Here is a 72,089-nt window from a genome sequence, read left to right on the forward strand (position 1 = left end):
TCGTTTTTGGTGTGACAGGTGGGGCCCACAAACAGCAACACGAGAGATCGTGTCCTGTTTGAGTCCACAACGCTGTGGTAGAATCTGCGTTTTAGCACGTGGACCACTTCGTCTGGTGTGACAGACCAGGAGAACTGCCGATTTTGGCCTTGACAGTTTCTTCAAAAATGGTTCAAATGGCTCTGAGCACTATGGGACTTAACTCTTGAGGTCATCAGTCCCCTAGAACTTAGAACTACTTAAACCTAACTAACCTAAGGACATCACACACATCCATGCCCGAGGCAGGATTCGAACCTGCGACCGTAGTGGTCGCGCGGTTCCAGGCTGTAGCGCCTAGAACCGCTCGGCCACTCCGGCCGGCGACAGTTTCTTCCACCTCGGTTCAGGGGTGGGAAGTTCTTCCATGACGAAGTCGCAGAACTTCTCTGTGGCAGTGTAATGGGGTGTGGTGGTCGTGGTGGATAATGACAGCAGACTGCTGTCAACCTCTGTGGTAGCAGCGAAGTCTCCTTGTGAGGTTTGCTTGGAGCTCAGTCCACGACTTTCCTCCTATACAGCGTAACAGGAGACGTGGAGCTGGCCCTTCTTCTTTTTCTGGCGGTGTGGTGAATCTGGCGGAATACACTGTAGGTGGCCCCTCGTCGAACATCACGCCTTCCATTTCAGTGGAAGAAGTGTTGGAGACGTTTGCGGCGCGTTTTATTTCCGCTGGCTGCATATAATCAAATGGTTCAAATGGCTCTGAGCACTATGGGACTTAACTTCTAAGGTCATCAGTCCCCTAGAACTTAGAACTAATTAAACCTAACTAACCTAAGGACATCACGCACATCCATGCCCGAGGCAGGATTCGAACCTGCGACCGTAGCGGTCGCGCGGTTCCAGACTGTAGCGCCTAGAACCGATCGGCCACCTCGGCCGGCTGCATATAATCGCCGGCTTGCCTGTTCTGATGGCGTTGCCCGCTTTGCCTCTTTTCCGGCATGGCGGACCGGTACATTTCAATTTGCTTCTCGTGAGACCGCGCTACCGGGAGCGACTTCACTAGCTGCATGTCACTCCGGTGGCAACGAGCAGCGGACATGCTATGCTTATGCTTCCAGAGTACACAATTAATTCACTTCCAGCTCCTTGTCTGGCTTTCTTCTTGATGTGTTTGGATCTCAAACCCTGAGTCTGGCCCTTTTATTTCGTATTTCAACTCACACACACACACACACACACACACACACACACACACACACACACACGTACGTTTCTCACATAGCACTAACCAAAAGCTAATGGATCCTTCCGCATAAGACGCGATTCAGCGTCATTTATACAGTTACTATAATCGCAGAGATGGGATTACATTAGATAAGCTTCGGGTGACATTGCGCGAAGCCGAATTTTTGAAGGCTGTCAATGAATCGTTGGTACTTGGACACCAGAGTCAAAATACAGCAGCCTTTTTCAGTGTAACGGCATAGCTTAGTGGTCAGCGTATAAACATGTCAAATAATGAATAGCAGAGAAAGGAGAAAGCAAAAGGAAAAATTAATATTCCTTCATTGCCAAAAAAGTGTGATATTTTCACCGAAAAATTTAAAGCTTTATTAACTTCCATGTAATTAAATTAAATCTATGTTTAGCCGCATGGTCTAAGGCATCTTGTCAGGGGTCCGCGTGGCTCCCCCCGTCGGAGGTTCAAGTCCTCCTCCCTTGCGCATGGGTGTGTGTGTCGTCCTTAGCGTAAGTTAGTTTAAGTTAAATTAAATTGTGGGTACGCTTAGGGACCGATGACCTCAGCAGTTTGGTCCCATAAGACCTTACCACAAATTTCCAAAAAAAATCTGTGTTAAAAATATTAGTATGCTAAAATGCACCCAGACAAGAAGTTAAAGTGTACTCTGAAGTCTCATGACTAATCACTCTAAACAACGGAGTGATTGATTTAACCTACCTCTCAATATGTTTTTTCCCATCTTCCCTTTATTTACGTCTCATTATGCATCAAGTCTCCCTATCAAATTCTTAATAATGTTTAAATTATAAGCCATATCATAACCATCGCATTGCCCCGATGTTAAATGTCTGTGTCGCCTTTTACACATAAAATAGCTATCAAGTGAAGTCCTCAAAAGCCGGCCGTGGTGGTCGAGCGGTTCTAGGAGCTACAGTCTGGAGCCGCGCGACCGCTACGGTCGCAGGTTCGAATCCTGCCTCGGGCATGGATGTGTGTCATGTCCTTAGGTTAGTTAGGTTTAAGTAGTTCTAAGTTCTAGGGGACTGATGACCTTAGAAGTTAAGTCCCATAGTGCTCAGAACCATTTGAACCATTTTTTTGAAGTCCTCAAAAAATCAAAATAAACTGAAGATTCCACTGCAAACTAGCAACAGTACAGACCGTCAACCTACTCTCATACATTTGTATCCTATAAAAATTTGTACGCTAGTGACATAAAAATTATTTATTTGCTGTCATTAATCGTCAAACAAAAACTCATACACAATGAGGAAATAAGTCAACAAACCTAAGTCGAAAACTTAACAAAAAGACTGAACCCCCCCCCCCGAAAAAGAAACAAGGAAAGGTATCCTAAGTCCAAAAACAAAACGAACTCCAAACACCGAAAATGTATTGAATGAAAACGTAATAAAAGAAGAAAGTTTTAAAAGGAAAAACTGAAACGAAAAACAGTGTAACAATTCTTGATAATTTGGCCTATTTGTACGTATACTCTAAACTGAAAAAAGTTTTATGATTGTTAAAAAAAGGTAGGAGGTCGAAGATTCGAATCTCGACAAATGCAACGAAATTTCTTGTTTCTATAAATTTAATCAAAAGGCATTGATTTTCATTTTTATTCCATTAATTGGTTTAAAGGTAATGTTTTATGTCTAATATTTTGTCGCATAGTTTACCTCATTTTATTCACTTTTTTATTTGCTCTTAATTTTCTTCCTAGCATTCTTTTCTCGTTTGGAATCTGCCTGTGTGGCCTATAATCTGCAGCCAAGTGCCTACCAGGACTGATCATCGGCTGGTAATGTGGCTTCCCATGTACCGAGTGTGAGGATGGTTTCAGGTAACCAGTCTCAGCGAGAAACTGAAGGTTTTTTTTTACTGCTAAAACTGAAATTTTGCTGCGGAAGATTGATGTGCAAACAAACAGATTATGAAATTTTTCTGTCTTGGGTTTACTGGCAGAGGCTTGCCTTAAACGCCGTAAACAAATCGATCGTGATTTTAGTTCTGCCGCACATTGTTGATCACCGTTTTTTCGGATGCATTGCACATCGCGAGATTGTGGTTAGGTTAGGACATGCGTTTAAATTCAAGCTACAAAGCCAGTCGTTTGCCGGCGTTCACTCATTGGTCACTTAAAATCAGCTGACAAAACAGAGCTTCGGCCAATTTCGTCATATCGTGAATCGGACGCTTCCAACATTACTCCGCGAGAAGTGACCCGCTGTGTTCGCGCATCACTCACAAGCGAGCGGCAGCCGGCGGCGGAAGTGGATAAACTGCAGCGGCAAGTGACAAACGTTAGTTAACAATTAATTTTAATTGGGCTGTAGTAAATATTTGTTATTTAGTATTTTCATTTCTGTAAAGTTATTCTTATGTTTCTAATGTTTTCATATCCCGGAATATTCGATTTTTGTATAAACAACAGCACTCTCTGTCCGTAAGTTCAGTTCTCTTCTGTCCGTACATTGGGTTCATTACAAATATGTGTTGATTGATAAACCTGCTTCTTTCGGTTTTGACTTGATTGTGGTTATGACGTAACAAAATTACGAGACATTGACACACAGCAGCTGTCAAAATATGGTGTATTAAAGAGCGATACATTCGCCACCAGCGGTTCGTGCTGTGGTGTTAGTAGAGGATATTCAGTGATGTCGCCCGCGACGAAAAGAATAATGAGATAAACACACACACACACACACACACACACACACACACACACACACACACACACACACACACACACGTAGACACGCACAGTATATCGACCGTCTATTACTGTCATATACCAAATAGTATTTAGGTTCTGTCTGCTGTTTCTTTTTTTCTTTTTTTTGTTGTTGTTGCAAATTATGTTGCTGTTACTGCACGTATCATGTTTACAGTTCAGTGGTTCATACGTATATTATTATTATTATTGCTGTTGCAGTGCACGAAACCTGTCGTAACTTAAGTTCAACGTAGTGAGATCACCAATCCATTGTAACCGCGGGGGACACTTCGTTTCCATGTACCCCATTCACTTCACGGTCACATCTGACTCATTATTATGTGGACACCTGTAACACACAAAGCTACGCCACGCCCCCCCCCTCCGCTTTCCCACCCCTAATTTACCATTCTTCCAGATGACTTCACGGGAAAATATGCAAGGTTGCAGCTCAGGTGCCTTCGTGACAGAAAAATGCAGCTGTTTTCTGGGTCTTTTGAGCTCGTGCACATGTGCTACACAGTCGCAGGTCATCCAAAAATATTGCCCCGGGCCCCAGCCGCAGCTGGACAGGTGTGGGCGGCGCCCCTGGCCGCGCCTCCCCTACACCCACACCCAGCCGGCAGCTTCATATCGATTAGGCACGGCGAGACCATAAATCAATACCCATCTCCCGGACCGTGCGCTTTACTGCGGATGCTGTCTGTCGAAAAACAAATCAGAGCACCAAAAAATAATTAATGTAGAGTAATGAAATTTCTACAGTACATTTATTTAAATGATTAACATTGCAAGACCACAGATTAATGTAAGCGTGAGGTACGTCATTGCAAATGTGAAATGCTGGTTCATTAACAACCGGTGTACCCGCTATAATGTTGAATGCAAGCATGCAAACGTACATGCACTGTGTTGTACAAGTGCCAGATGTTTGTGGGCTGGAGTTCCATGCCTGTTGCCCTTGGCCGGTCACTACAGGGACGGTTAATGCTGTTTGCGGATGAAGCTGGTGTTTCCGTCCGAAGATGTCCCATATGTGCTCGACTGGAGACAGACGTGTTGATCGAATAGGCCAAAGCAACATGCTGAGACACAGTAGAGCATGCTGGGTGACAACGGTGTATGTGGTCGAGCGTTATCCTGTTGGAAAACACTCCATGTAATGCTGTTCATTAATGGTAGCACAACACGTCACCAGACTGACGTACAAATTTGCAGTAGGGTACGTGGGATAACCACGAAAATTCTCCTGCTGTCATACGAAGTTGCACCCTAGACTATAACTCAAGTGCAGGTCCAATGTGTCTAGCATGCAACGGGTTGGCTGCAGGTCTCAACTGGCCTCCATCTAACCAACACCACTGATAGTAGAAAAAATAAAAGACGCAGCAAATGAAGAGCTAATAAGGGAACACAGACGTATAAAAAATAAGCCTAACAGAAAGTGCAAAATGGCTAAGTAGGAATGGCAAGAGGAAAATGCAAGGCCATAGAACTAGAGGAAAGATAGACACCGCCTATACGAAAATGAAAGAGGCCTAAAAAAAAAAAAAAAGAAGCAGCTGCATTAATATCTAGAGCTCAAATGGAAAACCAGTACTAAGCAAAGAAAGGGAAGCTGAAAGGTGGAAAGAATATATATATAGGGGCTGTACAATGGAAATGAACTCGAAGGTAATATTATAGGAAGGCAAGTGGACGTAGATGTGGATGAGATGGGAAAATTTGATGGATCGCTGAAAGAATTAGGTCGAAACAAAGCTCCTGGGTTAGACGACATTCAATAAGAACTGTTGATATCTTTGGGAGAGTTAGGCATGACAAAACTAAGGCGAAATACACTTAGACTTCAAGAAGAATGTAATAATTCCAATCCGAAAGAACGCTGGCACTGTCAGATGTGGAAAATTACCGAACCATCAGTTTAATAAGTCATTGTTGCTAAATACTGACACTAATTATTTACAGAAGAATGAAAAAACAGGTAGGGAAGATCAGTAGAAACAGAAATACAGCTCCAAACAGCCAAGATTGCTACTGTACAGCATTTATTGTGATAACCGGTTCCAGCAAACTACGTTCTCATCATTAGATCTGTATAGCATAGATCAACATATTTAAGCACGCTGTGAGCAGATGTAAAGGAGTGTAGTACAATTTTACGTAAACATGGACTATACCATGGAATACAACACACCATCTGCAGTACATTTCACTCAATCTTGGTCAAATAAATGTTATATTGTATCATATCACAGAACAACATTTCATGAACATGAGAAAATAATATATCAGCAAGTCAAGTACAAAGTAACTGCTACACAAAACAACGTATATATTGCACTGATTATATAAGCTCATGTTCATGCAATAGCAGAATAAAGACTGAGATTTTCAAGTAAACATTATAGACGTTACAACCAACCACCAGGTGGCACAGTGGTAGAAGTCACAAAAAAATATGTAATGTTACTTTATACAAATCACAATATTTACATTATCAACATGTAGCTCGACATTTAGTTTCTAGGATGATGCTCGAGGTCTTGGTGTGAAAGACACGGATGACTAGACCACAGGAATATATAGCGTAATCCTGTAACTTGGTATCTAATACGATAAAAATAAACCTGCTATATAACATAGTCATCACAGCTATACAAATAGGGTGATGTAACTTGCAATACACAATTCACACTTAAATTTGTAGCTCTATATTAGTTACTGGCATAGTGCTTGAGGTCTAAGAATGAAATAGAAACTGACAGGTAGAAACTGAAAGAATAGCATAGTCCCAAAAATTGTAATATCGTAATATTTAATACTTCTATTTAATAAACACCAAAAACAAAATGTGACCAGGAATGTCGCAACCTAATAGTTTGTCGCCCAAAGTCTATTTGATATGTGACGTAAGTGCATAAAATAATGTTCGAGGCCAAAATGTTACGGTGAATATTTTCAGGAAAAACAATGTCTTTCCAGTGTGGGCTTTCCACAGTTCTAATGTGTGAGCGAAAGCGAATCAGTATCGAAGAACAAGGAGACGTCAAATTTGGTGGAATTACAGAAGCGCATCATTTTGACGAGATAAATACAAATACAGTTTACATTAGAAATGGAAAGACATAATGCCATAAGTTATTTGGCTATCACCATTAAGAAACAGAATGGTAAGCATACATCCAGAATATTTCGGAAACTGACGAATACTGATGTGCCGGCCGTTGTGGCCGTGCGGTTCTAGGCGCTTCAGTCTGGAACCGCGTGACCGCTGCGGTCGCAGGTTCGAATCCTACCTAGGGCATGGATGTGTGTGATGTCCTTAGGTTAGTTAGATTTAAGTAGTTCTAAGTTCTAGGGGACTGATGACCACAGATGTTAAGTCCCATAGTGCTCAGAGCCATTTGAACCATTTTGAATACTGATGTAATTATTAACGCTTCTTCATGTCGTCTATTGCGTTATAAGACAGCTTATTTTAACACTACGTTATACAGAATGTTAAAGTTACCATTGGATGCTAAAGGTGCAGAACAGGAATTGGCAATACTAAAACATATTGCTGCAGCTCAGGGCTTAGTCAAAGAGCTTTATGGAAAACCAAAAAACAAGTCAAGTAAAACTAACAAGTATAGTTTTACTTCAGGTCAATGCAAAAAGCTAAACCCTAAATTAAAACAGGACAAAACCGAACGGCACTTCTGGAAGTCAAATTTAATTGCTGCATTTAAAACTTCCAATACGCTGAAGTCGAAGTGAATACCACAAAATTGAGATGAGTGATGGCAAATGTAATAGAACGAGTGTTTACAAATTAAATCGTGGCGAGTGCAGTGGGTTTTATGTGGGACAGGCGGGAAATCATTTATTACCTCATTTAAGGTGCATAGTAGTGCTCGTAATAAAATCATTTTCGGAGATCATCTTAGACACAGCAAGCAAAACGACTTTTTTACGTAAGGTTCCCAAGGAGAAAAGATTAGAAACCTTAGAAAAGCTACAATTCTGAAGTTATAGGAAAAGATCTCTGAATAATTTACTGAACGACTATTTAGAATCTAATGAGAAAAATTTTCTATTTCTATTTTTGATTAGAATTGTGAAAAGTCTGCACTGGAAAGACACTGTTTTACCTTTTGCTTTGACGATATTCATCGTAAAATTTCGGCCTCGAGCATTATTTTATGCACTTACGTCGCATATCACGTAGACACTGGGCGACATACTATTATGTCGTGACATTCCTGGTCACATTTTGTTTTTGGTATTTATTAAATTACAGAACGTACAGAAATATTAAATATTACGACATGACAATTTTTGGTACTATGCTATTCGTTCAGTTTGCCCCTGCAGTTCATTTTTCACACTTCGACCTCGAGCACTACGCTAGCAAGTAAACCTCGAGCTACAAGTTTAAGTGTGAATTGTGTCTAGCAAGCTACTTGGCCCAATTTGTATAGCTTTTATGACCATATGATATAGCAAGTTTATTTCTATTGTATTAAATACCAAGTTGCAGGACTACGCTAGTTCTTCCTGTGGCCTTGTGCCTATCATACCAAGACGTCGAGCACCCTGCCAGTACCTAAGCGTCGAGCTACACATTAATAACGTGAATATTTTGATTTGTATAAAGTCAGCTAAGTGACTTCATTATATAGTTTCTGTGCTTGTAACGACGTATTTGTGATAGTTACGAGTGGAACACTTGATGTTCCCTTTGTAGGTCCTCTACGTTTGCTTAACTATACCGAGGTACCGAACAACAGTGTGTGGTTGTCGAGGCTTTATGCTGCCTGTATATTATTACATGTATAATTTCACCGCATTGGTTTTTATAAGTCGAACAAGCCATATAACTGACTTCACTACATGCGTATTTAATTTCTATTTTATATCATGTTTTAAAATTATTACAACAAAATAAGTGTAACGAACTCGTATTTAGACTATTTATTGTATGTCTGTAGTGTAGCTTTCTTGGATTTTTGGTTTGTCTTAATACTTTACATGACACGACGTTTTTTTTTTTTTTTTTTTTTAGCTACTACCGCTGAGCCACCTGGTGGTTGGTTGTAAAGTCTATAATCTTTACTGGAGAATCTCAGTCTTCAGTCTGCTAATGTACGAACATAAGTTCGTATAATCAGTGCAATACGTACACTGTTTTATGTAACAGTCATTTTATGCTTGGCTTGCTGATATACTACTGTTCTCATGTTCATTAAATCTTATTCTATGATATGATACGATATAATGTGCATTTGATCAAGACTGAGTGAAATGCACTGCAAAAATTTGATTACAATGTGTTTGAATATGTACGTCTATGCTTTACACATCTGATGATGGCAACGTAGTTTGCTGAAACCGGTCATCACAATAAATGCTGTAAAATAGCTATCTTGGCTGTTTGAAGTTGTATTTCTGTTTCTACATTCGTGTAGATCGCCCCCTCATTGGTAATGTCAATCATATATGGGAAAATCAGTTTCCGGGAAAATGTAGAAACACGAGAGAAAATATTGACACCACGTCTTATATTAGAAGACAGTTTAAGGAAAGGCAAACCTATGTTTATAGGAACCATAGACTTAGAGAAGCTTTTGAAATTCTCAGGGTAGCGGGGTTAAAATACAGGGAGCAAAAGTTTATTTATAACGTGTTCTGAAACCAGACAGCAGTTACAAGAATCGAAATATATGAAAGGGAAGCAGTGGCTGAGAAGGGAGTGAAACAGCGATGTGGCCTTACTCCGATGCTACTCAGTCTGTACACTGAGCAAGCAGTAAAGGAAATGAAAGAGAAATTTGGAAAACGGATTAAATCTCAGAGAGAAGACATAAAAACTTTTGAGATTTGCTAATGACATAGTAATTCTGACAGAGACAACAAATGTCTTGAAAGATCAGTGTAACGGAACGGAGGGTGTCTCCAGAGGGGGATATAAGATGGACCTTAACGAAAGCAAAACAAGGGTAATGGATGTAGTCGAATTAAATCAGGAGATGCTGCGCGAATTAGATTAGGAAATGAGAACTAAAAGTGGTAGACGAGTTTTGCTAGTTGGGCAGCAAAATAAATGGTGATTGTCGAAGTAGAGAGGATATAAAATATAGACTGGGAATGGCAAGAAAAGCGATAAGAAGAGGATAGAAGTTTCTGAAATGTGGAAATGTAGAAGAGTGCTAAAATTAGATGGGTAGATCGTGTAACTAATGAGGATGTAATGAATAAACAGTGGGAGAAAAGAAATTTTTGGCACAGCTGGACTAAATGAAGGGAACAGTTAAACGGATGCATTTTGAAACAGGCTGTTCCAGAAGGAGTATCCCTCTCTCAGACAGCTTGGCGCAAGCTGGCATAACAAAAAATGGTTCAAATGGCTCAGAGCACTATGGGACTCAACTTCTGAGGTCATTAGTCCCCTAGAACTTAGAACTAATTAAACCTAACGAACCTAAGGACATCACACACACCCATGCCCGAGGCAGGATTCGAACCTGCGACCGTAGCGGTCTCGCGGTTCCAGACTGCAGCGCCTAGAACCGCACGGCCATTTCGGCCGGCCTGGCATAACAGTGCCCGCCTGCCGAGTGTGCGCGAACTGTGCACGGGGGTGCAGTAAAGGCCGGTTCCCACTAGAGCGCGGCAGCGCGGCGTGCGGCAACGGCAGCGGCAAGCGTTTTCCGCGTTGACGCGGCGGCTCGCGGAATTGGCGTTCCCATCTGGAAGCGGCAGACGTTAGCGGTAGCCAATGACGGACAGCCACTGAGGTACGAGGTGGGACCCACCGAAACGCGCGATGCGTTTGATTAACTATATCTTACACCTACATGAAGGAAAGACGAAGTTGGGTGAAGACATACCAATTTTTCATATTCTGTACAATGTACTCTTTCACATATTTCATTATTCATGTTTTCTCATTTCACCATGAACAGATTTCATGACTACCGTTCACGATTGTTCACTATCTCCTAACACATTGAAACAATGTACGACAAAAGAAATTATTCAGATAGTTAAGCGAGACAAAAATTTAAAATGTGATACGGTAGCAGGTACACGAAATAGTAAGAACACAAAGGCTAGGGGGAAGGGATGAAAGTGGAAGCCACCTGATAGAATTTCCCACAGAGCATAATGTAATCATCGCCAGCACCTTGCTTAAGAATCACGAAAGAATAATATATATTTCGAACAGTTTTCGAAACCAGATTTTAAATTGTAAGGCATTTCCTGATGCTGACGCAAACCTGACTGAAGACTGTCAATAGCAAGAAAAGCGTTCTGAAAAAGAAAATTTGTTCATGCCGAATATAAATTCTAATGGTTGGATACTATTTTACAAAGGTATTTGTGTGGAGTGCAGCCTTGTGCGTAAGTGAAACGTGGATGATGAACAGTTCTGTCAAAAAGACAATAGACGCTTTCAAAACGTGGTGATTCATAAGAATGCTGAACATTAGATACGAGGATCGTGTGACTAAAGAAGAGGTACGGAATTAAATAGAGGAGGAAGAGGAAATTATGGCACAACTTTGACAACAATAGGGGTTAGTTGACAGGACGTATTATGGGGCGTCAAAGAGTGAGGACAAAGGGGTTGGTTGATACTATTCTGATAATAATCATCTGTTGAAATACTATTCTACTATTTTATCTGTTAATGTAAGCAGTGAATTTACTCTTCCATGCACTCCTCCACAAAACATTTAAACCAAAACTGAAATCAGCTGAACACCAAATCTTTCAACCACTGTCTGACAACTACTGGATTCACTTTCAACTTTCTATAACTATCACCGGCTAGCCACACACACATACAGATATAAGGAGAACGAAAATAAACAAACATTAGTTTTCAGCATATAATTCTGCAGTTTGGCAACATGTACATAAACAAACCAGACAGGAAGGGACATGAGGTGAACACACTGTAGTTACGACGTCAAATCAGAGTTTTCAGTGAAACGTCTACTGCTAGTGACAGAAGAAAAAAGAGCGAACATGAAAATGTGCTTATGTTCCATAATCTAAGTTTTAGTTCAACCTCCAGCATGTGACCAGGTGAGGGGAAACGTATATGTCCGCCAAAAATTCGATTCACTGAAAGTAATCAGTCATTCACGTAAAAAAAGATGTGAACTGTTTTATAATCTCCAAGTATCACATATCAAAACAAAACTGAATCATTCTAGATTCCACCGAAGATGCCTTAAAGTAAAAGGCGAAACGCGTCTTGAATCAGTAAAGTACACTGGATAAAGAAAAAAGAAAGGAAATAATCAATAGCTCTACATATTTAGTAAATTACATCTTATGACATACCAGCAAATTAGTTTCGGTTTAACTTCTCATTCGACATGCTATTAATGCCGTTTAAAAAAATTCATCTATCCCTTCTGAAAAACTGTAGTTACTTTCATATCTTGGTAGATAAACAGATTTAGGATATTTATCATGCGACGAAATACATGACTTTTCACAAGTTATCGTTTGCAAAAAAAAAAAAAAAAAAAAAAAAAAAAAAAAAAAAAAAAAAAAAAAACCATTTCGATTTCTTGAACCGTTTACGAAATTTGCGGTTGATACAACCACATGGTTTACGACGAGCAGGACGAAGTACCGGTCGCGTCGCCGAGCAACCCGCGCGCGGTCACGGCATAGCCCGTCCGCCGACATATCAGACAATATCTCGAGAACGGTGATAGCTATCGATCTGCTCTCAGCTTTAAAAACAATTTCGATATGTTGACTAAATTTCATACGCAATAATGTATTACCTAAAATGGACTGTACGCAAAGTCCACGCAATGTGTTTTTACCTCTGCACACTCATTAAAATTTCGTGTAAAGGTTTACGTAAATGCGATACAGCAAGTAACCACGACGAATAACGAAAAGAAATTCGGTCCTTTATCGAGAGAAGATATCAGGCTGTAACATGCCCCAGAATCAAATTTTTCTACCGAATAGTTTCCTTGGAATCGGATGATAAGTATTTCATAGCTGCCGCCGCGTCCGCGCCAGCGGTTCGGCGAAAGTTCGTGTGGCCCGGGAGTCCGTACCTGACGTCACGCTCAGCGCGTTCTGTGATTGGCGGCGCGCACCTGGAGCGCGGCACGCGGCAGCGGAAGCGGTTCGACATGGTCAAACCGCGACGCTGAGCCCGCCGCGCCTTGCCGCTGACGCCATTTCCATGGCAACCACGCCGCTGACGCGCCGTTTTGACGCGCGGCAGCCCTAGTGGGAACCGGCCTTAAAGGAATCTGCTTCACGCTTACAGGGATGGGAAACAGTTCGCGTGTGAATCGTGAACACTGTATGTAATAAAACTGGTTACGAGGAGGCTATGACCAAGTAATTCATTGTAGCAGGATGTGTGTGACAGGAAAAATTCAGTCTAAGTGAAAAATAGTAACATTTTGTTACGTTTGTGAAACAAGACATTTCTTTTTTATTACAAGGGACGAAAAATTAGGAGTGAGGCCTGTTGCTGCTGCAGGGCGCAGAACACTCTTCAGTGCTGCGTCATGGAGCTGCACATTTCTGCAGTTTTTATGCTCTTTATAACAGTTGTTCACAACAATATACAGAGCCAAGCATAGAAATAATATTAGCTACGTTTCTGTGTAGCTTCATAAATTCTTCAGCTTTAACATCACGATACCATCTTAACAAACTGGTTGTGTTGTAATATCTTACCTTGAGTAGAGTGCAGTTCGTAAATCAGTGATTTCTAACCGTATTTCCGAAGGCACAGTATCAGGTGCAGCGGAAAATGGCGTCCTAAATAATTTGAATTGATTTTCTAGGTTAGATAGATCTCTGGAAAGGCTGACGGAGTTGCACAATATTTTGTTGATAAGCTGTGAAGTCTCGAGGTAAATGTAGCAATGAAAACGCTAGATTTCGTGTAATCAAACAGACGTAGTTTGACAATGAATACGTTTACTATGTCATACATACTAGGAATAGCAGAACCTTTCCTTGCAGTGCGAAATTTAATCGATCTAAGCGTACCGTGATAGCAGTGAGAAAGGCCAAGTCTGCAAGCCATTTGACGGGACTGTGTGCTGGCTGCGTCTCTTCTTTCATTTCTACAAAGAGGGCGATTTCCTTCCGAATGGCAAAAAATATGTTGAGAACTTCGCCTCTACTAAGCCATCGTACCGCACAATGATAGGGTACGTCACCATTTGCTGCTGCGGGGTCTTGAAAAAATCTCTTGAACTGGCGCCCTACAAAATTCACTCATTGTACCACGACCTTCTTGACGTCGCCATATTGCACACTTTCTGCGCAAAGAGCCTCCTGGTGGATAAAACAGTGTATCCAGAATGAGATTTTCACTCTGCAGCGGAGTGTGCGCTGATACGAAACTTCCTGACAGATTAAAACTGTGTGCCGGACCGAGTCTCGAGAGGTTCACAGGAGAGCTTCTGTGAAATTTGGAAAGTAGGAGACGAGGTACTGGCGGAAGTAAAGCTATGAGTGCCGGCCGTGACTCGTGCTTAGGTAGCTCAGTTGGTAGAGCACTTACCCGCGAAAGGCAAAGGTCCCGAGTTCGAGTCTCGGTCCGGCACACAGTTTTAATCTGCCAGGAAGTATCAAAACACTATGCACTTGGCACGATGCGTATCCATGTTTAGGAAATGACGAGAAGCTGATTGCTTGGAGAAGCAAGCTCCCTCAAATTTTCTTACCTCTCCTGGCGTTAAGCACTATGCGGCGACCAGAAAACAGAATTTGAACAGAGGTCACGGCATGCCACTTCTTGCAATGATTGTAGCTTGCTCGTAATGCTGCATCAGTTGAATGCTCTTCCTTGTCAACTATCTAAAATTACTTGAAAGACATCATAGTCGCCGCTGACTGTATGAAATATTTATTATTACGATTGCAATTTCGGCCTTAGAGCCATTTTCAAGTAACACTGCTAAAGTTACCTAAAAACAAAAAAAAAATTAAGCACAGGGTGTATATACACAATTAAACAAACATTTCATTAAGATAGTGGCATAATTATAAAAATTGTTGAGAAATGTACATAACTTGCATTCTGCCAGAATATAAGACTATCTTACTTAGAATATATGTCGTGCTGTTAGCAAAGGCACTCGAGTCGGTCTTCTGCTGCCACAGCCCATTAACGCCAAATGTCGCCGCACTGTCCTAACGGATACGTTTTGAGGTTATTTCACGCACTGACAACTAAACGCAAACGCTGCTGCTCTCAGTCGTTAAGTGAAGGCCGTGGGCCACTGTTGTTCGTGGTGGGAGGTAATGCGTGAAATGTGGTATTGTCGGCACACTCTTGACACATTGAATCTCGGAATATTGAATTTCCGAAATGGAATGTCCCATGCGTCTAGCTACAGTTGCGACTCCTCGTTCAAAATCTGTTAATTCCCGTAATGTGGCCATAAGTTCTTCGGAAACCTTTTCACATGTATCACATAAATACAAATGACATTTCCGCCAATGCAGTGCTCTTTTGTACCTTATATACGCAATACTACCGCCATATTTATATGTGGCTATCGCTGTCCCTTAACTTTTCTCACCTCAATCTAACAGACGGAAAGCTGCATAGTGGACAGTTAGTTAGTTGTAGGTCGATACTTTGGCATTCTGTTAGTTAAACAATAAAGAAAGCATATGTATGTAAATGTTCACGTAAATCATCGCACATAAAGATCACACTACACAGATGAGCCAAAACATTATGACCACCTTTTTAATAGCGTGTTGTTCCACTTTTCAAACTCAATACAACAGGGATTCTGCTTGCGATGGATTCTACACTACTGACCATTAAAATTGCTACACCAAGAAGAAATGCAGATGATAAACGGGTATTCATTGGATAAATATATTATACTAGAACTGACATGTGATTACATTTTCACGCAATTTGGGTGCATAGATACTGAGAAATCAGTACCCAGAACAACCACCTCTGGCCGTAATAACGGCCTTGATACGCCTGGTCATTAAGTCAAACAGAGCTTGGATGGCGTGTACAGGTACAGCTGCCCATGCAGCTTCAACACCATACCACAGTTCATCAAGAGTAGTGACTGGCGTATTGTGACGAGCCAGTTGCTCGGCCACCATTGACCAGACTTTTCAATTGGTGAGAGATCTGGAGAATGTGCTGGCCAGGGCAGCAGTCGAACATTTTCTGTATCCAGAAAGGCCCGTACAGGACTTGCAACATGCGGTTGTGCATTATGCTGCTGAAATGTAGGGTTTTGCAGGGATCGAATGAAGGGTAGAGCCACGGGTCGTAACACATCTGAAATGTAACGTCCACTGTTCAAAGTACCGGCAAAGCGAACAAGAGGTGACCGAGACGTGTAACCAATGGCACCCCATACCATCGCGCCGGGTGATACGCCAGTATGGCGATGACGAATACACGCCTCCAATGTGCGTTCACCGCGATTTCGCCAAACACGGATGCGACCATCATGATGCTGTAAACAGAACCTGGATTCATCCGAAAAAATGACGTTTTGCCATTCGTGTACCCAGGTTCGTCGTTGAGTACACCATCGCAGGCGCTCCTATCTGTGATGCGGGTTCAAGGGTAACCGCAGCTATGGTCACCGAGCTGATAGTCAATGCTGCTTCGTCGTCGAACTGTTCGTGCAGATGGTGGTTGTCTTGCAAACGTCCCCATCTGTTGACTCAGGGATCGAGACGTGGCTGCACGATTCGTTACAGCCATGCGGATAAGATGCCTGTCATCTCGACTGCTAGTGATTCGAGTCCGTTGGGCTCCAGCACGGCGTTCGGTATTACCCTCCTGAACCCACCGATTCCATATTCTGCTAATAGTCATTGGATCTCGACCAACGCGAGCAGCAATATCGCGATACGATAAACCGCAATCGCGGTAGGCTACATTCCGGCCTTTATCAAAGTGGGGAACGTGATGGTACGCTTTTCTCCTCATTACACGAGGCATCACAACAACGTTTCACCAGGCAACGCCGGTCAACTGTTGTCTGTGTATGAGAAATCTGTTGGAAAGTTTCCTCATGCCAGCACGTTGTAGGTGTCGCCACCGGCGCCAACCTTGTGTGAATGCTCTGAAAAGCTAATCATATGCATATCGCAGTATCTTCTTCCTGTGGGTTAAATTTCGCGTATGTAGCACGTCATCTTCGTGGTGTAGCAATTTTAATGGCCAGTAGTGTACAAGTCCTTCACAGGATCCCGGAAGTATATGGCACCCGATGTCTACGCGCAGTTCAAGGAATTCGCGAAAATTACGGGATGGTGGTTTACAGGCACGCAGCTTGCTCCCGATATGTGCCGATGGGTACAGATCATGCACATTTGCTGGTCAAGACATCAGTGTTTGTTCACTATAATACCCCTTAAACCACTGCAGCGCGATTCTGATCTTGCAAGATGGAGTTATCCTACTGTAAGATGTCATCGCCGTAGGGGGAGACTTCAAACATGAAGCGATGGAGGTGGTCCGCAATAATGTTGACGTAGTTCACTGCTGTCATGATACCTTCGATTACCACCACGGATTCCATAGAAGCCCAACTCAGTATACCCTGTAGCATAATTCTGAATTCACCGGCCTGCGTCTGTGGCGCGTTGAATGTTTCGTACAGCCATTTGTCTGAATGACGGCGTGTAAGGACCCAACCATCGACCTGGTGTAACAAGAAATGCGATTCATTCAACAGGCGACGCATTTCTATTGATCCGCAGTGGAAACTGATTGATGCTGTGCCCACTGCAATCATAACTGGCGATGTCGTTGGGTCACACAGGAACACGTAGGGGTCGTGTGATGTGGAGCTCCATGATCAACAGTGGCCTTTGAACGGTGTGCTCCGAAACACTTGTGTCTGCACCAGTATTGTACTCTGACGTCAGATCCGCCACAGATCGCTGCCTATCCTGAGGATCTTATGACTTCAGCGTTTTGTGGTGAGACTTGGCCGTCCAATACCACACAGCCTACTCGTTATTTTACCATTCTTCAACGACTTTTAATAGGTGTTCACGATAGTAGAACGCCAGTAGGCGACCTGCTTCACTGTTTAAGATATTCTCGTATCCAGCTGCAACGCTACAATAATGTGTATTTGTTGGAACCTCTTACCTCAGTGGATTTCCGCATTTGAGGCTAGCATCTTCCCTATAATGACTGCCTATTTGTCTCTCTTCCGCTTACATTGTATCCTTGCTTTGCCAAGTGCCCGCACCATCACTAAGAGGCATTCAGTGTCACGGTGGGCAGTGGTCATAACGTTTCTATAATATCTTAACATTTATAGCCTATTAATCCTCGTCCCCATTACTTGTGGTGGCGTAGATTCGTGCTCAGAAAAAAAAAAACCAGTGGTTCACATGGCTCTAAGCACTATGGGAGTTAACATCTGAGGTCATCAGTCCCCTATACTTAGAACTACTTAAACCTAACTTAACCTAAGGACATCACACACATCCATGTCCGAGGCAGGATTCGAACCTGCGACCATAGTAGCAGCGCAGTTCCGGACTGAAACGCCTAGAACCGCACAGCCACAGCGACTGGGCCGGCCGTGGTGGCCGAGCGGTTCTAGGCGCTTCAGTCTGGAACCACGCGACCGCTACCGTCGCAGGTTTGAATCCTGCCTCGGGCATGGATGTGTGTGATGTCCTTAGGCTAGTTAGGTTTAACTAGTTCTAAGTTCTAGGAGACTGATGACCTCAGATGTTAAGTCTCATAGTTCTCAGAGCCATTTGAGCCACAGCGACCGGCCGTACTCAGACATATCGCGGACCTATAAACGATGATCTCGCTCAGTAAGGAAAAAAAATTACTCCTTGCAGAGATCGAAATGGATATCCGGCGCGTACTGCTTCGATATTGCAATCTGTAAGATTTTGTTCAAATTTCAGAATACCAGCTAGAATACTGAACGACGGTTACAGTGAAGCGGAAATGGAAGGACGCACGTTTGCACTCAACCATGAAAATCAATAATATTGACGGGTAGAGACCACGCCTTTAAAATGTAGGAGAAACTATGCCAACAGATATGATTATAGCGTTTCCCCCCGTACAAACACGCTTCGCGGATGGACTCCATTTCACATGGGTCAGAACGATCTATCGTTGAGGAAGCCAGAAGAAATCTACGTAAAGTTTCCATATACTATGAATTTTCGCCGGCCAGAGTGGCTGAGCGGTTCTAGGCACTTCACTCTGGAACCGCGCGACCGCTGCGGTCGCAGGTTCGAATCCTGCCTCGAACACGGATGTGTGTGATGTCCATAGGTTGGTTAGGTTTAAGTAGTTCTAAGTTCTAGGGAACTGATGACCTCAGATGTTAAGTCCCATAGTGCTCAGAGCCATTTGAACCAATATGAATTTTCATACAAGGAAAAGATATCTCATATGTTGGAGGACACACACGTCTCAATCAGTGTGGCAAATCAGCTGTGATGGAGCCCTATGTGGAGAAGGAATGTGCAGTGGGATGTGATAAAACAAAATAGTCAAAGCAAAAAATTATGGGACGAATGGATTTAGGGATCTTCTAACGTACGCGCGGTGGACAATGCAATTAACTAGAATTTAGGATGAAACGTTAGCAAGTCAATGATTTTGGCTTTGGCAGCTAAAAGTTTAAAAACTTAGGAACTACAGCGTGTCCTGAAAAATGACATGAGAGGTACAGGAACAGTGGGATGTCATTATTGGATCCACACCTATAAGTGAACATATACTATGGTAGTCAGTTCAATGCTCAGGTGGGGACGAGCATCCACCACGTGACGTAATGGAAAAAATGCTATTGGCACTATATACCTGTGGGTCCGCTAATGACAGCGAAATGCCCAGGAGCTCAACAGCCTTCAGCCGTTAGCTGCTGTTCGCCGGTAGCCGCAAATTTGAAGCTTTCTGTAGTAACACAATAAAATCTGACATTTATTCCTAGACCATTGTACATTATTTTATGATAAACGTTTGACTGATGCACCAGTAAGCAATCTTAGTACTCAGGCTACCTGTGCCGGCCGGAGTGGCCATGCGGTTCTAGGCGCTACAGTCTGGAACCGCGCGACCGCTACGGTCGCAGGTTCGAATCCTGCCTCGGGCATGGATGTGTGTGATGTCTTTAGGTTGGTTAAGTTTAAGTAGTTCTAAGTTCTAGGGGACTGATGACCTCAGAAGTTAGGTCCCATAGTCCTCAGAGCTATTTGATTTTTTTGCTACCTGTTGAGAAGTGCACCTGGCTATCACCTGCAGCAACAATTTAGAACTCACTCGTCTCCTTTTCAACGTGACGATGTAACTGTTCATTCTGCGCGGATCACTTGCCGAAACACGTTTTATTTCTGTATTTATGCATTTATTTTAGGTGGAAAAATCAGAGGATCGTGATTCAGAGTAGCGTGGCTTATCAGCGGTGTTAATCTCGATAGTTGCGGCCTCAAGTTGAGCATCGGAAGGTCTGCAGTGACTAAGCCTCAGCGGCATGTCTTACGACCTATCTCACGCAGGAAATGCTTAGGTCCGGGTTAATGGTGGCGTGTCTCTACATGGTGTGAATCATGATGCTGAATCGCTGGTAGCCCTCGCGTCACGTGAATCACGCAACAACGTCCAACCGTCCACTGAAGAAGCCTCTGCAGACTATGACTAGAATGAATCAGGCAGAGCTCAGAATGTGTAAAGTTTCAGTTTCCCATCTCCTGCACTCATTCTGAGGTCAGTGTTCGTAATTAATGCGAGAATAGTCCACAGAACTCTCTTTTTACGTCAATAATGGAAGCTGTTACAAAATACTCTTAAAAAAACCCATGAATGAATTATGCAAAATGGTCAAAAATCGATATTCATACAGATGTTGATTTTCTTAATATTTTTGAAGTTCTCTCTCAAACGCTCGAGGGCGTGTACTTAAACTTTGGAGTAAATTGTCAGTTGCCACGCTATTTTAGTCGCACACTGTGATGCAACAGTTATCCGTACCACAGCATAGAGATGTGGGGGGTCATCAAATTTCATCTTCATTGTATGGGAAATATATTTATTTGACCCTCTCTATTATAAATTATAGTGCCAAAGAACACTAGACCTTTAATATGCCCACCGATGGAGGGAATACAAGACGCAGAAAGAAAACTTAATGGAAATAGATCACTGATATGATCGGCCATAGCAATGACATTAATAAAGTAAACTAATGATGCCCAGAAATATCAAACGAATATCTATAGATTCAATTATCTAAAACTGCGTACATTTTGGCGCGGAATGGGAGGACTGAAGACTGCTGACTGAATCGAATGGATGTGGCGTTTGGATGAAGAGGATGTGGTTTCATGGATTCCTTACGACGATCGATGACTCTTGGGCAACTCGCCACACACCTCAGATTATGCAACAAAATGCGGTACATAGCTTACAGGTGAAAAACGTTCAAGCTTAACAGTAGGTCAAAGAAACATAGTTGCACCGCTCGGAGTGGACGCGCGGTTTTAGGCGTCATGTCACGGACTGCGCGTCCCCTCCTTCCGCAGGTTCGAGTCCTCCCTCGGGCAAGGGTGTGTGTGTTGTTCTTAGTATACGTTAGTGTAAGTTAGTTTAAGTAGTATGTAAGTCTAGGGACCGATGACCTAAGCAGTTTGGTCCCTTAGCAATTTACACACTTTTGAACATTTGAAACATTGTTGCTAATTTTCGCTCAGAAACAGACAATTTCTCTTCGTCCATGAGACTCAGAGGGCCATAGACACGGGTTCCCAGGTAGATTCCGTGTTTCTTGACTTCCGCAAGGCGTTCGATACAGTTCCCCATAGTCGTTTAATGAACAAAGTAAGAGCATATGGACTATCAGACCAATTGTGTGATTGGATTGAAGAGTTCCTAGATAACAGAATGCAGTATGTCATTCTCAATGGAGAAAAGTCTTCCGAAGTAAGAGTGATTTCAGGTGTGCCGCAGGGAAGTGTCGCAGGACCGTTGCTATTCACAATATACACTCCTGGAAATTGAAATAAGAACACCGTGAATTCATTGTCCCAGGAAGGGGAAACTTTATTGACACATTCCTGGGGTCAGATACATCACATGATCACACTGACAGACCCACAGGCACATAGACGCAGGCAACAGAGCATGCACAATGTCGGCACTAGTACAGTGTATATCCACCTTTCGCAGCAATGCAGGCTGCTATTCTCCCATGGAGACGATCGTAGAGATGCTGGATGTAGTCCTGTGGAACGGCTTGCCATGCCATTTCCACCTGGCACCTCAGTTGGACCAGCGTTCGTGCTGGACGTGCAGACCGCGTGAGACGACGCTTCATCCAGTCCCAAACATGCTCAATGGGGGACAGATCCGGAGATCTTGCTGGCCAGGGTAGTTGACTTACACCTTCTAGAGCACGTTGGGTGGCACGGGATACATGCGGACGTGCATTGTCCTGTTGGAACAGCAAGTTCCCTTGCCGGTCTAGGAATGGTAGAACGATGGGTTCGATGACGGTTTGGATGTACCGTGCACTATTCAGTGTCCCCTCGACGATCACCAGTGGTGTACGGCCAGTGTAGGAGATCGCTCCCCACACCATGATGCCGGGTGTTGGCCCTGTGTGCCTCGGTCGTATGCAGTCCTGATTGTGGCGCTCACCTGCACGGCGCCAAACACGCATACGACCATCATTGGCACCAAGGCAGAAGCGACTCTCATCGCTGAAGACGACACGTCTCCATTCGTCCCTCCATTCACGCCTGTCGCGACACCACTGGAGGCGGGCTGCACGATGTTGGGGCGTCAGCGGAAGACGGCCTAACGGTGTGCGGGACCGTAGCCCAGCTTCATGGAGACGGTTGCGAATGGTCCTCGCCGATACCCCAGGAGCAACGGTGTCCCTAATTTGCTGGGAAGTGGCGGTGCGGTCCCCTACGGCACTGCGTAGGATCCTACGGTCTTGGCGTGCATCCGTGCGTCGCTGCGGTCCGGTCCCAGGTCGACGGGCACGTGCACCTTCCGCCGACCACTGGCGACAACATCGATGTACTGTGGAGACCTCACGCCCCACGTGTTGAGCAATTCGGCGGTACGTCCACCCGGCCTCCTGCATGTCCACTATACGCCCTCGCTCAAAGTCCGTCAACTGCACATACGGTTCACGTCCACGCTGTCGCGGCATGGTACCAGTGTTAAAGACTGCGATGGAGCTCCGTATGCCACGGCAAACTGGCTGACACTGACGGCGGCGGTGCACAAATGCTGCGCAGCTAGCGCCATTCGACGGCCAACACCGCGGTTCCTGGTGTGTCTGCTGTGCCGTGCGTGTGATCATTGCTTGTACAGCCCTCTCGCAGTGTCCGGAGCAAGTATGGTGGGTCTGACACACCGGTGTCAATGTGTTCTTTTTTCCATTTCCAGGAGTGTACATAAATGACCTTGTGGATGACATCGGAAGTTCACTGAGGCTTTTTGCGGATGATGCTGTGGTATATCGAGAGGTTGTAATAATGGAAAATTGTACTGAAATGCAGGAGGATCTGCAGCGAATTGACGCATGGTGCAGGGAATGGCAATTTAACCTCAATGTAGACAAGTGTAAGGTGCTGCGAATACATAGAAAGAAAGATTCCTTATCATTTAGCTACAGTATAGCAGGTCAGCAACTGGAAGCAGTTAATTTCATAAATTATCTGGAAGTACGCATTAGGAGTGATTTAAAATGGAATGATCATATAAAGTTGATCGTCGGTGAAGCAGATGACAGACTGAGATTCATTGGAATAATCCTAAGGAAATGCAATCCGAAAACAAAGGAAGCAGATTACAGTACACTTGTTCGCCCACTGCTTGAATACTGCTCAGCAGTGTGGAATCCGTACCAGATAGGGTTGATAGAAGAGATAGGGAAGATCCAACGGAGAGCAGCGCGCTTCGTTACAGGATCATTTAGTAATCGCGAAAACGTTACGGAGATGATAGATAAACTCCAGTGGAAGACTCTGCAGGAGAGACGCTCAATAGCTCGGTACGGGCTTTTGTTGAAGTTTCGAGAACATACCTTCACCGAGGAGTCAAGCAGTATATTGCTCCCTCCTACGTATATCCCGCGAAGAGTCCACGAGGATAAAATCAGAGAGATTAGAGCCCACACAGAGGCATACCGACAATCCTTCTTTCCATGAACAATACGAGATTGGAATAGAAGAGAGAACCGATAGAGGTACTCAAGGTACCCTCCGCCACACATTGTCAGGTGGCTTGCGGAGTATGGATGTAGATGTAGATGTAGACTTTTGACCTGAGGTTACGCTATTAATATTGAAGTCTTCTATTACAAGAGTTGTCAACCTATCCAAAACAAAAGGTGAAAATAACTGTCGCGGGAAATTTACCTCCCGTGCGGCAAGGACCACTCACACTATGACTATGACAGACAATTTTTCAGTTCTTCAGATGAGAAGCTTTGATGTATCTGTCCATACTTCGTATACCTCGGATTAGCGGTTTTCACTTATTCCGAAATTTGGAGAACGAGACGAAAGACTTTTGCAAGCGACAATGGGTTTCGAGAGGTAACGATAAAGTAGTCGAATGGGCAGATGGAACTCTTCAACGATTTTTCAGTAAAAAGGAAGCTTCATCCAAGGTTCACGAAATGCCGATGATTACGTGCAAATGCAACAAACTGTTTTCTAGACATGCATCAGGTTAATGCTAATGTATTGTACCGCACATACAATTCCTCTGCTCTGTATCGCCATCTTATACCTAATCCCAGCGCCCGCAAATGCCTGAACGGGAATCTGCAGACCGTATACTGTACTGAAGAGCATGTAGATGGGACGTGTCAGTTTACTGTCAACGACACATAGCATCGTATCACATTCATTGTATTTCGTCATTCTGATGAAAACAGTTTTGGTTTCTATCTAACTTTTCGTGACAGTTTGCTTTATGACTAACGATTTTTGCCGGCCGATGTGGCCGAGCGGTTCTAGGTGCTTCAGTCCTGAACTGCGCTGTTGCTACGGTCGCAGGTTCGAATCTTGCCTTGGGCATGGATGTGTGTGATGTCCTTAGGTTATTTATGTTTAAGTAGTTCTATGGGACTTCACATCTGAGGTCATCAGTCCCCTAGAACTTAGAACTACTTAAACCTAACTAACCTAAGGACGTCACACACATCCATGCCCGAGGCAGGATTCGAACCTGCGACCGTAGCGGTCACGCAGTTCCAGACTGAAGCGCCTAGAACCGCTCGGCCACACCGGCCGGCTTAAGTCCCATAGTGCTTAGAGCCATTTGCACCATTTGAATCTAGGTCTTCCAGCCACGTCAGGTGGTTGGAACCCCAGAGCTTTCGACCGAGCTCTACTCGGCCGTTGTCAAGTGGTACATGAGCCGTGTCGCCGTGGTCTCACCGTTACATAGTCGCACTGCTGGCTGTGACGCCACTGGTGCGCTCTTCCTCGCCGACAGTGTTAATTTTTTTCGTCCAGCGTCCGTCGCGCCCGCTTCAACCTCACGATGGCCGGGTTCCAGGCTATGATGAGCTGCGAACTGGCGTTTGTAGACATTTTTATTTCTACCGTTTCTTTTATGATGCTGTACCAAAATCTCTCCGCTCTCATAGGCCCTAATGGCAGATGATTCGTCGAATAGATTACTCCACAGTACTCACTGTTTGGCCGACGCAGTAGCAGCCATGCTGACATGGTATTTTGTACACACTAGGCGTATTAAGCCCTTAATCATCCTTAACATGCCTCATTGGCTGTCGTATTTTTACTGGCGGCCTGAACACTAATGAGATGTTGTGTCTCTGCAGGAGCCAGCTAATCTTTTCCGACTCTGTGTCACAAAAAGGCGAAAACGCAAGTTTCTTGTTCTCCTCTTCGGTGACGTTTTTCCTGGGTATCTCATCAGAAACAGCCTGTGGTACCTGGCGGTGATTGTAGCCGGTTTCCCGGAACATTTTCGGAGGTGGCTTGCTTCTAGTGGCAGATTTTCAACGTCTGAGGCGACTTAAGCACGGTGGATGAGAGTGCTCAGAACGCCATGCTTTTGTGCCAGACAGTGGTGGCAAAGAGCGTGCAGATATCGATCCGTATGTGTAGATTTACTGTACACACTGTGGCTGAGTTGCCTATTAGTTTTCCCTCTACCACCGTGTTAAAATCGTTTCAGACGCTGAAAATCTGCGACTAGAACTAAGCCACCTGCGAAAAGTCTTAGAACGACTAGAGAGTACAAAATACCATGCCAATGTTGCTGCTACTACGCCGGTCAAACAGTACATACCGTGGAGCAACACCGGTCGGGACACGAGAGGTGCTGACGTCTACGCTATCCTGAAAAATCAGCTTTAGCAGAACATACTTTCGAAAATCGATACCGAGTTCTATTCGACACATCTGTCATTAAGGCCGGCCGCTGTGGCCGAGCGGTTCTACGCGCTTCAGTCCGGAACCGCGCGACTGCTACGGTCGCAGGTTCGAATCCTGCCTCGGCCATGGATGTGTGTGATGTCCTTAGGTTAGTTAGGTTTAAGTAGTTCTAGGGAACTGATGACCTCAAATGTTAAGTCCCATAGTGCTCAGGGCCATTTGAACCATTTGTCATTAGGGCCTATGAGGGCGAAGGAATTTTGGGATAGCGTCATAAAAGAAGCGGTAAATATAAAAATGTCTGAAAACATGATCAACAAGGACGGCGGTTTTACAGTTCGTCACAGCCTCGGACCTAGCCATCGTGAGACTGAAGCGGGCGGGACGGACGCGGGACAAAAACATTAGCGCTGTTAGCGAGGAAGAGCGCGCCAGTGACGGACGTCACAGCCAGCAGCATAGCTATATAACGCCGAGACCATGGCAACACGGCAGTCATGTACCACTTGACAATGGCAGAGAAGAAGGCTCGTAGGGTTTTAACCATCTGACGCGGCTGGAAGCCCGAAAAGATTTTATTAATTCATATCGCTGCGACACAATGCAGTCATACAGCTTTAAGAGTTTTCACATAAGAAATTCGAAGGCATTACTTTTCAGCAAGTCCTCGTAACTGTGGAAATAATGACAGCTGTGGAGTAAATGAACATTATTACAGATAATCTGCATCCTTCTAAGCTTGATGTCTTTTCCACAACAGCGATGACATCTTCTAGCAAGATAACTGTCTGCGTCGCGAGGCCAGAATCCTACTGTAGTGATTTGTGGAGAAAGATAGCGAACTCATGTTGATGCAAGGCCACCAACTGTGCCTGATCTGAACCTAATGGCCGGCCGTTGTGGCCGAGCGATTCTAGGCTCTTCAGTCCGGAACCGCGCTGCTGCTACGGTCGCAGGTTCGAATCCTGCCTCGGGCATGGATGTGAGTGATGTCCTTAGGTTAGTTAGGTTTAAGTAGTTCTAAGTCTAGGGGAATGATGACCTCAGATGTTAAGTCCCATAGTGCTCAGAGCCATTTCAACCTAATGGAATACATCTGGAACGCTATCTGACGCCACGTCCACATCTGCGAACTACCGACCCGTTATTTACGCGAATTGTGTGACCTGTGTGTATAGATCTGGTGTCACATACCTCCGTAAACCTACCGAGGACTTGTGGAATCCATGCCACACAGAATCGCTGGTGTATTGTTTTCCAAAGGTAGGCCAACACGCTGCTAAGCAGGCGGTTATTATGTTTCGGCTCATCAATATATATGACAAAGTGTAAGAGAAGCCTGCTATATGTCTTTCAGTTGGAGAATATATTCAGCTACACAAGCACTATGGTCGTAGCTGGCGCAGGACACGACAAGCTGTGGAATCGCCTGGGTATTGTCGTTCAGCCGAGGTGACACATCCTCGCGCTGCTCGTGCAATTACCAAAGACGCTCAAAATACCGCCATCGTGACTCGAACAGAGAAACTGACAGTTGTGCATAGAAAGAGAAATACTTACTACATGAGCGTAACTTCTTCTTCATGCTCGTATTAATCAGCCCAAGTGCTTGAAATTCAAGAAAATCCTCAAGCAGTCAAAAGTGGTCCAGCTGTCGCGACTTCTGTGCCTCGAAGTGACTGTTCTTTAGCCCCACCCAGGGAACACGTGTAGCTTAAGGAAGGATTCTCCATTTTCCTTATCGAAGGAACCGCTCTTGATTTTGTCTTCAGTTCAAGGGAAATGTGGTTTCCCCTTCCTTACAGTCTAGTGTCTTTAATAACTATGCTATACGGAGCAGTATGTCCATCTGCTGTGAAATGTTTGTTCGCTGTCATTTTTATATATAACTTGCGATGTACTTTTTACTCATCGTTAGCGTCTATCTCACACAGAGTGTAATAAAACACTGCATCTTTCGTATTTTTAAGGAATACATGTTTTATAGTCCGTACCCTAATTATTGCTCAATTGTACTAACCGAATTAGAAAATTACTGCTTTTATGAAGCCGAATGTATGTCGCAAGTTTACGTTTAATGAAAAGAATCACTGCACTTGACTAAATGTGTACAAGAAATACAAAAGTAAAGTAACGGAGTAGATGGTATTTTTGTATATAAAACCGCTAACCTAAAGTACAACGAAATTTTTACAGAGTACCAACGAAGCATTTAAGATGTACACAAAAGAAGAGCTTTGTCTGATAAATGAACATAAACATATGCAGTTAGTATGAAACATAATTGAAAGCTCTATTGTAGACAGAATCAAACGACAATATTTAAAATTTTGGGTGTTTTTCTCTGCTATTTGTTGTCTATCTGATGAGATGTTCGTAAGTGGTACTATTCCCGATGACAGCTAAAGGGTTCTAAACACCGAATTCACAATTTCATAAAACAGGATACACCAATGACTACGACCATTGTAACAATTAATGTTTTGTTATATTTTCTTATGAAAATAGGTATGTCTGTAACTTTGGGGTCAAACTTTTAACAGTACTCATTTTTCTAACAGTTATAAATGAAATGATTACTCTTACTAATCTTTGCATAAATGTGTAACACTTCTTTACATTCGCAGTTCATTTACAGCATTTACAGATTTATTCATTTGTATGGCATTAGTGTGCAAATTCACACAACAGAAAATGGAACTAGAAAAAATTATGTCTTTTCTTGGATATCGCACCTTTAAAGAATGTTCAGTTTCATATCGGCCATAATGCAGTGTCTCGAAGTGACTGTATCTACAGGAAGGGGAAAAATGTCTTCCACATAGCGTAGAAAATTTTATTTGGGAACTGTGGGAATAAAGGTATTGTTGAGCTGTCACTCATTTTCATTTTGAAGATCGATATTTGAGCAATCACTGCGTTCCAGTGAACGTTTCAAGTTGCAATCACTTTTCAAGAAAACTGCTGTTCATAGCTATGAGTTAAATGCACTTCACGGCATTACATGTCTTTACAGGTGAACTTCACAAAACTAGATTTTTATGAAACTAGAAAAAAATAATGAGGTCAAACATGTTCGGAGCATAGTGAAGCACTTCATGACAGTTTGTTCAGGCAGTCACGTCACTTGTCGATAATATCAACCATATATGATGGGATTGAACTCCTCTGATTTACAGCTGCTATTCGGAAGTATCAGACGATGATTATGAAGAAGGTAGAAAGAACTAACAACATATAGCAGACATTCCCCATTCATCGCGAAAACTAAACATTGTTCTCGATAATATCGTTATTAATTCGTATTAAAATGGCAATGACTTGTTGAGTATGTAGCTCCTCACTTCGACAATCAGGCAGCGAGTCAGGAGTAACGACATGCTAAGAGTGGTCAGGCGCATTCTTCTGGTGTTTCGGCAGATACTTGAAATGTAGTTTTTGCATTGTGTAGCTGGAGTCAGCCCAAATAGTTACTCCTCGTCACGCCTTTCATGCGACGCCCAGTGCCAACAGAAAGCATCGTTTTGTTTCTCATAACAAACAAAATTGTTTTTAAATTGGAAATTTACGTGCCAGTTTATAGAGCGTTTCCAAATTAGTCCGATATTCGTTTTATCGATCTGTAGTAACAGAGATGATAATACGCGAAGAATAAAACAGAAATTCAGCAGCGACTTAATAGCGCTGCGTGCTCGTCGGTAGTAGTTAACAGTGGGCCAGCGCAGTTCTGTCGCTGCTGGAGTACTAGCTGCTCTTCGAGTTTTATCGTCCTGTTAATACATATCGATAAAACACATATCGTACTAGACTAATGTGGGACCGCTCTATCGAATGAGTACATAAAATGCCACTTTAAAAATAATTTGGTTTATAACGGGAAACAAATCGACGCTTTCCGTTGACGCTGAGCGTCTCATGATAGAAGTGAGGTACACTGTTTGGGCTGACTCTGCCTACATGATGCAAAAACGAAATTGCAAATATCTGCCAAAACACCAGAGATAATGCGTCTGATAACTATTAGGACAGACACCCTGTATATATATCCTCTTGAATTTTGTGGTCGTCTACTAGTTTAGTTTCGACGTATTAGTTTACAACTCCACCACCTAACCTTCATGATATTTATAACGACGCAGGATAGATAACTGTATGCACATATTTAATCCTCAAGCCACTGTACAATACATAACGGCGAGGAATTCGAGCTAATATTAGATCCCTGTCCGATTCTGTTTCCCCGCAGTGATAGCGAAATTGAGTTGTCAGTGGGCCTCCTTACTTGTCCTGGTTTCTCTTATCTTATTACCGCGGACCTTAAAGTGAAATGTTACGCACACAGAAGAATCGGTTTCACAATCTATCTCAACAATACCTTTATTCCCACAGTTCCCAATTAAGTTCCCTGAATATAACCCAACCATTAGTAACTGAGTGTTTACATTCAATAATGTATTCTGACGTTATTTTGCAGTATGTAAGAAATACAGAAAAGCGCGATATGATGTCAGTCACTTTCCTTCACGAAAGGAAAATAAATTGCTTTAACTGATAATTGATCTTTCTTCCGCAGTTAAGGCAGGAAGGACGTTATAGTTAGACTTCCGACGACATCGAGGTCATTATGGGTGGAACGCAAATAAATTTGCAGTGTCCGGGACATCGTTAAATACAAAAGATTTACATTCGTCTGAAATGATTCTGAGAAAACATGAGTAAACATGATTGTCACGGTCGGCTCGCGGATAAGTTTTTCATACCCGTAATATACAGATTTGTTACATTTATCTGAAGTCTAAGCTTTCGCGAAGCTTCTCTGCAGCTTTTGCGAGTCCTTTTGCCAGTTAATGGCAGCGAATGGCCATCTTGTGGCTTGGTACCGCGCGGGGTGGAGCAAGGGTAAGTCACTGGACTCGCATTCATGAGGACGGCGGTTCAGATCTTCGTACTGTCATCCACATGTAGGTTTCCCGTGGTTCCCTGACTCGCCAAGGATAAATGCTGGAAAAATAGACGACCGATTTTCTTCTATATGCTTCCAATATCTGAGCTTCTGCTCAGTCACTAATGACCTCGTCGTCGACAGGACGTTCACCCCTAATTTCCTCCCTTATAGAATTGTTGTTCATGTTCGCTGAGATCCGATCCTGATGAGTCGGGACGGTGCCTCCTTTCCCGTGGGTGAAGGGCACGAGGTGGCAAATGTGCAAATACCGCGCGGCGTGCAGAACTGCAGAGAGTTGGGACACTGCACCCGGTTCGCCACGAATCTGCGGGTCTGCGAGTCGTAGATGCACGAGTAATAGTGCAGCGACGAGGTAGGGTCTGGCATCTTGCCGCGCTGGAAACAGGCTGGTGGCGGGGCGGGGGTCGGTGGCGTCGTGGTCGTCGACGTCGTCGTCGTCTTCGTCGTCGCTGGGCTCGGCAGCGGCTGCGCAGTAACGACTCCAGAAGTGCAGGACGTCGACGACGACACCTGACGCCCGGCCGTGTGTTGAATTGACGGCTCCGTAAGCTCCTTGAAATTCTCTTGCGGCCGTGTTGTCTCGATTTCATCCGAGTCATAATCGAACTCATCCTGATCTGCATAATAGGATTCAGTGGGGTTGTCGTCGTAGGTAGCAGGCGTGGAGTCTCCAGAAACGGCCTCTTCAGCGTACCCTTCTGTCGCCTCCGAGGAAAGACTCGTACTTACGACTGGGAGAAGTACCTGGAAGTACAACGTGTGTGAAATAAATTTCGTATACTACGATTTGTCAGGTTATTGAACTTGTAAAATCTAATGAAAGACGTAAATTTCAGATAAAAGACGTAGAATAACTGAGGTTAGGTTCTTACGTTTCATCCAAATCGATACAATGCTGTGATAAAAACCTTGGGCTCGTATTCGATACGATGGCCATTCAAAAGCTAGTCCGACCATCTAGAGCAGGCGTCTCCAAACTTTTTAGTCCGCGGGCCACATTGACTCTTCCACGAAGTCATAAGGGCCAAGATCTACCTAGTGGGATTAAAGCACCCTTGATGTGTGTATACACTAAAATCAGATGTGACATGAGATGTCTCAGGACGATAGATGTTCCCATACCAACAAGGTCGAACGAAGCGTTAACGCTCTGCACCGATGTTCCAGCGTACCAGTATAGTAGAGTTTAGAATGCTAACCGAGATATACCCTGAACAGCTAGTGCCCTACCTGAAAGTTACGAAACGGAAAATATACTACCTAAAAACTCAACTAGTGGCTTTTCGCTACTGTCTCTTGGTCTTAAGCTTCACGAGTACCACCCACACGACCACAGCACGTCTATGGAGAAGGCAAACGGCACGACAGACTCCGTCAAATATCTGGTGTGCTACCAGATAAAACAGTATCGCGCCACCATAGTAAGCGAGATACAACCGTGAGAGCCAAGACAAAGGTGTCCTACACAACACAACGAATAGTGCAGCGTGTTCACCTTCATCTACACAAACAAACAATTTTTATGGTAAATCCGAGAGTACACTGTGCCACTCTGGCCGAGTATCGAAAAAACACTCTCAAGGTCCTAAGAACAGAAGGCAGAACGAGAAAATCTTTGAAGAAGAAGCCGAAACGGAACGATGTACTGTGCCATGAGACAGGAATCATATGTTGCGAAAGTGATGAGTACAACTTACTGCCAACATCGTGAAAAACAGTCTCAAATGGCGGAACATCACCACAGAACTGCTCGTATAACAGACGTACAGCTTCGGTCATCCACGCTTCAGATCTCTCATTCGCCTAAAGTAAAACATACATGCATTCGGGTACTTACAGAAGATCAGAATACAAAGGAGGACTAGAATCCAAAATATGATAATGATGGAAGACTAGCTGCAAAGGAAAAGAAACTAGAAACTCACTGAGTATGAATAACATTGGAACAGACACAACTAAACAAAATATTATACTAACGACACAGTCTGGAACCGCGCGACCGCTACGGTCGCAGGTTCGAATCCTGCCTCGGGCATGGGTGTGTGTGATGCCCTTAGGTTAGTTAGGTTTAAGTAGTTCTAAGTTCTAGGGGACTGATGACCTTAGAAGTTAAGTCCCATAGTGCTCAGAGCCATAGTAACGACATCTTGTAAACTTTTAAGATTTCTCTTGACGCTTGGTTAAAGCCAGGATTAAACCAAAATTTCATACCAGAGACATAACAAACAGTTAAACCAACTAGAATAGAGACATTAAAAAGAAGAATTCCAATGAGAAGGAAAATTAAAGAATCCGAGCCAATGACAGATACATGGGGCCACCTTACAATAACACAAATTAGTCTATATTGCAAAAAGCATTAGGGTCTCCATATGCCTACCTTCTCCTCACAGGAGAGACAACGAAACATGGAAAATAAAAACCACTAGAAATGAGTTTCCCATGTTGTGGCAAAAAAATGACCAGGAAAATGATGCGGCGCAAGTGAAAAATGTTGACACTCTAGGGAGCATGTTATCAGTGTGGTATCTCTGAACAGTAGCATCTTCAATGTCGTATTGCACTGCAATTTTGTAGTCCACTTGCAGTCGTTCAGTCCTTTGAGAATTTAGAAAATGGTGTAAAAAACCGGGATTTTAAACGTACGCGCTCCTTCTTTTTATACGGGAAGCACTTAGAGCGGTATTTAGATACTTTCTTCCGAGGCCCCATTATGCAGTACACGCGTCTGCTAATATTTCCTCATTTTCGTTGATGGTGGAAATGAGTTCCCCATTTCTTCATCTGATTTCAATTATAACAGAACTGAATGAATCGTACCAGGCCCGGTAGCGATGCGAAGCCACCCGCGGGCCGCCGCACGCTGATGCAGTAACGAATGATTTCATCGTCACCAGCGTCTCCAGCCGACCGCGGAGATAGCCGCAAATCTGCAAAAAAACGATCAGTGCAACTAGTATCTTTTCAAAAGACGAAGCTTCAGAAATTATAGTTTATTTGCCCCATAATGAACAAGAATCACTGTAGTAACGTTTGTTGTCTCTAGATCTTAAAATAAAGAATAAACTACAGTTTAGCACCATATTTTCTGTGCACACTTTTGGAACATTCTCTTATCTTCAGCTAGCTTATTGTTTAAGTCATGGTCACTGCTGTATTCCAAGTGTGTAGAAGTTTTGTTTTTAACCATGGGTACGTAAGGGTCTATAACGTAACACTAACTGCACCGCTAAAGACGGCTGGAACATTCCGAATGCAGTTAATAAATGAACGGTAACGACGTAATGACACCATAACAGCTAAAGATAAGCGAAACATAGCGAAACGAATGACAAGGAAGTAAATGAATAGTAAGAAAGAAGCTGACTGCAACATTTCTTTCTTTCCCCTCCCACCCCCCCCCCTTCCTCCTCCCCCCACTCCCCCCCCCCCCCCCCCCCCGCCCCTGAACCACGGATGTGGTGGGTTTGCTTGCGTGCCTCAACCATACAGCTAGCTGTACCGTTGGTGCAACCACAACGTAAGGGTATCTCAGAGAGAGCAGACAAACATGTGGTTCCTTAAGAGGGGCAGCAGCCTTTTCAATAGTTGCAGGGGCAACAATCTCGATGATTGACTGATCTGACCGTTTAACATCAACCACGATTCAATCGTGACAGGGGACTGGAATTTGATAGTAGGAAAAGGAAGAGAAGGAAAAATATTTGGAGGTTGTGGACTGGGGAAAGGAATGAGAGACGGAGGTGACAGGTAGATTTCTGCACAGAGCATAATTTAAACATCGCAAACACTTGGTTTAAGAATCACGAAAAAAGGTTGTATACGTGGAACAGACCTGGAGACACCGGAAGGTTTCGCATTGATTATATACATTTAGGAACGAGATTTTAAACTGTAAGATATTTCTAGGGCCAGATGTGGACTCTGACCAAAATTTATTTGTTATGAACAGCAGATTAAAACTGAAGAAAATGCAAAAAGGTGGGAAAGTATCGATATGGGACCTGGATAAGTTGAAAGAACCAGAGATTCGTGAGAGTTTTAGAGGGAACTTAGGTAACTATTGAGTACAACAGGGAAAGGAGTGCACTAGAAGACGAATGGGTAGCTTTGAGACGTGAAATAGTGAAGGAAGCAGAGGATCAAATAGGTAAAAAGAGAAGGCATAGTAAAAATCATTGGGTATCACAACAGATACCGTATTCAATTGATGAAAGGAGAAAATATAAAAATGCAGCAAATGCAGCAGGCGAAACCGAATACAACGTCTAAAAACTTAAATTGACAGGAAGCGCAAAAAGGCTAATCAGCTATGGCTATAGGACAACAGGTGAACCACTCTTTCCTAAATTTCTCCCAATAAACCGAAGTCGATTAATCGCTTTTCCTACCACAGTACTCACATGCTCGTTCCATCTGATATCGCTTTGCAACGCTACGCCCCTATATTAGGACGACTTAACTGTTTCAAGCAGGGCACTAGTAATACCGTATCCGAACATTACAGGTTTGTTCTTCCCACTCATACACGTCAACTTACATTTATCCACATTTAGGGCTAGCTGCCATTCATCGCACCAACTGGAAATTTTGTCTAAGTCGCCTTGTGTCTTCCTACAGTCACACCACTCGATGCGCAGGTCGCCGAAGTGGCGTCAAATCGAAAGACCTGCACCAGGCGAACGGTGTACCCGACGGGAGGCCCTAGCCACACGACATTTCCATTTTTACAGTCACACCACTTCAATACCTTACCGTACACCAAGGCATCATCAGCAAACAACTGCAGACTGCTGCCCACTCTGTCCGCCAAATCGTTTATGTACATAGAGGACAAGAGTGGTCCTATCACACTTCCCTGGGACACTCCTGACGATACCCTTGTGTCTGATGAACACTCGCCGTCGACGACAGCAAACTGGGTTCTATTATTTAAGAAGTCTTCGAGCCACTCAAATATCTGCGAACTTATTCCATATGTTCGTACCTTCGTTAACAGCTTACAATGGAGCACCGTGTCAAATGCTTTCCGGAAATCTAGAAATATGGAATCTGCCTGTTGCCCTTCATCCATAATTTGCAGTGTATAAAGTGAAAAATGTTTGGCATCATTTCACCACGGCTCGACTAGACATTGCATCTGGTCCATATACCGCCAGAATTTCACGGTGAATCTGTGTGCAGTATAGACGTGTTGCCTAGAGGAAGCGTTCTGTCCCGTGGACCTTAACTTTGCAGTGTATATGCACTTGACGCACCATTTCACTTCCACCCTGTAATGCACCTGTTATCCGTTCCGCACCGCACAGCTATGTCTGCGGCAAATCCAAAACATGTACTCTCTTCTGACAGTGCGCCGTTCTTGTTGCATAGTGATCTTAAGAGTCGAACGGCATGCTATGTAACTAGCTTTATGGCGCCCCCTTGTATATATTTACTCACTAGGGCGACAAGTCTACGACCTCGACTGTTTTCCCATAATTCCCACCTCAATTCCTTGAGCATCTAGCGCACTTTCATGTAGACTACTTTAAATCTTTAGACACACTGAAACACTGAAGCCGAGCTCTAAACTAGTTCGCACTAGAGGCTTGATAAGGTTTCCTTTATAAAAGCATCGCATTTTCCTTCAAACTTCCGATCATTCACCTTCCCTACTACAGTGATCATTCCATTTCATATCACTTCTTACCTTTACCGCTAGGTATTTAAGCACTACAACAGATTCATAAAGCTTCCTGTCAATTCTGCAAATTGGCATTACCGAGTTCTTTCTCTCGTTGATACACATAGTCTTACATTTATCTCCAAAAAATGTTCAAATGTGTGTGAAATCTTATGGGACTTAACTGCTAAGGTCATCAGTCCCTAAGCTTACACACTACTGAACCTAAATTATCCTAAGGACAAACACACACGCCCATGCCCGAGGGAGGACTCGAACCTCCGCCGGCACTAGCCGCACAGTCCATGACTGGAGCGCTTGACCGCTCGGCTAATCCCGCGCGGCACATTTATCTCCAATTAAGGAAATGTGCCATCTGGTAGACCGAATGTAGACATTGTATTTCTGAGTTTTCTTACAATCACCTAGCGACTTTATCTTAAAGCAGACAGACGGCGGTGCTGTTCCCATTCGACAAATCGTTTATGTATATTGAAAACATCAGAGGTCTTATGCTTCCTTAAGGCACACCTGATGTTCCTTTCGTTTCTTTTGAACATTCTCTGTCCAAAGTAACGTCCTGGATTATATCATTCGGAAGCTTTTCGAGTCACTCAAATATTTGAGGTGGCCGCTGTGGTTGAGCGGTTCTAGGCGCTTCAGTCCGGAACTACGTGGCTGCTACGGTAACAGGTTCGAATCCTGCCTCGGGCATGGATGTGTGTGATGCCCTTAGGTTAATTAGGTTTAAGTAGTTCTAAGTCTAGGGGACTGATGACCTCAGATGTTAAGTCCCATAGTGCTCAAAAAAAAAAAAAAAAAAAAAAAAAAAAAAAAAACTGAGATGATACTTCGTATGGTCGTTTGTTCCTTTCTTGTCAGCAGTGTTGTACAGTATAGAACGTCTTTCGTAAATGGTAACGGGGACAAGTGTATATCCGTGAGTGGTCGTTCAGGGTTACGACCAGCATGCATCTTGGAACATTATACAGTACCGTCACTGACTATCTCAATGGCTATGAATTGCAGAAACGTCTAACAACAACGAAAACACCAAAGAAGTTGAAATCCTTTGTTCACAACAATATGCTTCTATATTCCAGACAGACCACACGTAACGATGTGGTATACAGAATGTTCAAATCATTTCTGAACCAAACAGAAAATGTTCTTATTTTGACCTCTTCATTTGTCAGACTTATCGTCTACTGAACGTGTATTGTACACAGTCATCCGGCAACTAACAGCCCATCAGTTTCACCCAGAACTCGTATCTCTGTCTATAAGTCAAACACTTAAATTCTTTATTACATCAGTTGCAGTCGTACATCGTTGCAGTCTGCATCAACTCCGTGTTCAGCCGGCCTTTTTTTAGCTATGTACACAGCTAGAAATCATAACCAAGAGTTAAGTGGTACACTCTTATTTAAAGACATATTAAACTGCTTTTGTGTCAAAACAGGCGGTTAAAAAACACAGGATAACATGAAAATGACTCCAGAGCCTTAACGAAGTTTTCTAAAGGACCAAATTAGCGTAGCAACATGGGCGCCCCTTCCTCCGACCCTGAGCCCTGCTGGCAACTTACCTCTTGCAGATACTTCCCAAGCGACGCACGAGATTTTGATGAGAATCACACAGGTGTAGGCGGAGAAGAGTATGGAGAGCATGTCTGATGAGTGGGGACGGGTGCGGATTGACTGAGCTTTTAACGGACGGCCCGAGCGCCTAACTGTGTCGCGGACAGTTACTCGTTAGCGTCTGCTCGTCCAGGACATTGCTAACCCACTGCACTCACACACGTTCCGATGCCTGCACGGGTCGACGACGCCTGCGCCAGTTTCCGCCATACTCAAAGCATCCGAGTCCTCTCGTTCTGACACTGCCACTCGTGTAGTACTACAACAATGTGACACTTCTTTCTGCCCTTGCTCGCTCTCCCACGCCTTTAAAGGCTTTTCTGCATATTCAAAGTTTGCGATCGTACTAGCTGATGAACTGATCGCTTTCTTAGCACGCTTTATAAGCAAGGTTTTGTCACTAGTGCTTATTTTCAACTTTTTGTCCTTTTGTCGAAGCACTAACTTTATTATTTAACTAAACAAGTACATTAGATTCAGATAATACGATGGGCAGAACTACACATCCTTTCCTATGAAACAAAACGATTTACATACAGCTATTTAACATTAAGTTGTGATGTTTATAAATTGAAGACCTCGGCTGTAATACGAGGGACAAGTTGGATGCTTTGAGAAATTGCGCGGTAAAGTTTCAATAAAACAAAATGGTTCAAATAGCTCTGAGCATTATGGGACTTAACATCTGAGGTCATCAGTCCCCTAGAACTTAGAACTAGTTAAACCCAATTAACCTAAGGACATCACACACATCCATGCCCGAGGCAGGATTCGAACCTGCGACCGTAGCAGTCGCGCGGTTCCGGACTGAAGCGCCTAGAACCGCTCGGCCACAGCGGCCGGCCCTACATGTGATAGTGCAAAATGTGTTTGCTGCAGCGAGTTGTTATGTGATGATTTCTGGACTTTCTTGGGAACACTGCAGAATGCCTTCTTCCTGTTTACACTGATTACAACTGGGAGCAAGTCTTGATCTACAATTGGCGGCTACGTATATCCTGTATCTGCAACATGACAATAAACTGCAGCAACGGTTGAATGGCTTTACCGTCTTTTGTCTAGAAACACGTTTCGATTCAGTTGCTCCGCCATGTGTCCACTACTAACGGGAGGCTGTACGTCAAAATCATACCTGCCTGTTTACGAAATGGATATCAGGCCATGGTTAACAGAGCTCTTCTCACATAACTCAGTAGTATTGCACTCGCCAAATTTTCCTGACAGACTAGCAACAAATGTGCGCAAATGCAAATTATCTCCAGGGCATGAGCAGATTGACCTGTATTTATATCACTCACATGTTGTCAGTCTACGAAGGAGACTACTTACAAAACACTTCTGCGTCCCATCTTAGGATATTGCTCAGGTGTGTGGCACCAACACCAAACAGGACTAAAACGGACTATCGAATGCATACAAAGATGGGCAGCACGAGTGGTCACAGAATGTGCGAATTATGGGAGAGCGTCAAAGAAATTCTGGAAGACTTGTATTTGAAGATGCCTGAAGATAGACGGCAATTATCTCGCTAAACCTTGCTTACAAAGTTTCAAGAACCAGTATTAAATGAAGAATCTAGAAATGTATTTCAGCCCCTACGTGGCACTCGTGTAGGTGCCGCCAAGACAGGATTAAACTACACTACTGGCCATTAAAATTGCTACACCACGAAGATGACGTGCTACAGACACGAAATTCAACCAACAGGAAGAAGATGCTGTGGTATGCAAATGATTAGCTTTTCAGGGCATTCTCACAAGGTTGGCGCCGGTGTCGACAACTAGAACGTGCTGACATGGGGAAAGTTTCCAACCGATTTCTCATACACAAACAGCAGTTGGCCGGCGTTGCCTGGTGAAACGTTGTTGTGATGCCTCGTGTAAGGAGGAGAAATGCGTACCATCACGTTTCCGACTTTGATAAAGGTCGGATTGTAGCCTATCGCGATTGCGGTTTATCGTATCGCGACATTGCTGCTCGCGTTGGTCGAGATCCAATGACTGTTAGCAGAATATGGAATCGGTGGGTTCAGGAGGGTAATATGGAACGCCGGGCTGGATCCCAACGGATCACTAGCAGTCGAGATGACAGGCATCTTATCCGCATGGCTGTAACGGATCGTGCAGCCACGTCTCGATCCCTGAGTCAACAGATGGGGACGTTTGCAAGACAACAACCATCTGCACGAACAGTTCGACGACGTTTGAATCTAGGTTCTGTTTACATCATCATGATGGTCGCATCTGGGTTTGGCGACATCGCAGTGAACGCACATTGCTGCCATGGCCAGCATATTCTCCAGATCTCTCACCAATTGAAAACGTCTGGTCAATGGTGGCCGAGCAACTGGCTCGTCACAATACGCCAGTCACTACTCTTGATGAGCTGTGGTATCGTGTTGAAGATGCATGGGCAGCTGTACCTGTACACGCCATCTAAGCTCTGTTTGACTCAATGCCCAGGCGTATCAAGGCCGTTATTACGGCCAGAGGTGGTTGTTCTGGGTACTGATTTCTCAGGATCTATGCACCCAAATTGCTTGAAAATATAATCACATGTCAGTTCTAGTATAATATATTTGTCCAATGAATACCCGTTTACCATGTGCATTTCTTCTTGGTGTCGCAATTTTGATGGCCAGTAGTGTAATTGCAGCACTCACAGAGCCATTTAACCCTCCTAGTACCACTAGGGTCAATATGACCCCGTAAGCACATTGGAAATACACTGCTGGAAAAAAAAATCGCAAAAACTGTCTTGTCTAGGTAACATATTTAAATGATTAACATTGAAAAATCTCAGGTTAATGTAAATGTGAAATGTTCGTACATTAATAACCGGTGTATCAGAGAGAATGTTGTATGTAGGCGTGCAAACATACATGCATTGTGTTGTAAGTTTGTGGTATGGTGTTCGATGTCTGTTACACTTGATCAGTCATTACAATGCTGTGCGTGGATGACGCTGGAGTTGTCATCCGATGTGTCCCCTGTGTGCTCGATTGGAGACAGATCTGGTGATCGAGCAGGCCAAGGCAGCATGTCGACACTCTGTAGAGCATGCTGGGTTACAACAGCGGTATGTGGACGAATGTAATCCTGTTTGAAAACACCACCTGGAATGCTATTCATGAATGGAAGCACAACAGATCGAAACACTAGACTCACGTGCAAATTTGTAATCAGGGTGCGTGGGATAACCACGAGAGTGCTCCTGCTGTCATATGAAATCGCACCCTAAACCATAACTCCAGGTGTAGTTCCAGTGTGTCTAGCACGCAGACAGGTTGGTTGCAGGCCCTCAGCTGGCATCCTAACTAACACGCGGCCTTCACTGGCACCGAAATAGAACCAGTTTTCATCAGAAAACACAATAGATCTCCACCCTGCCCTCCAATCAGCTCTCGCTTGACGCCACTGAAGTCGCCAATTGCGGTGGTTTGGGGTGAGTAAAATGCACACTACAGGGCGTCTGGCTCGGAGCTGTGCTTAGAGTAATCACTTTGTAACGGTTCGTTGTGTCACTGTGGTGCCAACTGCTGCTCAAATTGGTGCTGCAGATGCAGTACGATGCGCCAGAGCCATACGCCGAGCGCGAGGGTTTTCCCTGTCGATAGTGCCACATGGCGCTCTGGAGCCTGGTCTTCTCGAGGCTGTACATTCTCGTGACCACCACTGACAGCAGTCATGTACAGTCTACGTCTACATTTATACTCCGCAAGCCACCCAACGGTGTGTGGCGGAGGGCACTTTACGTGCCACTGTCATTACCTCCCTTTCCTGTTCCAGTCGCGTATGGTTCGCGGGAAGAACGACTGCCGAAAAGCTTCCGTGCGCGCTCGAATCTCTCTAATTTTACATTCGTGATCTCCTCGGGAGGTATAAGTAGGGGGAAGCAATATATTCGATACCTCAACCAGAAACGCACCCTCTCGAAACCTGGACAGCAAGCTACACCGCGATGCAGAGCGCCTCTCTTGCAGAGTCTGCCACTTGAGTTTGCTAAACATCTTCGTAACGCTATCACGCTTACCAAATAACCCTGTGGCGAAACTGGCCTCTCTTCTTTGTATCTTCTCTATCTCCTCTGTCAACCCGACCTGGTACGGATCCCACACTGATGAGCAATACTCAAGTATAGGTCGAACGAGTGTTTTGTAAGCCACCTCCTTTGTTGATGGACTACATTTTCTAAGGACTCTCCCAATGAATCTCAACCTGGCACCCGCCTTACCAAAAATTAATTTTATGTGACCACTCCACTTCAAATCGTTCCCAGATATTTTACAGAAGTAACTGCTACCAGTGTTTGTTTCGCTATCATATAATCATACAATAAAGGATCCTTCTTTCTACATATTCACAATACATTACATTTGTCTATGTTAAGGGTCAGTTGCCACTCCCTGCACCAAGAGCCTATCCGCTGCAGATCTCCCTGCATTTCATTGCAATTTCCTAATGCTGCAACTTCTCTGTATACTATAGCATCATCCGCGAAAAGCCGCATGGAACTTCCGACACTATCTACTATCGTTACATTCCTGCCAAGTCTTTCTGCTGTATCGCGGAAGGAACATCTAGCTTCTTGTAGCCCTGTTACACGACGCCATTTAAACTCAGTGAGACGTTGACAATGGCATATTTGTCGCCTTAAAGGCATTCTTGATTAACATCAACTCACCACGTCCAGTCTCAAAGGCAGATAACGATCAGGAACGCTACAGCGTGTATTTAAAGAAAAGCTGATTTGCATCCTCATAGTCGCGCTACTGGCGCCACTCTTATGCGACTGGTCCGAAATTTGAATGTACATTATCTTTCAAATGTAGAAACACGCCTACTAACGTTAGTTTATGCCGCTCTCCTTCATGCTGTTGCGATTTCTTTCCGTCAATGTATCCGAAACTATTATGTATCTCAAATTAAACTGTACACCAATGCTAAACAGAGAACTACACAATTACAGCAAAGAGGTAAAAGCTACACGAATGAACAGCACCCGACTGCAACTGGCCAATAAAGACCCTACTAAAGCAGGTTGCTTATTTTACAACAGATTACCAAGCCGTTTAAAACATATCGAAGCACTTCCAATTTTCAAAACAAAACTGAGAGAGTACTTAGAAACGGCATGTTCGTACGGTTTTAAGGAGGATTTTGGAACCAGTCGAAAAGAATTAGAAAGAATTTGCCGTACTAAAGCTATATCTTGAGAACTCTGCTACATACACTGTGCCAATGAAAAGTAAAGTGGAAAATCTCTCTTATGTCTCATCCATTGCAGCAGAAATTAAAGTGGTTGCCTAAATGTAAAAAATGAAATTAATATTAAAATTTTTGTTTTTCCTATGTTTTCATTAACTATTTTACATATATGTACATGTGTATGGTAAAATAATAATATATGTGCTCAAACTTTAATTTACACTGTAAGTGAAATTGTAAATATGTACTGACATATCCAATACCGCTCTAAACAGCAACCAAGGGATGAATAAATAAATAAATTTAAACAGGGGAACGGGCAGGCCAGCCCATTCCTCGAATATCCTCTCGTTCCAAGCGCCCCTCCGCCTACGCTGTTCGATGCGAGGTCAGGGCCGAATCCACAAACATGGAAAACGGGCAGTGTCACAATAACGTTGACCGGTGAGAGTACCTTGTTCAATGCGATGGTGCGAAGGGCATTGGGACTAGATCAACGAGGAGTGGGGTCGCGGGTTGTTCTTGGATGAGAGTAGATTCAGTCTGCTTAGTCATTCTGGACGTGCCCTCAAATATGATCGTCTTGGTAGTTCAGGTGTTATGGTGTGGAGAGGCATAATGTTACACAGTCGTACTGACCTCCAAATCTTTGAATACAGTAAACTCACCAATCAACGTTATTGAGACACTGTGCTCCTTCCCCGAGTGTGTCTTTTGGGGATTGCATTCGGTCCTGACTTCAGTTTTATGGGTGACAATGCGCGTCCCGTTCGAACACCTCAGTTCCAAGAGCTCTTGAAACGAGAGGATATTTGGTGAATGGATTGACCTGCCCGTTGCCCCGACTTAAATCCCATCGATTACGCGTGGGATACGTTAGTGAGACGTATTGCAGCACATCCACAGGCACCAATGAACATCCAGCAGTTGTCAATCGCACTGGTGTGTTGCTGGGGTAACGAAACGCCCTACCATAAGAACTCCTTACTAACCCTTAAGAACCATCCCCGCCTCTTGTAATGTCCAGGGGACCATCATATGGCAGTGACTTCAGCGTAATTATTCTCCTTGAATAAAAGTGTCATTTCTGTTCGTCTCATCGTGTGTTACTTTCTGCACTATACTGTAGCAGTTCTTTCTACAGGGTGAAAAGTATTTAAACCGACAAACTCTGGGAGGTTGTATGGGACATCAAAACAGATATTTTTCCCTAATGTCATTTTTTCCTAGGAGTATTATTTAAACCGGTGGAGGCCGTATTACGCTCTTCAGTTGTTAGAGGGCGTATTACGCTCTTCAGTTGCAGGCAACTGCTGTCCACCAGTGTAGTAGTACGCTACATTGTCTCTGTTTACTAATGGAGCGATACACCTAGAGTGAGTTCACTGATATGGTTGGTGCATAGTACGTAGCGCACCACAACAGATGAGCTGCACAGCGGGTTTATCAACAACAATATCCTAATCACCGTATCCCGCATCATACGACCTTTGCAGCTGTGTACCAATGTCTGCGTGAGACCGGGTCATTTAGCAGATTACCTGGACAAGGATGCCGTCGCACGGTAAGATCGCTGCAATTTGAGGAAACTGTCTTGCAGCATGTGGAGCGGGATCCTTCAATCAGCACTCGTGAAATTGCACGTAACATAGGGGCGAATCAGACAAATACAAGGACAGTCCTTCGAGAGCAGTTGTTACTTCCATTTCTCTTACAGTATGTCCACAACCTGGAACTAGCTGATTATCCACCCAGAGCACAGTTTTCGCAACGGTACCTGGAACAGTGTGAAATGCATCCTGCACTTCCATCCTCTGTGTTGTTTACCGACAAAGCAACGTTCCGGCGTGATGGAGTCTTCAACATGCACAATTCGCATGTTTGGAGTGAGGATAACCCACATGCCACAGTTACTAGCGCTCATCAAGTGCGGTTCTTCGTTAATGTGTGGGTCGGTGTTGTTGGGGACTGTTTAGTTGGGCCGTAACTGATACCTAGGCCATTAAATGGCAGGAACTATTACAATTTTCTCTCCAGAGCATTGCCAGAATTGCTGGAAGATGTCCCGCTCCCTACAAGACAACGCATGTGGTTCCAACATGACGGGGCGCCGGCACATTTCAGTCGTCGTGTGCGTCGATTCCTGGACCGACGGTTCCCAGAAACGTGGATGAACAGAAGTGGTCCTGTACCATGTCCTGCTCGATCACCAGATACGTCTCCTCTGGACTTTTTGTGTGGGGAGAGATGCGCAACCTTGTTTACGCAACTCCTGTTGCGTCAGAAGAGGATCTGATTGCCCGGATAGTAGCAGCAGCAGGAACAATTCAGGATACTCCTGGGGTTTTTGCCCGTATCAGACAGAACATGATCCGACGGTTTAACATTTGTTTACGTGTCAATGTAATTGAAATTGGGTTGTGTTAATGTGTTGTCTCTTGGTCATAAAAATATGGAAAAGTGTTTGTTGGTTTAATTAATTTAATGCCAGAGAAATCTTTCTCTACCGGTTTAAATACTCCTCATAGGAAAAAATGACATTAGGGAAAAATATTTGTTTTGATGTCCCCTAGAACCTCCCAGAGTTTGTCGGTTTAAATGCTTTTCACCCTGTATGTATGGTTTCATTGAGATATGTTACTTGGCAGTGACATATCATGCGAAAGTTACTTTCGTCCTTAAGTGTTGCAAATGTATTTTAATACACGGTATTTGTTGCTTATAACTATTTATCAAGCAGTATAAACTATTTCTTCTAAATTAAAGTAAGTTGGATTTATAAGGAGGCGAAACATGAATGATGATATTAGTGCATTATGTGCCCTCTGTAACAAATTGTAGTTTGGCCTGTGGAATAAATATGCAGGTGTAATAACACTAGTTCAGAGCTGAAAACATTTGCGCTTTTCAACTGTTCGACAGAACTGGGAATTTTTAAAAATCTGTAAAAATATTTTCAGTAATTGTTTCTTTTCGAATATATGGATAATGATATGGTTTTTTTCGTGTACGATTCAGGAGGGCTCTCTTCCGTCGCGCTCTTTTCCCTGAGGTTCACTCAATTAATGTCTCTGCCGTGACGTGGCAAATGGTTGGCCGGTTGTCAAGAGAATGGGCCAATGAAAGGCAGCCATAGGTTGTCGCCACCAATCGGATAGAGGACTGAGCGTAAATCGTTCTCCAAGCATTAATACGATCTTCAGTATGAGCAATGTTGCTCTGGAAGTAGTTGTCACTTCGGAAAGTTGTATGTAAGAGCAGCAGAAACCACCCCTGTAGCTTATGTGTAATGGCAGCAGTTTTTCAAACTACTACAATTCTTAACTGTTCCAATTTTATTACTATTATTTAAATCGATTTGTACTTTTCAGAAATCGGCTGAAGTCTTTGCATTCATGAAACTACGTGGATGAAGGTGAACAGCTACTCCGAACAGTTTTAAGAAGTGTAACGAAATAAAAAGATGAGTCTCTACTGGAAAAGCAGAGCGAAATATGTTTAACATTAATCGAGTTGACTTTTGTTTTCCAATCACAACACATGTAACACCCGCGTACGTCTTGAAAGAATGAACTGAAGTTTTTGACATGTGAAACGTCATTTCCCGATATGTCGTACGAGAAAACCAACCGTCAAATAAGTCGATTTGTTTGCTGTGTGTATTTGGAATCGTGAATACTGTTGTTCCCCAATATTGCTATAAAAACAGGATGATTTGGATCGAATATCCACGGCTGCAGTAGCGAGTGTCGTGCTCTAATACAATGTAAGGCCAGGTTTACTTCAATATAATGCACGAATACTTGTTCAGAGAAACCTCAAGTTATCATAATCGTGTCGCACTTCTTTTGCTGAAAGAAGGAAAACATTTTTTCGTGAGGTGACATGCCCATGCGTAGGGGAAAATAACGCGAATCCTGCCTGGTTTTGGAGATAAAATTCGTGAGAGGCAGATTCCCATTTACGACTGTTTAGGTGGGTAAAATTGTTTGCATTTCTTATAGAAGCTAAGAATTCATTGGATGAGTGGTGCATTTGTGTCAACGAAATGAGTGATTTGTGGTATAACATGCTCAAATACCGGCACTGTTGTGAATGCGAATTGCATTTGTTTTTGTAGAGATTCTCTTTCGTTTTTCTTTTTCTTCCGTTCAAGTTGGAAATGATGTTCACGTAGGTAACAGTTAGCACTCAGTTGTTATTGCCCACACAAAAACTATCTTGGATTAGACTGTATGATGACCATATTAGGCACCTGAATGCACAGTAAAATAGTCCACAATCACATTATGAGGAGTATTCCAAACCCATCACAAGATTAAAAACATAATTGCAACAACTGTATAATTGAAGAACTCGATGCACTGAATATACGTGGTTTATCATCAACAAATACACATTAGTAGTGTTATGATATGTTGAGTCAGAAATGAGTATAGGTAAACACTGCAGCCTAATATAACAACCCAATAGCTTCTTTTTTGTCTTTTCTGAATTTCTTTTTTTATTTTTATTTATTTATTTATTTATTTTTAGGAGAATAGCTGCACTCGAAGTTATGTAAGTTCTGAAGACTGTAGTTTGATCATAGTCAGATAGCTGATGTTACACTTATAACTTATGAAAATGAATACATTTTACAGAATTAAGAACAAGAAATATATCAAATCTTAACAAGAGGCATTGAGGGATTTTGGTCCTTATCTGGCTTCAGTATCCTTATCTTGAATAGGACTTGTAACTTTCTTCATGTCTCTTGCATGTTTTAGCTCCTTTGTGAGTTTGTTTTTCATCATGGTTATAGTGTATTACTGCAACAATAGAACCCGTCTTCTTGCACACAGGGCATATGTGTTCCTCATGTGCTCTGAGAAAGCTGCAATAAGATTACTACTATGTGAACAGCATTAAAAATTGGAAACAATTGATGCAGACATGCTACTATGTGAACAGAAATTATTAGCATTCAACCTTAGAAACAGTTGATGCAGACAGTCTTTGGCACCACCTAGGATCTAGTTATAATTTTTCAGCGTGTGAGTTTACTGGATATAAATTATTCTCTTTCTTCTTGCCACATCAGATTAAATTAAAACTCATGCTTGTGGCAATAAATCCAGTCATCTTTACCAAGAAAAACTATCACCGAGGGCTCAGATCTTTGCTATAATTTGATGTTGCAAGAATACCATGAATGTTTTGTGAGACACTTCATACCCATATTACTAGGGACAGAGGGACAGTCGCTCAGGGTTACTGTGTGCTGTGTGAATGCAATTGTCCAAGTGTTGACTGCCGTTGTTTAATTGCAGACCAAATCCATGGTCTGTTGAAGAACTATATATGTATTGGCTATGTGTAATAATTAGCTACATTTAGTATGTGATAGTCAAAGTATTATCAAGAGAGCTGTCAGTATGCGATAATTCATTGTATGAAATTAAAGTAGAGATTTTATGTCCATACAGTAGAATTTAATTAATGTTAGTTTTTATTCCTCGCGTAATATGTGAGCATTTACAATACGAAATATTAATAGTGTTCATTTGTTTGTGGAGTAAATATTTAAAAAGTCATATTAACAGATTAAAAGAGCAGTGGATGAATCTTTACAGGTCAAGTAGGTACAAACTATACTCCCTCTCTGTAGAATCAGCATGTTATTTTTATTCTCCCTTAATTCATTACATTTATATTTACAGGGTACTCAAATGTCTAGATTTTCGTTATGAACTGTTATGAAAAGATCTTGACATACTGTGTAGTACACGGCTACAATGGTGTCCAAAATTAAAGCAACGAATGGATATTTTACAAGATTGTGTTCATTTTGCCACAAAACAGTATAAATAGGTGATAGTAAAGTAGAAAAAATGTAAAGACTGGAGAATGTAAACAACTGCAAATGCATAATGGTAGACGAAAATGTTCTTTGTTTTTTCCAACCTAATGATTTGCACACACATTTTGACAACTAGTTAATGTGCTCAGCATGGGGTGTGACCATTTCTGGCAGCAATACAGACCTGACAATGACCGGGCATGCTGTGAATGATATCATTAATCTCATGTTGAGGCAATAATGCCCATTCTTCCTGGAGAGCTGCTTGCAAGTCTTGGAGAGTTGTTGGTGGATGCTGACATGATGCAACCTGTCTCCCTAGTGCACTCCAGACTAGCTCTACGGGATTCAAATTGGGAGAGTCAGCAGGCCACATTATGCAAGCAAGAAAACATCAGCTGCTCTTTCTCTACGAGGTCGATCATTATCGTCCATCAGTACCAGCTTGCAACAACTGCACATGAGGTCCCAAGATCTGATCATGATACCTGACAGCAGTTAAACCTTGCTGATCCACCCATACAATTTTATGAAGAGCTGTTCATGAGTTCAACATAATCTCTGCCCACAACGTTAGGGATCCTCCTCAATATTGGTCTCTTTCCATTATGTTTGGATCGTGAAATTGTGTTCCATGTTCCCTCCAGATGTTAATGCATTGAGAATCACTCTCCAGACCAAGTTTGTACTCATCTGGGAAAAGAACATGGGCCCACTGTTTGAACGCCCAGGTGGCATATTGCCAGCTCCACATGTTCCCTTCTGTGAAGAAGTATCAGAAGTACACATACAGTAGGTCTCCAACAATAAAGGCCACTATGCCTAAGCCTTCTGTATGCCATTTGCCTCTATACAACATGTACAGTGGATACTGTGAGGTCAGATACCAGGTGCCATGAAGTACTAAGGTGGTACTGATGTGCCTTTACATTCAAATAACAGTCCTCTATTTCTGATATCCCAAATGGTCTTTGGGGTACTGTTTTGGTCTCTGTACATTGTTGCCACATCCAAGAAACAACAGAACAATCCACATTAAGCCATCAGGCCTTATCAGGTTGCGACTGCCCTGCTTCCATTCTTCTTATGACCCTCCATCGCAGAGAGTCTGGTAGGCATATTCCCTGTGCCATACTGCACCATCAGTAACTGTATAGACAGCGATGATGTGGGACTATCCGGTAAACACTACCCCATTCAATAGGTGCCCTGACGTCATCGCTGACATGGTAGTCCATTGACTGGAATGCCATTTTCCATTCAGATTATGGTTGAACAGACATCTGTTGACAGTTTGTATAAATATACAGTGAATTATACACAATACAGGGAAATAGTGGTTTTTTGCTTTTATTTTTGACACCAGTGTATATTTGTGGCAAATGCAACAGACTACAATTCATTTTACAAGATACCTGTCTTACAGAAACTTATAAATTGCAGGAGCTGATGGATTCAAAAGAGGCTACTGTATCAACCGATGACTCTCAAGCAGCCAATACAGGGGACAGAGACTTGAAGAATTTCCCCCATGGAAATGGTAGGAAATCCTACTGCCAATTTCCATATATTTTATTATATTTTCAAATGCGACCTTCTTTCCGCATGTTAAGCCACATTTCCAGTTTTACTCCAGTAATATTACAAAACAAATACAATGTGAAATGTTACATGTGGTTTATTCATCTTGTAACTCACTATTTTCAAATCACTTGCTTTGGTTTATAGGAGACATGTCAAAATATACAGTAAGACACATTTTTTAAGAAAAATACCAAATTTTACATTATTTTATCTACATTTCTGAGATACTGCTACGCAAATGTGTACACACTATAGTTTCCAACAATGGAAAATCCAGGATGGAATGTAACAATATTATGAAAAGAATATTATGAAAAGGATAGTTGCTACTCATCATATAGTGAAGATGCTGAGTAGCAGATAGGCACAACAAAAAGACTGTCACAAAATCTGCCAGAGGCTGTGGTCATGCGTGTGTGAGTTCTGTTGGCCAAAAGCTTATTTTGTGACAGTCTTTTTGTCATGCCTATCTGCGACTCAGTGTCTCCGCTATATGGTGAGTAGCAACTATCCTTTTCATAACATTGTTACATACTATAGTTTCCAGTGTACAAAAAAAAAATTGTGTAACTACCCTGTTCACCATGTGAAACTGCCCTCGACAATTTCATCAATAGAATAATAAAACACTTTTCTGCCAGAAGAGTGAAGAGCAATCTTTTAAGTGAACCAAATTCCATATTACATACATTACAGCCTTTTATTTTATTGTAAATTTTTAATGTCATATATTCTGGTGTTTGTGCATACAGTTTTAAACAGTTTTAGTGAGAGACAATCGTTAGTTTTACTCCTGGTATACACTCTTTTTTTAGAAATAACTTATTACATAATGTAATGCCACACTGTTCACTCGTATCTCACTATCAGTCACTGCACACACTATACACACATTGTTTCATAATACTTCACTCGCTACACACACCAACACACACACGCACACACACACTGGTGATCTCTGGGCCATTTTCTGTACCACAAACTCCCATTTGCTATCCTGAAAAACTGAGTCAGCATCCCTCTATAATGAGTGAGATGTTGAGCTCAGAAAGAGGAAGAGGTGTTACTATTGTGCAATGCATAGCTTGGGAGTAAGTTTTTTTAGCAAAGGAAAAAAAGAAGGAAAAAACATAGTTTGAAGATGTTATGTGGAGTGTTGGATGTTTTATAATCATTATTATTATTTATTTGTATAACATTTTTTTACCAAACCCCTACTCAGTTTTATCTAAATAATCCTTCAGTGTATAAAATGTATTGCATAACAGGTACTTTTTAGCTGCCTTTTTAAATAAGTATATTTTTGCGATTTCTTTTATCTCTTTTGGTAATTTATTGTACAGTTTTATTCCTTGGTAGATAATACTGTTTTAAGTTTTATGTTTATTTTTTCTGGGCAAATGTAAGTTGAGTCTAGCTCTTGTTCCATGGTCAAGGACAGCACTGTTTGTGCAGCAATTACCAATGTTATTTTTTATGTGTATTCACACAGAGCAGTTAAAATCCCCAGTGTTTTTAACAGATCTTTGCAGTGAGCTCAACTACCATTTTTGGTTATGAGTCTTATGGCTCTTTACTGGAGTTTGAAAATTGTGTTCATATTTTGTGCATTTGTTCCCAAAAAAGAATGCCATAGCTAAGAATTGAGTGTACATATGAATAGTATGTAACTAAAAGACACTGCATGCTACAGACTGATGATAGGATTCTAATGGCATAACATGCTGATGACATTTTGTTTGCAAGTACCTTTGTGTGTTCACACCACTGCAACTGAGAATCAATATTAATTCCTAGAAATTTTGCATTTGTTACACAGTCTATAGAGGTGCCATCTACATTTAATATAACATTGTAATTTTCCCTCTTCAAACTGAAATTCATGTCATTAGTTTTCTTTATGTTCAATGTCACTTTATTGCTTATTGACCAATTGTAAACTTCCTTGAGAGCTTCATATGCTTTCTCTGCAAGGAGTTCTCTTGCTTTCTCAGTGACTATAATTTTGCTGTCATTAGCGAAGAGAATTTTTTTCACCATGAGTAACACTACTGGGAAAGTCATTGATGTATATTAGGAATAGTATTGGTCCTAATATGCTACCTTGTGGTACAGCTTTATTAATGTATTTTGGTTCTGATAAGTATTTTACTAAATGTTTAGATCTATTTGAATTTTGTGTTATCTCTACTCTTTGTACCCTATCTGCTAGGTATGATTGAAACCAGTCATTAGCTACCTCTCTTATTCCTAATGCTTCTAATTTATTTAGTAGAATCTTGTGGTAAACTTTATCAAATGCCTTATAAAGATCCAAAAGTGACATGCTCATCTTTGTCAAGACCATCAAGTACTACGTTTGTGAATCCTACTATGGCTGACTCTGTATTTTTGCCACTTCAGAAACCAAACTGTTATTCATTTAAAAGATTGTATTTATTCAGGTAATTCATTAATCTGTTTTTCATAATTGCTTCTGTTATTTTTGAGAATGGTAACAGCAGGAAAATGGGCCGGTAATTTTCTATGTCTTCTGCATTACCTTTCTTAAGCAAAGGTACAACTCTTGCCTGTTTTAATTGCTCAGGAAATGTCCCTGATGTGAAGGATTCATTTATTATACTTGTTAAGGGACCTTGTGTAATCTCTATGCATTGTTTCAGTACACACATTGTTATTTCATCTAAGCCTACTGACTTTTTATTTTTTAGTTTTTTAACAGTTTTATTGACTTCATTCTCTGTGGTTGGAAGTAACATCATTGTATTTAGTGCAACATTTTTTGCAGGTGTTATATTAGTTGTTTTGGGGAATTTTTGCTGTAACTTCTCTGCAGTACTTGAAAAATGCTCATTTAAATAGTTTGCTAAGTGTTGTGGGTCATTTATTACCTTATCCCCCTTCCTTAGCAGTATGTTATTCTGGGTTTGTTTGTCTCACCCTGTTTCATTTTTTATAACATACCAGACTGCTTTGCTTTTATTCTGTGCATTATATATTATTTTGTCATTAAATGACTTTTTTTCAGCAGTCAGCTCCTTCCTATGGATCTTTTTGTATCTATGATAGAAATTTAAGAATACTGGATCATTGCAACTCTTTTTCATGGAACTGAGGTACTTAAGTGTTTAGGAGGACTTCTTAATACCTGCTGTTATCCATCTGTTTTGGTGAGATGTTGATACAGACGTGCATACTTTTGGGAATGCCTTTCCAAAGTTCAATTTAAATAATGTGGAGAGTTTAGAGAATCTCATATTCACATTGGTTTCCTTATACACTTCATCCCAGCTTTGTTTTGCTAGTTCCTTTGAAAAATCTTTTATTTTGATTTCTGATAGACGTCGTTTGTAGGCTTGTAGTTTAGGGAATGATTTGATGCCTGATTTTACTGTTGTTATTTGACAGAGATGGTCTGATGGTCTGAGATCTTTTACAGCTATGTCACATTTTTCACTGTGCATACTTGTGGTTACATGATAAATTACTGATGCAGTCATTTTAGTAATCCTTGTTGCACTATTGACCAACAGGAACACGACAAAACTTTGAAGGATATTTATGAGGGTGCTGCTGGATTCATTTATGATATTAGTGTTGATATTAATGTCCCCACACAAAATTATGGTGACCTTTGTACTTGAGACTTATCTAGAACTTCTGTTTATCTATTGAAAAAAATGTCCACGCTACCACTGGGAGATCTATACACACATAAAGTGATTAATTTCTTGGTGATATCAAGCCCTGTTAATTCAATAGCTGATATTTCAAAGTGTTTGTCTTCACTTGCTGTACTGAGGTCATATCTTGATTTGAAATGTGTTCCTTTTCTGATATAAATGCATGAACCTCCACCCCTTGAAGCAGTTCTGCAGAATGAGTATGATGATAACACTACATGTTGGATTTCTGTCTCTCTCTACACCAGTGCACAGTAACACAAACTACTGTGCAGTTCGAAGATTGGAGCTCAACTTATGATAGTTGTATTTTATTTTTTATTGATTGCACACTTTGATGGAGGATCATTAAGTCTGTGAAATGCCCCATGTTACTCTTTCCAGTAGTTTGTTTTTCTTTGTGACATCTGGTATATGTGATATTTGAAGTGTTAAAATCTGTTTTGTGAGCGATTGTTTCAGTATTTTTTAAACTTCTGGACATACTCTTTAGGCAGAGGAACCTGTTGTCTGGATTTATCCTAAAAAAGACCTTCCTTTTCCTGCCTATGACAACAGGTATTTGACCATGTGTGGCCCAAGATCCACCCCCTGTACTTTCATGAATCAGCTGTACCAATCTTCCCTTCCCAGTCCTGTTTAGGTGTAGGTCATGTCTAGTGGAACCCTGTCTGTTGATAGGAGGGGGGAGGGGGAGGGGTAATCCACATAGTTGTGTCTAATCACTGTGCCAAGGTGGTGCAGATGGTTAACACAGTTGCCTAGTAAGCAGGAGACCTTGGTTTGAATCCCAGCCTTGGTACAAATTTTCATTTGTCACCAATGAATTCTTTCTTTGCCAAAATGTGACAGAGATTGGAATGTCGGAAAGAACAGACACCACTAATACTGATATAATTATGTGAAAAGGAAAGCTGCTACTTGCCATATAGTGGAGATGCTGCGTCGCAGATAGGCACGACATGCAGACTGTCACAAATACAGCTTTCGGCCAGTGAGGCCTTCCTCAAAATTAGAGGACAAACACATACATACACACTCGTGCAAATGCAACTCACATGAACATGACCGCAGTCTCAGACAACTGAGGCCACACTATGAACAGCAGCACCAGTGCATGTTGGGAGTGGTGACTAGGTGGGGGTAAGTAGGAGGCTGGGGCAGGGAGGGGGAGCGATAGTAGGGTAGGTGTGGCAGACAGTGACATGCTGTTGGGGAGTGTGCAGGGATGAGGTGGAAAGAGGGTAGGGCAGCTACATGCAGTTAGGAGGTTAGATGGAGTGGTAGGGAGAGGGGGGGGGGGGGGGGGGGGGAGGGGAGGGATATCAGAAAAGGAGACAAGTGAAAAGACTGGGTGTGATGGAGGAATGAAGGGCTGTGTAGTGCTGGAATGGGAACAGAGAGGGGCTGCCTGGGAGAGGACAATGACTAATGAAGGTTGAGGCCAGGGGGTTGTGGGAATGTAGGATATATTGCAGGGAAAGTTCCCACCTGCACAATTCAGTAAAGCTGGTGTTGGTAGTTCTACATTATTTATGTAATTTTTTGCATTTTTTCCAGCACCACAGATTGTTGCTCCTTCTATCTGCATCAATGCAGAAAAGTTGCCTTATCCCTAGCCAGAACCCAGTCCCACATACTGTTCCTGCATAGTTGCTTTGCTCATGGAATCCCCCCAAATGGCCTTACCGTCAAATTACCCATCTCTGGCTGCCACCCCTCCTTCCACCATGACCTCCACCTGTTCGGTTTCTGCCAATCCTTCACCCTCACCATCATAGTCCTGCAAAACCATATCAACCAAGCCCAAATTTCCTTGCAGTACCTTAACTCCATCTGCAAAATTCTCCTGCTATGCAATCCTGAATTCCTGGAACCCATAACATACATTGAAACTCTTCCCCTCCAGGAACTAGAGCAACATGCACTACACCACATAAAAAAGCTCTCCACTCTTCTCACTTCCTACTCCTGCCTTAGAGTATCACTATCCAACCCCCTACAACAACCTCCAAACCTCCTCCACATCCCCTCATAGTTGACAGACCCTGTCTCGCAGACCTACCACATTTACCCCACCCTCCAAAACACCCTCCCACAACTACACAGAACCCAGAACCTAACAGACCTGAAACACAGTCATGAATCTTTCCTCCAGAAGCCTTGGCCCCACAGAAATATCAGTCCTCTTCAAAGGCCTCACCTTCTGCCCCACTCCCAAATTCAAACATGCAGGATTTAGAATGAGATTTTCACTATGCAGTGGAGTGTGCGCTGATATGAAACTTCCTGGCAGATTAAAACTGTGTGCCCGACCGAGACTCGAACTCGGGACCTTTGCCTTTCGCGGGCAAGTGCTCTACCAACTGACCTACTGAAGCACGACTCACGCCCAGTACTCACAGCTTTACTTCTGCCAGTACCTCATCTCCTACCTTCCAAACTTTACAGAAGCTCTCCTGCGAACCTTGCAGAACTAGCACTCCTGAAACAAAGGATATTGCGGAGACATGGCTTAGCCACAGCCTGGAGGATGTTTCCAGAATGAGATTTTCACTTTGCAGCGGAGTGTGCGCTGATATGAAACTTCCTGGCAGATTAAAACTGTGTGCCCGACCGAGACTCAAACTCGGGACCTTTGCCTTTCGCGGGCAAGTGCTCTACCAACTGACCTACTGAAGCACGACTCACTCCCGGTACTCACAGCTTTACTTCTGCCAGTACCTCGTCTCCTACCTTCCAAACTTTACAGAAGCTCTCCTGCGAACCTTGCAGAACTAGCACTCCTGAAAGAAAGGATATTGCGGAGACATGGCTTAGCCACAGCCTGGGGGATGTTTCCAGAATGAGATTTTCACTCTGCAGCAGAGTGTGTGCTGATATGAAATTTCCTGGCAGATTAAAACTGTGTGCCCGACCGAGACTCGAACTCGGGACCTTTGCCTTTCGTGGGCAAGTGCTCTACCAACTGAGGTACCAAAGCATGACTCACGCCCGGTACTCACAGCTTTACTTCTGCCAGTACCTCGTCTCCTACCTTCCAAACTTTACAGAAGCTCTCCTGTGAACCTTGCAGAACTAGCACTCCTGAAAGAAAGGATATTGCGGAGACATGGCTTAGCCACAGCCTGGAGGATGTTTCCAGAATGAGATTTTCACTCTGCAGCGGAGTGTGCGCTGATATGAAACTTCCTGGCAGATTAAAACTGTGTGCCCGACCGAGACTCGAACTCGGGACCTTTGCCTTTCACGTGCAAGTGCTCTACCAACTGAGCTACCGAAGCACGACTCACGCCCGGTACTCACAGCTTTACTTCTGCCAGTACCTCGTCTCCTACCTTCCAAACCGGGCGTGAGTCGTGCTTCGGTAGCTCAGTTGGTAGAGCACTTGCCCGCGAAAGGCAAAGGTCCTGAGTTCGAGTCTCGGTCGGGCACATAGTTTTAATCTGCCAGGAAGTTTCATATCAGCACACACTCCGCTGCAGAGTGAAAATCTCATTCTGGAAACATCCCCCAGGCTGTGGCTAAGCCATGTCTCCTCAATATCCTTTCTTTCAGGAGTGCTAGTTCTGCAAGGTTCGCAGGAGAGCTTCTGTAAAGTTTGGAAGGTAGGAGACGAGGTACTGGCAGAAGTAAAGCTGTGAGTACCGGGCGTGAGTCGTGCTTCAGTAGGTCAGTTGGTAGAGCACTTGCCCGTGAAAGGCAAAGGTCCCGAGTTCGAGTCTCGGTCGGGCACACAGTTTTAATCTGCCAGGAAGTTTCATGCAGGATTTGTTAATGACCTTCTCTCCTTCTCCTAGTCCCACTTTTGTGCCACCAACCCTATCAATCACACTCAACAAAGACCAATTTTGAACTGCGCCTAAGTCAGTTCACTCCTCCAGCCAATTGTGATCCACCCCCACTGCCCCCAAATCACACTCTTTTAACTTTCCAGAATTTCTTAACCTCAAAACTTGCCTCACCATCATTGCCCAAATTCCTCAACATGCAAACTAATCTTACATCCACAGACCGAACCACAGTACTACATCTAAAAACTGAACATGACCTTAATAATACTACCTGTGGACAAAGGCTCCACTGCTGTTGTTTTGAGCCACAAGGATTATCTGGCAGAAAGACTCTGCCAGCTGTCAGATACATCCACCTACAGACCCCATTCCAGAAATCCAGCAGGATCTCCAGTCACTCGTCAGATCCTGAGGCCCCTCCCAGAACCTCTCCCTGGTGTCCATGCCTCTGCTCACCCCTACCACTTCCCTGTACTCCTGCCTACTATATGCTTCCTAAAGTCCATAGACCCAACCACGCAGGATGCCACAGTGTGGCCTGTTACTGAGAGAATCTCTGCTCTCATAGGCCAACACCTTCAACCTATTACCTGAACTTACCCTCCTATAGAAAAGATACCAACCATTTCCTCCACTGACTCTCCAAAGTTCCTGACCCTGTACCACACGGTGCTCTGCTCATCACCATTGATGCCAACTCCCTTTACACTAACATCCCTAATGCCCATAGCCTTACTGCTACTGAACACTACCTTTCGCAATGCCCAACAGATTCGAAACCAATAATGTCCTTCCTAATCACCTTGACCAAATATATTCTCACCGACAATTACTTTTCCTTTGAAGGCATTACCTACAAACAAATCCAGGGTACAGCTATGGACACCCGTATGGCACCATCCTATGCCAACCTATTCATGGGCCATCTAGGGGAATCCTTCCTAAACACCCAGAATCCTAAACCCCTCACCTGGTTTGGATTCACTGATGATATATTTGCGATTTGGATCAAGAGTGAAGACACCCTATCCATATTCCTCAAGACCCTCAACAACTTCTCCCTCATTTGCTTCACCTGGTCCTTCTCAACCCAACAAGCCACATTCCTAGATGTTGATCTCCACCTGAAAGATGGCTACATCAGTACCTCCATCCGTATGAAACGTACTCCGTCTCCAAATATACCAAGGGTCTCACTGAAGCCTTCACAAACTATAATTATCCTCCCAACCTTGTTCCCACCATCTGGCCACAGAGGAGCATTCCCCTCATAACTCAATACCACCCAGTACTGGAGAAACTGAATTACATTCTTCACCAGGGTTGTGACTACCTCTTGTTGTACGCTGAAATGAGAAATGTCCTGCCCACTATCCTCCCCACCCCTCCCACAGTCATATTTCACCATCCACCAAATCTACACAATATACTCGTCCGTCCCTACACAGCCCCTGCTTCCAAGCCCTTACCTCATGGCTCACACTCCTGTAATAGACCTAGCTGCACGACCTGTCCTAACATAATCCAGCCACCACCTACTCCAGTCTGGGCACAAACATCTTGTATCCCATCAAAGGCAGGGCTACCTGTGAAACCAGTCATGTGATCTACAAGCTAAGCTGCAACCACTGTGCTGCATTACATACGGGCATGACAACCAACAAGCTGTCTGTCCGCATGAATGCCCAACGACAAACTGTGGCCAAGAAACAAGTGGACCAACCTGTTGCTAAACATGCTGCCAAATATGACATCCTCCATTTCAATGACTGCTTCACAGCCTGTGCCAAATGGATCTTTCCCACCAACACCAGCTGAATTGCAGAGGTGGGAACTTTCCCTGCAATATATCCTACATTCTTGTAACCTTCCTAGTCTCAACCTTCACTAGTCATTGTCCTCTCCCATACAGCCCCTTCTCTGTTCCCATTCCAGCACTACACAACCCTCATTCCTCCATCACACCCAGTCTTTTTACTTCTCTCCTTCTCCAGTATCTCCCACCACCCCCACCCCACCCCACCTCTCCACTGCTCTCCATCTAACCTCCTGATTGCACATAGCTGCCCTACCCTCTTTCCAACTCATCCCGACATGCTCCTCAACAGCACGTTATTGTCTGCCACCCCTCTCCTACTATCCCTCCCCCTCCCTGCCCAGCCTCCTCCTTACAGCCACCCAGTCACCATTCCCATCGTGCACTGGTGCTGCTGCTCGCAGTGTGGCCTCAGTTGTCTGAAACTGTAGTCATTTGCATGTGAGTTGCATTTGCATGACTGTGTATGTATGTGTTTGTCATCTAATTTTGATGAAAGCATTACTAGCTGAAAGCTATATTTGTGACAGTTGTTTTGTTGTGCCTACATGTGACTCAGCATCTCCACTATATGGTGAATAGCAACTTTATTTTTCATAATATTGTTACATTCCATCCTGAATTTTCCATTGTTTGCTATAATGATATCCTTTATGATGCAGGAGGAATACATACAAAGACCATCCATAAAGTTCCAAGATTGATTTCACTGCTGCTGTATAAGCAACCCAGTGCTGTAATTATGGTGGCAGCTTGAATTAACAATTATAAAAACAAATGTACATTCAACCAGGCAGTTGTGAGCAGACAGTGTTAAGCAGTGAATGTGTAGCTGTAGAGTATCACTGTTGTTGTGTAATAAATTGCAATGTGTAAACATATCTACACAAAGTGTTCAAGACATTATTCAGAACGTTCTGAATAAGCAAAAAGTGCATGTATACTATGACCCACATGCCTTGACTATTGGCCAGAAACAATGAAGCATATGCCGGGGTCACAACATGTTTGAACAAAGCTGATACCTCTTTATCAAAACATTTGCCAATAAGTGATAACTATTCTGAAAGTGGAACTTTTGTGAATAAGGATACCACAATGAAGCTGACTAACAAATCAGAACTGTTCAGATTCAGTGATTTAAGTGTGCCAATGAAGTCAGCAGAGTTGCATATGTGATGAGGACATTTACCCACAAGAGATCTTAATAATGAAGTTAAATGTTTGGTGCAGTCATAAGCTGAAGAGCCATTGTTACTCTCTATTGATCACATAGGACCATCTTAAATTACATATCTTTGGAAATTCATAAAACTTCAGAGGAACCACACCACATGCTTTCAATCTTCACACAGCTGCTGGCAGAAAGGCAAAGTTGTTTAGAAGTGAAGGAGTCTTCCTTATCACCTGGTTAGTGGGGTATTTACTGATCTTCTGATGTGTACTACCAATCAGTAAATGGTATTTTTTTATCATGAATCATCATGAGATATTAATGTTGAAGGAGTTGCAGTAAAATACCACTGATTATCACTGCAGGATAATGATAAAGTTTCATTGCTAAATGGGTACAAAATGTGTCATGTAACACACACAGCAACACAACCCTATATAAAAGGTGGTCTTTTTTACAGTAAATTTTCCATGCAGATTTCAGATGTCAGCACAGTATTGCAACTGGAGAGTGTGCCAAATACAAACAGTGGAAGTATAGCACTGTTTATGAATATAGGAGAAAGAAACAAAACTGAAAATTTTTAATTGAGTATTATAATACCCCCACTTCAATTAATAAATGTTTAACACTTTCACTGTCTTTTATCATGAAGACCTTCAGTGCCAACTACAGAAAGCAGCTGTCTTATTTTATTGAAGGTGCTTCTAGTGAGTGGCTTGGTGAGAATATCTGCTTGCTGATCAGCAGAGCTGACATGTTCCAGGTGGAAGATACCCAATTTGAATTTTTCTCATACAAAATGTTACTTCACTACTATGTGTGTTGTTCACTTGTGATGATCAGGATTGTTGATCAACCATATAGCACTTCGACAGTCCATATATGAGGTGGCAGTTATTTCTTTTACCCTCATTATATTTTTCAAAATGGACTGGATCCACTTAGTTTCTTTTACAGCTTGATACAAAGCTAAATATTCTGCTTCTGTTGTTGATAAGGCTACCACTCTCTGCCTCTGAGAGTTCCATGCTATGGTGGCTTCATCGAGTTTGACAAAAAACCTTTGATTGATTTTCGGGTAAGGACATCTTCCGCATAATCCGAGTCACTGAAAACATACAAATGATTATCCCAACTCCTTGGATAATATAATACATAAGACTTTTGTTTACTTTAGGCATTTTAAGATTCTCTTCATAGCATTCCAGTGTGTCTTTTCTGGTTTTTTGAGGTGCTGACTAGCATTATGCACTGCAAAGGTGATGTCAGGTCTAGTTGCCACTGACAGATAGAGCAAGCTTCCAACAGCTTGACGGTATGAAGCATTGACAATTTCTGAACTGAGGCCCAGCTCAGAGTGAACTTGACCATGATCAGCAGGTATTGCCACAGCATTGTAGCTTTCCATGTTGTACCATTCCAGTACATCCCTCGCATATGTTTCTTGACTTAAAGCCATCTTTAAATTACTCTATTTTCAAACCTAGATAATGACTGAAACTGCTCACAGTCACATCAAATTCCTGCTCAAATCATTCAGCAATGTATTGATAACTTCTTTATACTCTGATACAACCAAACCATCATCTGTCTGAATTGCTAGGATGGTCAAGAGCCCACCCTTGTCATTTAAAAGAGCCCAAGGATCTGCATCTATTGCTATTAGACCCAATTTGTTTAGCACACTGGTGAATCATTGATCCCACAGTCTAGATGCTTGTTTCAGCCCATAGACACTTTTCTTCACCTTGCATACCTTTTTGGTATACCTCCAAGCTTTCTGGATGTTCCACATTTATCTCAGTATCAATTTTTCTGTATAAAAATGCAGTTTCAATGTCAAATTGCCTCATGTTCAACAATTTGGATGCTGCAATAGAGAAGATTGTTCTTATGGAGTCAAATCACACCACTGGACTGCAGATTGCAATATAGCCCATGTCGTGTCTGTGCCGAAATCCTCTAGCAACAAGTCAATCTTTCAATCTATCCACCATTCTATCTGTTTTTATCTTCATTTTGAATACTCACCTACTGTCAAATATTTCTTGGTTTTCTGGGAGTTAATTCATGATACAAGTTTCATTAAGATTAAGTGCATGAATTTCTTCTTACATCGCCTGCTTCCATTTTTCTCAGTTTTCACAGTCCATTGCATCTTGGTATGAGGCAGGTTCATAACACTGTATCACAAATGCAGAGATTACATTGAGGTTGGCATATCTAATAGGCTTTTGATTTTTGCCCTATTTCATAAACCATTCATATTTGATTTACAGATTATGTGCAATCTTCATTGGCATTCTGTTCAAGTATTGTTGATTACAGAATATAGTCTGTCTTCATCCAATTTAATTTCATCATAGTCTGTCTGATTGAGGCTCTGCTCTTGACTAACTGTTCATCCTCAATGATCTGAAATATCAGGAAGGGTTCATCATCATGTTTGACAATTTTATCAAATTTACAATCCTTGCATAATCTGCCCAGTAAAACAACATCATGATGTATTTTAACTTTATCATTGTGAGGACACCAAACCTCTGTGTCATACCCAACCAGAAAACTTTTTTCAGCTTTGTAATCCCATTTCTGCTGTCTCTCCTTTGGAATGTGTGTGTGAACCATCTCTCCAAATATCTTGAGTTTGGCCACATCACAGTTCAATCTAGTCCATAAGATATTTCTCCAAGAACACTGCTTGTGCCTTTTCTATTCAAGATATAAGTTGCCATATTTATGGCTTCAGAACATAATCCTATTGGAAGCCTACCTGCATGAAGCATTGTCCTTGCAGTGTCCACCAAAGTTCAGCTCTTCTGTTCAGCTGCACCATTCTGATGTGGACTGCAGGTTACTTATACCTGATGTATTATCCAGTGGTTTTGCGTTATGTTATGTATCTCTTGATTAATAAATTGCAGTCCGTAATCAGTTCTGACCACTTTAATTCCATGCTCAACTTGCTTATCACTGGTTTTTATCAAATATTCCAGGTATTTTGGCACTTCAGACTTATTTTCTAAGAAACACACAGTACACCAATGGGAATAGTAATATTTCAATAAAGGGAAGCACCATGAGCCACCAGCTGAACTAACTTACATAGGACCACAAAAATCATTGTGAATAAGCCCACTTATCTTTGCTGACTTTGAATCACTTTTGTGGAAGAGCAACTTATGAATTTTGTCCACAATGCAATCCTTACATACGCTTCTATCTTCTTCCTGAAATTGAATTTGTCCATCTTTCAAATACCTTTTTACATGAGGAAAATTTTGGTGTACAAGTTTTTGTGCTATATCTTAAGCTCTACCATGGCAGCCACATTTTCCTGAATATCATTTTCACTCAATAAAATCTTAAACTTTATCCTATACAACTTTCCTTTATGAACTCCCACAGCAACATTTTCTCCGTTGAGTCTGCTTACTGTCTTGTCAGATTTAAATGTTATTAACTTGTCAGAAGCTGCTCCAAGTGAGAATAAACTGAGGTGAATCCCTAGCACATATAAAATATTTGATAGATGTTTCTCACTCCATCTTTCTCTATCAAAGGCTAAAATCTTTATGTCACCTCTTCCTAGTGATGGAATAAAACTATCATCACCAGTACAGACTGGGACTTCACTCTCAAATGGACAGTCTTGTAAACCACTCAATCTGATTACACAAGTGATCAGTAGCACCAGAATCTAAGAACCACCCATTTTCAGCAACATGCTTGCCTGCTACTGATAGACGGTTTTTAATATCAGGGTATCTCCTGTCAATTTACACTGATTCTGACCTTAATACTTTCATATAAGGTTTCTGCTCTTTTTTTTATAATGGCCAGGTTTATTACATTTGAAGCAAACTCTTTTGCGTTATTTTGCCCAATGGTCAGGCTTTTTACATTTAAAACATTTTCCTGGTTTCCTCAACTTCTTATCATCACGATGATGGTTATTCTTAAGGTGGTTGCCCCTCTGTTGTTTACCTGCCAGGAATGCCTCTTCCATCTTGATATCAAATTCTCTAGTGTTTGCTGATCAGGATGTGTTGACTACCAACTCAAAAACTGGTTGTAGCTCATTGGTAACATCATTAACAATTTTGTGATCACCACAGAGTGTGTGAAATATTTTCACCTTGGTTCCTCAGGCAGTGTACCTGGTCTTCTATCTGTGAAATACATGTAGCCGTGCCACTTGAAACATCCTTCTTTTTTTTTTTTTTTTTTTTTTTTTTTTAATAGTTACATTGTTTTCCTGTTCATAGATTGAAAGTAGTTTGGTCCACATGGCAGCTGAAGATTCACAATTTATGATGTGTAGCAAAGGTTTCTCCTCAATTGAGGTTCCAGTAATTTTCTGCTCTGCATTGTCCATCTTTCCAAGCTGTGAGGCTCTTTTCATATGCCTGTATTGCTGCAGAGTTCATGTTGTCTTTACTCATTGATTGGGTTGTTTGACCTGTGACATCATCCCAAGCTCCCATGGCACTTAAGGCCATACATATTTGCTTGCACACTCTGGAAATAACCACAAAACTTCTCACACACGTTTTTGATACTGCTCTGTACCTGGTATTTGTTTTTATTTATGTCACTCAGTGATTACTGGGCCTATAACCTGTGCTGAAGGAGTCGTAACACTGTTTCTCATTCCAGGATAATGACAAAGTTTTATTGCTAAGTGGGCACAAAACATGTCACATAACACAGACAGCCCCATACACACAACAATATATAAAAGGCATTCTTTTTGCCAGTAAGTTCACTGTGCTAGTTTCAAATGGCAGCATGGTGTATGCAACTGGACTGTGCACCAAATACAAACAGTAGGAATATAGCACTGTTTACGAATATGGGAGAAACAAACGAAACTTAACATTTTTAATTGATTATTAATACAGTTAAAACAGTGATATTACCTTTATCAGCTGGAAGAAACACCATCTGGTGAGCCTGGTGAAACATATGAAGTGCAGCCCTCTCAGCCACAGATATATGATTCCTTTGGAGGCAGGCCTTCATAACAGCTTGGCAAGTTTCATGCATTATTACAGAATCTTTCATCTCTCATTGGCAAACCTTTTGACAAAAAGGTTTCAGCTTTGTGCAGACATGCTATGACCTCAACATACTTTTCAGTTAAATTTTGAAACAGACTGACAGTGTCACCACAGCCAGTCTCTTGTCAGCCTTGGAGGCCAGTTTGTTTATTGAGGACTTGAAGGAAAAGTTGCTGCAATCTTCTGGTTTGAAGCCCACAGTAGTTTGGAGATATGTAGATAATACATTTGTAGTATGCCCCCATGGTGAACACAAATTACAAAAATATTTAAACCATGGTGAACACAAATTACAAAAATATTTAAACCATCTTAGTTCCATCTGTGGATAAATTCAGCTTAAAATAGAAAAAAGGAGGAAGTCCTTCCATTTTTGGATGTTTTGGTTCAGTTTAAAGATGATGGCATTTGTAGTATGCCCCCATGGTGAACACAAATTACAAAAATATTTAAACCATGGTGAACACAAATTACAAAAATATTTAAACCATCTTAGTTCCATCTGTGGATAAATTCAGCTTAAAATAGAAAAAAGGAGGAAGTCCTTCCATTTTTGGATGTTTTGGTTCAGTTTAAAGATGATGGCACTTTGAGACATGCACTATATCAGAAGTCAACACTCATGGACTTATATTTACATTCAAATAGCTGCCACCATCCTTACTGAATGATAAGTTTTCTCAGAACTTTGGTTTGGATATTGTGCATAATTGCTGTTGAAAGCAGTCTGTGGGATGAGTTTCTACACTTAAAGCTAGTTTTTGGACCCAGCAGGTATTCTCCACATTAGATATGTAAGGTACTATGAGTAAAGGTGGGCATAAGGAATGCAGACGAAAACAAAGAAAACCTTTAATCCATGGCTTTCCTGCATATGTGGGAAGCCTGTCATCTAAAATAGAATGGATCCTTAGCAAGTACAAAGTAAAAGTGATTTTTTGTTCTACACCAAAGACAGCAGCATTTTTTGGTTCTGTTAAAGATGATTTGATGCTTCAGAAGTCTAGGGTTTAAAAGATCCCCTGTGAGTGTGGCCTTTCATACATCCAACAGGCAACTCGTGCATTCTATGAAAGATGCATGGGACAATGTAGGTACACACAGCTCTTATAGCTCAATAAATTGGCTGTGGAAGAGCACTGCATTGGACACTGGTCACCCTATGCTGTACAAAAATGTCAAAATTCTAGTGTTGACTTAATATTTTTGGGACTTGGTGGTGGAAGAAGAAGTTGAAATCCACTTGGCAAAGACTTTAATTAATAGAGATAGTTGTTTCAACCTAGACAAATCATAGAATTTCGCACTTTCTTTAATAAACTTGCAAAGACATAACCACAGTGCAGCTCACAATGATTCATCAACTTAAAAGTGTTTATTGTCTGCATAGCACAGATTCAATACATGCATATATGTACTTCTTTGCTACCAAACAACATCTCTGATACATGTATATCTGTGATCACATGTGTAGTGACACAGTCCATGGATTTAAAAGGACAGAGTGAATGCTGTAGTGTCTGTTTTTTGGCTCACACTGAAGAGGGCCATATGATATACAGCCAAAATATTAGAAGAAGAAGTAGAATTTATGCAGATGCATGCCTGAAATTTAATGAAGCAGTCATTGTGCCATGAAAACATGAAGCTGCACATGATATATTAGCATTTCCATGCTTATGGGATATGTCTATTAAAATTTCATCCTTACAGATTTTCAGTAGCGAAGTACAGGTGAAGAATGGTGTAAATACATTATAGATCTTGGATGTGAATAAAATAAGCTGGAGATCATACCACAACATGCCGAGAGGATGTCCACATCAGCTTATTGTCATCTTGGACAAAGTCAGGTTGAACATTGGCATGTGGAACATGGCAGCATCATAGTGACAGATCAGAACCAGTGGTGATGAAATGGACTCACAAGGTTGCAGGCAGTGTGTCAACATGAAGCTCGATTAAGATCTTGAGTTGCTACACATTGCTTACTACTGAAACCATATCACAGTCAACAGAACCTTCCAAGGTATAGAACCAGGGTCAATTGGAATGCTCAGTGGTATTTTATAGTCTTCAGCAATGACTCTTGCATCTGTTTGTGTGATCAATGTCATAGACAGCTTAGAGAAAGGATTCTGGTAATGACAACAGGACTGATTTGGTAATTGTTGAAGAGAGGCTGAATGCTCGCCAGATGTGGCAAGAATGATAAAACCTTTTCTTCATACCTTCATGACTGGGCAATGAAAGGCATATTCTAATAGAATAATACAAGGCCCTACACTACAGTTAATAACACAGATACCTTGGGGAATGTCTGGGGTGTGATGGGACATGTATACTTTCATATAAAACCCCAGTCAGCAATCTTCATGATCTGAGACTGCTCGAGTTTTTGCAGAGTAACAAACTCCTCAAGATGAAATTCAGAGGCTGTTTGATTTCATGTCACAATAAACACAAGAATATATCCATGCCCATGAGGGTCACACCTCACATTGATAAAATGAAATTTGAATTATTTAGTACTCATTTTGTGATGAAAATGTCTACAAAGTTTGATAGATATTGGAATGATAAGGTATGGTAAACACACTGAAAATAAATTAGTAGAAATTAACAGGAAACTCAGTGATGCAGTTGATGAGCTTTTTTACATATGGCAGTTTAAGGTAGAAAATTTGTGGTAAGTTGCTATGGGACAAAACTGCTGTGGTCATCAGTCCCTGCAGTTTAAGGCAACCATTGGATGGACAGCAGTAGAAATAAACAGAAAGGTAAAAATGACCTGGAGTGGTTTTGGCAAACTGAATAGTGTATTCAAAATGAAGATTCCATTGTGTCTGAAACACCAAGCTAAATTCAGTGTATATTAACCATTTCAGCAATGAGACAATGACTTTGAGTGCAAAATCCTTGAAAAACTGAGGACTGCTCAGCAAGCAATTGTAATCTTAGCCTCCCACACATCACTATTAAAATTCTCTGTTTCTGCATAAGTTTTGAAAGCTTCAAGAGGCATAAGGTGTACAAAAGAAAAACATTTTTACTTATTTTCAATTTCTCTCATTGTTGTTGTTGTTGGCTGCAGTTCTTGCATCTAGGGGTACATTCTTGCGGCTGAAATTTTGAGTTACTGGGTTCCGGATGACTAAATAACTGATGAAGTACTATCTGTTGCTATGATTTTCTTTTATTTTATCCCGTTCTTCTATATCACACTGACTTCACAATCTCCATTTTCATAAAACTAACAATAACATTGTTGTACACAAAATTTAAAAGAACATGCACTTCCATCAGAGGCAATGAGTCTCTTGAGGACCAAAATCAGTGTATGTTTACAATATTTTGTGACAGTCTATATGGTTTGCCAAATAGTGTACCAAATGATGCCAAGGATAGCATATAGATATCTAGAAGTAACTGATATGTAACATATTACAGAAAACACAAGAAAAATATCTACTATACAAGCCATAATCTATACATATATCAGGATATGGTACTCAGATTTTCAGATCTGTGGAACATACTGACGCAAGACAAATAATACAAGGACAAAACTACAACATCACACCACTAAACTATAGAAATAAACCAGAGTATTTAAGGATATGTTGGCTCATGAAAGAACAAAATAATGGATAATTATAAGGACCCAATTTTACAATGTGGGGACCGACCCATGAATCCAAACCACACTGGGTACAAACCAGCAAAAAATGTTTCGACACAACAAAATTAATAACGTTCATAATCATACCAATAAGTTCAATCATATGCAAAGACAAACAATCCTGTTGGGGTAACATCTGCAACTGAGCATTATACCATAATTTGAAAATACTGCTTCAGTTGTAAAGTTCTTTAATATCACACAACCGGCTTCGGGCTCTTATAAGCCCATATTCAGGTGTCGTAACTTAGTGCTGTGACCCCAGCACTCAGGGGCCACAGAACCAAGTTGACACCTGAAGATGGGTGTATAAGAGACTGAAACCAGTTGTGACACACACACACATACACACATACACACACAAACAGAGCTAAGCATGAGTCTGTCCACAACTCAGGATCCAATCAGATACAATATTGCAATACACAAGATAAATTCAGGTAAACATAATCACAATTAGGTTTGAACGCTGTCAAAATCCAGTAGCTTGAGGACCAAAATCAGTGTGTGAAAGCAGACATGTATACATCTTGTTATATTGTCTATACTAGTAAATGTCTTCCACACTATTTGTTAATTGTCCATACAAACTAACCTATGTACGTAAAGACCTAGAAGATTCATCATAATTGATAAAAAAATACATACTGATTTAAAGTTACATAATGTATCGGAAAGTCAATCCCCCTATTTGATAAAACATGCATTTATGCAGAATGTGTTTAGCAATCCTGGCTAACAATTCACAAATATCAGTCACAACACAGATCCAGTTGACAGATGCCCAAGTACATTACCCAGCACCCATGATCTCTTGGAAGTCAACTGGTCCAGCAGGGTACAGCCATCCAGCAGTGTGAGGAGTGGAGTTGCTCACATCTTTCAGTTTCCTCCCTAGATTTCTCATCACACACTCCAATGGATAGGTAACTTCCTGTGTAGTTATCACATCAAATCCTGAAACATTGTTTTGTGTACTAAATATGCTGTTCAGTACCTTCTTCATATCACATGAGATATGTTCTCCTTGGTAACTTTTCAAAGTCAGTTATATGGGATTTATGTCAGTTGAAATTAAAGTGTTCACATGTGAAACATTAATAAAGAGTGTTAAATGCAATGAAAAGAATGGTCTAATAAGGTAATACACACAGATATGCTCAGATACTATTTCTAATCTTTGCAGTACAAATTATGAACACTGTTCCATTTGAAAATTGCAAAAATATCTAATTTAGTCTCATAGCATTTATGTATCAAATTCTATAGCACAAATCTAATACAGAACATAATTATATAGTGTATCATAGATTTTAACTCAGTCAATAGATAGGACAGAACTTCAAAAATCACATAATCTTACATACTAAATCCCAGACAAACAAAACACAATCATATAGTTTTATGAATCTACACACAGATTTAAACTCAGTCACTGGATAAGACAGAACTTTCGAAATTACATAATCTTACATACTACATTCCTAGCAAACAAAACACAATTAAATAGTCTTAAAAATCTACAGACATAGTGAATATTTTCTTCTAGATTAGGTAAAATCTGAATCATCATCTCTGCTATTAGACACTTCATGTAAGAGATCACTTTGAAT

The sequence above is a fragment of the Schistocerca piceifrons genome, chromosome X (assembly GCF_021461385.2).
Source record: "Schistocerca piceifrons isolate TAMUIC-IGC-003096 chromosome X, iqSchPice1.1, whole genome shotgun sequence".
NCBI classification, from domain to species: domain Eukaryota; kingdom Metazoa; phylum Arthropoda; class Insecta; order Orthoptera; family Acrididae; genus Schistocerca; species Schistocerca piceifrons.